A 72,089-nucleotide genomic window follows, 5' to 3' on the forward strand; every position below is an offset into this window, starting at 1 on the left:
AAACAATGCCTTAACGGTCAAATATACTATTTGCGGTACACATTTAAAATTTAAAACAAAAATATTTATATAAAAAAAAAAAACCAAATTTTAAGGGGGGAAAAAGAGGTTTTTTAATTCATTTTTTGCCCAAATAAATTTTTTTTGGACAAACAGTTCCTAAACAATATATTTTTCATTTAATGAATTTTATTTATTAATTTTTTTAAAAAAAATTGCTCAAAATAACCTATTTTTAGGTTTTTTAAAAAAACATTATGCCAAATAGAGCCTTTTAGCACTGTTCAGGACCGTTTGCCAAAAAAAAAAAAAAAAAAAAAAAGAAAAGAAAGCTCAAGCAAAACCCCACTGTTTTGCAAAAGACCAAAAAAAAAAAAAAAAAATATCACGATCGCGGGCCAGCTAGCAATATTCTGCGAGTCGGCCCGCAAGGCAAACTGGGCCTCGCATTTTTAAGCTAAGTTGCTGCACGGCCAAAGGGCCATTCTCTCGCCAAAATTGGGCTTTAGTTAGCCCGCTGCACATGCTCTAAGACCAATATATTAGGGAAACAGTACGGAAACAGTATACATTCATATATAAAAAGAAGGGCTAGCCTTATAAATGGCAAGGTGTGAGGAGAGAGTCAAATGTACGCAGTCTTACCTTGCATGCGAAGAAACTTGTTGGTTTCGAACCCGTGACCTCCAGTTTGCGCCAAAGCTCACCCAATTTGGGAAAAACAATCAAGGAAAACAATGACATATCCAAATGCTACTCATTTGACCAAGTGTGAATTTTACTTACCATGGGAAGTTCACACGACCAGATAAAGTGATTGCCTGTAATACCCCTAATTTAAAAAGGATAGTCTCGGTATTATTTTAATAGTTTTAATTGCATTTAATTATTTAGTTATTTTCTTAGTTAATTGTTTACTTGTTTAATTGATTTAATTATTTGTTTAAATTGAATTGTATGTGATGATGTGTATTTATTTAGGAATTTAATTATTTTATTTTTATATTTTTAAAGAATTGGATATGGATAGTAGTAATTGACCAATCCATTGGGCTCCATGGACTACTTGGATAAGGGATTTAATGGGTACGGATAATTACCCATGTGTATATATATATATATATATATATATATATATATATAAAAGTAAAGTCCTTAAATAATAATCTGATATATATTTATATATTATATATAGAAAGGAGTACACATAGATTATACGTAACATATATTTAAGTTACCTTTTTAGTATTTAAATTTTATTTTATTTTATTTTAGTTTGTCTTGGAATGGAAAAAAGATTAAGATTATTTTAGTTGCCTATAAATATGTAACTATAGAGTTGTGAAAGAGGTTAGAAAATATATCACGTACTATATTTTAGAGAAATAAAGAAGGAAGAGAAAAAGGAAGAAGGAGGTTAGGATTTTTATCAAATCCCTAAAGACAAGTTGTAATTCTTTTCTTCTCCTTTGATTCGTACTCTATGCATGCTAGATTAATTATAGGTTCTTTAAATGAATTAATTGAATCAAATTTTATTAATTAATTTGAAAATTTAAATTCATGTTTTAATAATGAGATTTAATTCTTCTTTTCTGCCGAACTTAACACTGTTGATGGCCTTAGTTTTTATTTTAATTTATCAAAATTTTTTTTTTTTTTTTCACACATGAGTTAGTTATAGCATGAATTAGTTTGGGTGCGCGCCGAACGAGGGTAGTGATGGTTTACATGAATCAGTTTGTATAGTATAACATATAAAGTCAAAATTTGAATTTGTTTCCTTTATGAATGCACGCCGAACGAGGCTAATGTTTGCCCAAATCAGTTTGTATACCATATGTATATGAAATCAAATTTTGTAATTGTTTCCTTTATGAATGCACGCCGAACGAGGAATAGAAACATACTGATTTGAATGAATCAATTTGTAATGCAATTGTAATTAGAATCAATTGTACACACCATACGAGAAGGAAAGGACAATTGTTTTAGGAATGCATCAGTTTGGTACATAATTGGTTTGGCATTAAATAAATTTGTATGTAAATCTGTTTAATGCTGAAATATTAAATTAGTATTATTATTTTGTTATTTTTGGATTGATGGATCTGTATTAAATATTTAATTAAAGTAAATAGATTCATTAAGAATTGGAATGCATGATTTAAGTTTATATGCTAAGTATGAAATTTAATTAATTTAAAAAAGATAAATTAATTAAATATTGTTGGATTAAATTATTTTAATCAATTATTTAGATTTAAAGTAATTTAATTAGAACTTGGAGATGTACAATTTAGTTAAGATGCATGTTAATTTCTTATGATGTAAATTAAATGCATGCTACTTAGAATTGATATTTTTGCTCAAGTAAATGCAAATGATGTGTTTAAGATTTATATCATGTTTATTTGGATTATTAAATGTAAATATTATTTACATTATTCTTAGATTGGAAACTTTTATTTGATTATGATATGGATTAATGCACCATTATGGGATGAGGGCATATTAGGGACGGATTAACTTAAAAGTTAAGTCCTACCTAATTTTAATAAGGGAACGGATTAACCATAGTGTTAAGTCCTACTTATTCGTGTCAGGTCAACGGAATAGTTGGATGACATATTATTAAAATAATAATTGGATAGTTTATTTTGATGATTGGATAGATGGATTTTACATATATAATTATACGCCATGATATGAGCTTGAGTCTCAGGATCAGTGGTTAGGGTGCGTATATTGCCAGGGATGTGTAGCTAAATATAGCGTAGTTGTGTACCCTGGTAGGTCTAGGTACTCATGCCCACTATACGTGCGTTTTGCATGTTGCCTACTATTCAGGTTGAGACAACTCTATAGTCTAGTGAGGTTCCTTTAGTGTGTATATATCTACATATGGACTATTTAGTTATTGTTGAATTAATTGGGATGTGTACGTGTATCGGGTCTCTGTTTGGGATGTAGTAAATTAGAACTTGTTTGTGGGCCTGACCTACCATTACTTTTCAGGTGTTCATCAGTTCTAGTCTTAGAGATTGTTCGTGCCAAAAAGAGACAGTCATTCACTCTTCCGACTCTACGTAGGACTCTTGTTCATGGTTTAATTATTAGTTTTATTTCAGTTCAGTTATTTCAGTTAGGATATTATTAGGGGTCCAAAATATGGATTCCCGAGTTATGGTTTTAATTAATTACTTATATAAGAGGATTAGAGAACTTTAGTATGGGATTTTTAATTATTATTTAGTTTTTTTTTCAGTTTATCTATCTATTTTTAATTCATCTTGTATTCCAATGCTTGTTTAAATATTAATTGTTTGATATCCCTTGTATTCTGTGCTCGGACTTGATCACCCGTGGCTCTAGAATCGAGGGGTATCACACTGCCTGCCATAGTTCTTACAGCTCGCTAAGGTCTATTCAAAATAATCACTGTTTACAGCCTTGTGTGTGTGTGTGTGTGTGTATATAATGGGATTGAGCAGAAGTTCATGCTACAGTATTTCTGATTAAAGCTGCACTAATAAAACTTCAAACCCCCGAGAAGTTTCAAGTCTTGCTCTCTCCTAGAACTGAAAAACAGGTGATACACATTAAGGACTGAAAGAATAGATTGAATTGAAGTTGCAAACAAGAGAATACTAGTAGACATGCCATTGAATTGCCTTAGAATTGATTTATGTGCAGCACCAAGATGGTGAAAAACGGAAGTAACATCAATTGTTTCATGTCACACATCCAAGGTGTCAGAATCATAGCCCTCTTCCTTCACAAATTTTCCCTTATACACGCTTCTGTGCATCAGCTCTGGCTTTCCCGGATGCATACCGAATTTGTTTCTCATACCTGGAAATTGAAAGAAGATAGAGCACTTTTCAAATAAAAATGAGAAAGTGAGCCAAAAAAGAAGTCAGAATGTGCTATAAAAGAACACAACCAATAGATCATAATTCATAAGATGAGAAATCGGAGCCCATTCCTACTTTGAGCAAGGATACACCCCATCCCGTGTGGTTCTGCTGCTATGTATGCAACACAAAAATATGCTTACACAAGTAAGAAGAGCATTTCCTGTTAATGACATCTTTGAGTTAAAAGGATCCCAGTCAAGTGCAGATTTTTATTAGATAATGGAGCCATATTCCTAACTGATGCACTTAAAGATCTTTTGTGCACTGTCCCAATGATCTTAACTGATTTTATCTCCAATTAGTGCTACTTCAACCATCAAAAGTCAAGTTTAAGGCAAATATATGTTCAACCCAAATTAAGGAATACAGACCCAGATAAACGTTCCAGTACAAATCAATGTTCTGAATTATTGCCCAAATGCCTTTCAGATTAAAAAGGAAACACAACACAACATGTATGTATAGAACCACATGGTTTTTAATTCATTTAAAACCTAGATAATTCAAAACTAGTAAAAGTAGATACTTAGTGAGAGAACAAGACAATATACAGTAAAAGTGGATACCTAGTGCGTGATCAAGACAATGATAATATAACACAACAAAACAAGTTTTAATCAAATTAAATTATGTCACATGATATTTGTCCAAAAACCATCATAGGGGAGAAAGTTGACGCTTACAATCGACCTTTTTTTTTCTCCTTGCATCCCAGGTCGGGGAAATTATATGGAAGTTCCTGTCCAGCAATGATGGGTGAGAGAATGCTATCCATGTAACCGGTATCACTGCTTTCAGCACTGAGCCTTGAAAGTGAGAATGATAAGGTTGAACAAGGAAAATCACCACTTCTAGAAAAGCGGTTATCTTGGTCAGAGATAAATGCATCTTTGTCTGCATGAGATGACCGTGTGATGTAAACAGACGAAGTTACTGAGGTATCCTGTAATGAGAGAAAGAAATGGAAAGAAGAAAAGAAAAGATTATATAATGTAAAAAAGCAGAACAAAAATACCACCAAAGGCTGTAGCCTAGTGATACTTCCTCACCTTCCAAAGTAGGAGATTGAGGGTTCAAGTCCATAGGGGCAAGTGGGCGTGTGTGAGTTTCTTGCCAATGGAAAAAAAATAAAAAACAAATAAATAAAATAACAAAAATTCAGATTTCCAGACAATCACCCCTTCATGGTAAACCAAGGGGTCAAGATGATAAGGGAACTTAATGCTTGTAAACGAAGTCATGCAACCCTGTCATTAACGTTTTGCAAATATATCCAAAATATTTTTATCATACAACCTTTTGCTAACCAAGGGTTCTAGCCTAGTGGAATTTGCTATGCCTCCCAAAGTGGGAGGTAAGGGTTCAAGTCCCCATAGGGGCAAATGGGTGGGTGAATTTCTTGCCAAGGAAAAAATACAATGTTTTTCTACATGTACCACTTGGGTGGGAGTTTCTTATTACTCGGCCCTAACCTTGAGCTTGAAAAATGCACAAGTCCAAGCATATAAATTCTAGTTAATTTTACCAGTTACACCAAAGCACATAATGTGGTAATGTTTTTCTACATGTACTCACCTTGGTACCTTGGTGACCAGCACAGCCCAGATGTTACCATTGGTAAACATTTGGAAAGCCAGGTCAATGGATAAAATTGGACTCTCAGTGATCCCTATGTTTAGAAGAAACTTCTAGAAGTTTAGTCACTAACTTTTGAAGATACTACTTGTAACATTGAACATAGGCACAACTTTATAAGGATTCTCAAGTACACAAGATACATTAAGGGTTAATCAGTTAAAGCTACTGATAATATAAATGGTTCTTACATAGAGGTGACTGCTGGGTGCAATTAGCCTATCAGAAAAATTATATTCCTAAAGGTCTCACCCCGATTCATTGCACCAAGAATAATTATAATTTATCCCACTTTGGAGTTTTGATTGAAGCAGGCTTTCATGTAGATAAAGTACAGTCCTCAGGTCTCATTGCCAGAAGAAGTAACGATCTATGACGATCCCAAGTCATGATGAAGCATATTAATGACTAAAATAGCAACCTAATCAGAAGAACTGAAACACCAGAAGGGACAATTTAAGACCACCTAAGGGAAGGAGCAATCATCTTTGACATCATAAGCATGCCCATATCACCCATATCAGAAAACTTAACCAAATAGGACATATCATTACAGGTTTATGTTTACGGGAATAATGGATAAGAATTCACCTAATGGTATTAATTTTTATCTATTGATTTATATCCTACTTGGTTGAGGATGGAAATGACTTTCCTCTGGGTTTGTGCAAGGCTTTAAAATAATACAACAAGTACCTATTCAAACTTAATAAAGAATACTCAGAATACCAAATTTAGTGCCATGACATCTAATTACAACCTCAAGGCTAGATACATAATCACATGATGCAAAATTAATGAAATAAGAAGCAACTTTTTTTTCCTCAATAAATAAGAAGCAACTTAAAAGTACCAACATCCAAAAAACACAAGATGCAAAATTAATCAAGTCTTAAATCAACTTAAAAATACCAATATCCGAAAAACAAGAGCAAATGATAGTTCTTTTTCATTTTCTTTTTGTCTTTTTAGTTTCAAGTTCATCTAGATCTTGCCGTTAAATATTTCCTGCCAGGTCATCTAGATTTTGCTTTTCAAGTGTTTGTTCAACACTTAATATATTTTTGAGTTGTGAGTTAATCTATAAGCATGTTACTCATCATCAGAAAAGTTTAACCAAAGATTTTATGCTATCTAGCAGTTATTTTTCTTGGTTTTGTCTAAAACTGTTTTTATATCATGCATAGCAGTGACATGTAAGACCTTGGGTAATGAGATGCCAAAAATTGCTTGAAACACAATTAAATTATGTAAAATAAACAACAAAGCACAAATTCAAACCTCTGTTTCTACTGCATAGTCATTATATGATCTATCCAGAACTGTATCCTTCTCCGTGGAGGAACATGTATTATCTTTGTCATCTGGCAGTGCACTAGTGGGATCTTGATCACCTCCAAAGAGTTCTTCAAAGTTTCGGAATGTCAAATCAAGATTGGGTATGTTAAAATCATCAAAGAAGCCCATTTCTTCACAAACTCCAAGGTCTTGCATATTTTGAGACCACAACTGGGGAATTCAATTATAGAAAATTTTATATACCTTTAATGATCTATTGCATGATAAGTGAATTAGAACATTATAATTGTTCAAGAAATCTTAAATTACTTCCCCAAAAATTATATATAAGGTAAAAGAAGTGATAACTTTGCCATCCATAAAAGAACTACGGTTTCAAAGCTAACTCATCCTACTTGTTTTGCTTTCTTGGTGGAGCTAAAGAGATCTAGGTCACACAGATTCTTTAGTTGAGGCAGAAGAAACACATCCAAATGCTGGTTTGTTGCCTCGAGATAGACCGCATTTACAAAGGGCCATTACCCACTACGGTCTCCTTTAATTGAAAATGCTGGGAGGGGGATCAGATACAAACCCCTTTGACATTATTTACGCAAAGTGGATGCTTATGAAATCGAACCCCTATTCTCATGCTTACTAATCTGAGCATTCTACCAGTGTACCAAACAATGGCCCCTATAAGTTTTGCATCCTCACGGCGCCGTAAGTATAGATGGATCAATGACATGAACAAATATCAGATTATTTATTGCATCAACAGTGCAATTAAATATCTAGCAGTGCAAATGATCAAACCTGGCCATTCTGAACTGGACTTTTGCATTGCCAAAAGATATCCTCATTCAAAGAGTTTCCTACAGCAGATGGATATATTAAGTGCTCCAATTGAGAAAATGGCAAAGGAAAAGGCTCTACATTTAGTTCCTGATGTGGACTATCCATTTGCAGAAGATCAGCACCATGACCAAGAGAATGCTGCAAATGCTGATCAAGATTTCTTTCAATATTCTGTGATTTATCATATTCAGATGAAGATATGTTAGTTTGTGCTTGGCCACGTATCAAAGTCGGGTTGCTGTCCTCAGTAAGCTGAAGCCTTTTCAAGTCAATAATTTGTTGCAGAATAAGGCGAGTATTTTGCTGCTGTTTATTTGAGTGAAATGTTAATAGAATCCCATAATATCATGCAATGTTGGAACTGAAAATCCCATAATATCATGCAAGTTTGGAACTCAAATACAAAAGCTCTTGTTCAAACTGAAATAAGTTATTAGTATGGCTTAAGTTACCTTACTGCATGTTGCCAGTGTTGACAATGATCTACGTAGAAATATATCTAGAACTCATCAGGCAAAAAGGGGAGACATTCAAAATCCCAACAAACTATCACAGTAAAACAAACTTAACAAACATACATATTTGTGCGCGCGCGCACACGCACACAGAGCTAAACTTAAAAAGGGAACCATGACACATTAAACCAGGATGCGATACTCTACTAATTGGTTCTTTAACTTAACAAGACAATATGTATGTATTAGAATTGATGTACCAATTCATCATTATAAACACAGCAGTGCATTGACTTTGCTTAATCACTTGTGGCTGGTAACAATAATGTTCAATAGAATCTATCTAAAGCAGGAGACTTCCACTAAAAATTTCAAACCATCTGTTATCTAGGCTTGCTACCAGAAGGGCAATATGGCTGGAAAATGTTTTGCAGCTTCACCAGAAGTTAACATATTAAAGAACAAGGATAAACATGGACATGGGACACGCAGAGATGGACAACATGATTTTTTTTTCTTTCGGTAAAATGGTAAATTTTATAGAGAGAAAAAAAAAATACAAAGGAGGAAGAATACCCCAAACATCCAGCCACAAAGCTGGAGATGAACAAAACCTATAGCTGAAACCATAAGGAATAGGCAACAGAGAAACAACAGATTATAAAACATGAACAAAACAAGCAAACAGGAAAACCAGAACAAAAAAACTAGGAAGAGGGCTTACTTGACGAAGGAACTGGGGAGGTTCCAATTAGTTCCAAATAGATCTGGCTGCAATACTTTCCTTGTCTTTGATAGAGAAAAGCCTACTCCTGTTGTCGTTGAAAATGAGTTGGGTGACAGTGAAAGAGGAGAGAGCTTTAGAACCGAAAACTCTACTGTTTCTTTCCCTCCTAAACATAATCTGCAAGAGTGAGCTTGTTGATTGATTTTTGTCTGAATTCAGAGTGGGAAGACCCGTGGGAGGAGCACCAGCTAATCAAAGAATTCCAATCAGGAGGGACAATATGAAAATTACATAGCATTTGAAAGTGGGACCATATAGCTTGAGAAAATGGGCAGTGGAAGATAAATGGTTACGAGTCTCTGCTGCTCTATAACACAGACTCACAGTATACGCATGTTTAGAAAGTGAAGGAAAGAAAGGGCCTTGCTATCTCTGGTTGCTGTCTCAGATTGAATGGCAAGCCGAAGGATGAAGGGATGTCTAGGACTTGAAAGCTTAAACCAGACAATTTTGGACCAATGGGCTGGAGGGGAGGGAGGATTTAAGGCAGAAAGGGAATGGGATAAGCAAAAAGCGCCTGAGGGAGAGGAGATCCAGTATACTTTTTACCATTAGAAGAAGGATCAGGGTGGACAACATGATATTAACACGCAAACACGGAATATTCTATGAAGGTAGGAGATAGAAATGAGGATGAGACGAGAATAACTAAATATATGCCTTTTTATATCTGTGCATATGCTATACAAGATATACCTATGATTATTTTTCTAAAATTTTGACATTTATAATTGCATAACGTGGATTATAATTAGGGGTTCTAAGGTTTGGGATATATCAGATGCAGTGAGGAGTGGATCTGTTCGTGGAGCAGGTTTTTGTGCCTAGAGACTTGAGTGTAGAGTTTGATGGATGAATCTGAGTCAAGAGTTAATAAGGGGATCTAAGGTTTGGGGATTGTTAACGTAGTCTTGATCTCATGCCAGTAGTGGGTTTGATCTAACTGGACTAGGTGCCATGATTTTTCGCCTTGCTACGTAAAAAATTCTATGCCTCTGTTATGTTTTTTGCTTTACAGCTTATACTATCCATGTTTGGTTGATGGCATGTTTAATTTCATGATGGACTGAGTAAGATTATAATTATTATGTTACTTTATTTTTGAATGGTTGGTAATAGGTAAAATTCAAAAATTAGCTAAAGTTAGTTATTTTACCTATGTTCACCCCACTCTAGGTCAAGATCACGGGCCTCATGCAACTATACATCAAAGCCTAGGGTTACGGACCTATACTTCTTACTTCCAAATCAGTTCATGTTTTTTGTATTTGTAATTTTAACAAAATACGACAACCGGAAAAAGTGTTTTAATATTTTCCTAGCTCAGTGTAACATATCAGGGCTGATCTAAACCCCCATTCTCCAAGGACACCACAGCAATCGTAAAGGTCGTAAGGGCAGGTTCACCAGAACATTACCAATAAACATCGTAAGTGCATTCCTAGGCCCGTATGACATCCTTTACCGACCTTTGAACACCTTAAAAGTGCCCACTCTCTCCCTCTCTACTTCCTCTCCATCTTGGAGAAAGAGAAGGAAGAGAAAATGTAAGTGGATAAAGAAAGCGATCCTTTTTTTTTCAAAGTTTTGTGTGGAGAAAAAATGGAGAGAAATTTACCCTCCAGGTCCTCGAAGTAGAACATAAAGAACCAAAGAAAAATGAGAGTGATTGTCCATTTAATCCTTGGTTTAATAAGAATGATCTGTTTTTTTTTTTACCTCCTCCTCTCTTTACTCTCCCTTTAGAACTCTCAAATACAGAAAGAGATTGTCAGTTTTCTTTCTTTTTCTCTCTTTTTTTTTTACCAATAAATACCTTTTTTCTTCTTTTCTTTTTTCTCCCCAAATATAATACCATCTATTCTTTTCTATTTCTTTATTATGTATCCTTCCCTTTCTTTTGTACCAAAAGCTTGCAGACATTGGAGCAAATCGCGGCACATCAGTCTGGTCTCGTCATTACTAGGTGGCAATTTCTATATTATCACGACTTTTTAATACCAAAAACTGTATGACTTTTAGTCCCATGTTAATAGCTTGATCCAAAACTTCATCCGAGTGACTCACTTGGATGTTATATATGCCCAAGGGAGTTTTGGCCCGTGTAAAGCTATATCTCATTATCAAACTATTAACAGCTTGACCACCTCTATATATCATATATTGAGATTGGAGAACATTTGAATATGCAAACACCATCAGCAAACCAGTCAAGATGATGATGGGTGAAGAGGTGTAACACATCAAATGATATATAGAACTAGCAAAAAAAAAATATTGAAAAGACATAACAAGTGGACTAAGATTACAAAGTTCTCCTAATACAGGTCCTTCCCACACACACAACTTCCAACCCCAACGAGGATAGCTTTAATATTACACCTCTTGTATAGCATGAACTTAGATTTTTTACTAAAATCACTAGGGTTTGTCATTCAGTAACTACAGTTAACATGATACAATGAACATATAGAAATTGCTAACATTTGAACAGGCAAAATAAAAGTAATCATGACTAAAAAATTAATAACTATTCAATTAAGGTCAAGCCATGCTTACCTTACTATTTTGATTGCTTGATCCAACTTCAGATTCTGCACAAAATATTGAAGCCGTGGAGTTCACTTTAGATGCTAATGCAAAGCCTCGAACTTGGGGGAGAGACTGTCTTGGAATATCACAATTCACATTAACTTGATCTTCGAAAACAAACAGACTTGGAAGAGCATTACTGTCCAATTCATTCAAGTCGAAACCCCATAAGGATGCAAGATCCTTTGCAGAAGGGCACCCAATGTAACTACTGATAACTCGTTTCTGATGTCGAGAAGGGTCCTCGTGCAGGCTTTGGTCACAGCCGCGACATATAAACATCTTATGGTCCGAACATCGAACACAAGCTGGGCGGTAGCTGCATGACTCACACACAAGGGTACGGGAATGCCGGTTGGAAAGAGCATTAGCTGAATGAACCTTAGCATCACAACAAAGGCAAAGATGTGCTGCATCTGCCTTACAGTAAATAACTGGCCTTAATGCCATACAGAATTCACAGCATTTCTCCATTTTCTTATTCCCCAATCATAAAGATTCCAAATTTTCAGTATTTATCATAAATTAAGTTTAGTATTCTAATACTAACACCAGCTTCGAATCGATTGGACGAGCCCAAACAACAGGACAGTCTTCTTCTATAAGAAGCCAAGATCAGAAACAATAGAGTATCTGCATAACAAGTGAAGATATCAGTTCATCTTTAACACCCTAATTCTCCTATATTCTTTCCGCTCTGGTTCAAAGATCCACCTTTCCAAATAATACATTATTAAATTTGAAGCACAAAATGAAAATCAAACCCAACTTACTAGTTTGAAATCAATACAGAGGCATTAGGGATGGAAATAGAAAATGCATTGTGTGGATGCATATATATATATATATATATATATATATAGAAATGTGAGACATTTATTCATTGCAGAGTGAAAAAGCCCCATCTAAAAACATAGGGAGCCCAGTTGCCTTGGCATGGCAACATTACCATTCCAATAAAAATATAAAATTAAAATTAATTAAAACAAAAAATTGACAATTTTTTTGATACACACATTCAGAATTTGAGGGGTTATGTGTTCGATTCGTCTCACCTAGGGTCAATAAAAAGATATAAATTCATACACAAATTACACACACAAATAAGCAACTAATCTAAGGATTCTCAGTGCTCCTTTATGTATATAAGATGAAAAAAAAAAAAAAAAAAAAAAAAAAAACCTAAATTATCAAACTGCAAGCAAAACGAAATAAAGCACTTATCAAAAAAAAAAAAAAAAAAAAAAAAAAAAAGCTATAGGCGAAAATACCAATAATGTCAACTAAACTTCAATTCAATCACAAGATTTCATGCTTCGAAAACTTCTATCCCCTTATTTTTAATTTTTAATTTTTAATTTTTTTGCAATACACAGATGGATGTGTTTATTTTATTATGATCACCTACCTCATCAGCTCTTTGAGCTTCTGCAGGACTTTCTTTTATCCACTTTCTCTCTCTATATTTCCAACTTTTTTTTGGGTTAGGACTCTCTTTTAACCACTTTCTCTCTCTATAATTCTGCCTTTTGGTCTGACGTGTTCGTTTTATGGGTATGAACTTTATGACGTGGCTGTGATGACGAGGCAAATTTGGGGGCCCGCAGGCTTATCTGTATGCACGTGAAGTGATCTGAAAATTCAGCTGTAACAACGAATGGGAGGGCTCCACGTGGCGAAAAGATTGAAGAATGAGAACTTGTGGTCAAGGACTCAAAGTCATCCAAAGATTAATATATATTCCTTTTTTAATCAAAACCTCCCTTCTGTTTTTTTTTTTCTTTTTCAAAGTTCTCTGATTTCGTTTTGCATTTAGCATGATGTATGTAGTTTGTACTCTAAAAAATCAGAAATATTCATTTGCGTGCCAAAATAGTAATTTAAAATTTAAAAATAAAATAAAACAATTGTAATAACTTTTCTTTCAATGAATTTTTAAGTAACCTCAATCAATTTAGTGAGGAATGATAGCTTCAATAAAAACAATAATGGAGTCAAAAATTTTATTTTAGAGGAGGCATATTGAACATGATAAATAAATTATTTTTTTTCCAAGTAATAGTGAAACAAAACAATAATAAATAAATAAATAAGAACAAACTTAAATTATAAAATACACATATTGAGTTCAATTATAGTAACAAATTTGAATAAGAAGAAAAGAAAAAAAATGCATGAAATTTGGACCCAAAACATAAAATAAAATAAAAGGTTACCGTAGCTATAAAATACATTATTGCAAAAAGAAGAATTTTAAGAAGAGGGGGACAAAATAATAAAAAATAAGGGGGCAAAAAACAGTGAGAAAACTTTGAAGGGGAAAAAAATTAGCGTTTGATTGAAAATGTAATTTTTTTTTTTTTTTTTTAAGGGATTCAAAGAAATTTGAAGAGTAATAAAAAAAAGATATTTTTAGCAATTAAAAATTGTAGGGGCATTATGTAAATATATCTATACATAAAAAGAAAGAGTAGATAGGGATACAATGTGTAATATTTGTCATCTTTGCTTGCCACGTGTAATTATACCAAACTTCAAATGTGGTCAATGTTTTTACCCAAAGATAAATTATGAACAAGAAAACATAATTTGATTAAAAATAAAAAGATATTGAAAAATGAAAGTAATTGAAAGTGAAGAAAATAGATTTTCGAACATTTATTTTGCTGAAGTAGAAACTTTGATACGTAAGAACTAATAACCCAAACACCAGTGTAACATTTATTAATAGAAATTCAAATAAATAATAATGAACAACATAATTTATCCTTATAATACAACAACATAAATATATATATAAAAGAAAAAGAAAGCTCTGGCCTGGAATAGGTGAGGCACGTGTTGGACACGCCGTCTTAAAACTGCTATTTCCTTTCTACGTGCAGACGGTGATGGCTATAGCAGTTCCAAGATACAACCCCAATCGCTCACAGCCACTAACTCCTCTACAACACGTTGACACGAAGTATATAAGTCGTGGATCAGTTGTCAAAAAACAAAGTATTATAATACTTGTAGGTGAGAAAGGAAGAAAATTAAGAGTATAGTTTGATGCGTTGTTATATCTTTCTCTGAGTTGCTGGACTCCTATTTATAGACTTACGAGTCCAACAATAGTAATCAAAGTGTGACAAATACATGCTAGAACGTTGAAAAATAATCATAACAACGTTGAAAGTCTCAATTTAAAAAATCTCAACTAAAAGGATTCCAGAGGGACTGTTTAAAGAGGTTCTAGAAATATTTATATTATATTAACAATCCCCCACAAGATTTGTAAACCTCTTAATAATAATAATAAAAATAAATAAATAAAATTAATTTTTTTTAAAAAACTAGGGCAACTTTATACCATGTAATGGTTGTAGGAACCTTTCAAGTTTGAACCTACACTCAGTGTTAATAGTTTCTATTTGAAGGTCTGAAGTGAACTACGTCTTGAACTCAAACCTTTTTTTAACTAAATTTCAACATATCTTCTTTTTTTTTTTTTTTTTTTTTTTTTTTTTTTTTTTTTTTTTTTTTTCTGAATGGGGTGTTTTGTATATAAAATATAATCAAATAGTACAATTACAACCGGAGGCATTCCTCCAGAATTTTTTTTTTTTTTTTTTTTTTTCTGAATGGGGTGTTTTGTATATAAAATAAAATCAAATAGTACAATTACAACCGGAGGCATTCCTCCAGAATTACATTAAGGAATGGAAAAGATCCACTTCCAGAAAATGCTCAAGAAATCCAAAAATAAATCTAACATTAAGCACCAAAAACAATCATAAAATCTTCTAGGCTAATATGCAGATATGTAAGGACATCCCACATAATAGTCTGAACAATCTGTGAACTCTGATCTCTGATCCCATTATGAAGAGAAGCATTTCTTGTAGACCATAATTTCCAGATTGTGACTGAAAATATACCACTTAATTTATTAACTCTGACAGAGTTTTGAGAAGTATGTTGTATAAACCAGTCCACCACCTGCATCAGATTATTGCATCTAGGTCACTCTATCTTTTGCAAATCAAACATACCAACCCAAACTTCTGTAGCAAATTCACAATTGCAGAACATACGATCATTTTAATCCTCCCCAGCAAAACAATTATGGCATATAGAAGTGAGAATCAGTCCTCTTTTCTGTAAATTCACAAATGCCAAATTCTTCTTGTGTAGAATGATTACAGTCACTATACTCACCCTTGGTCGACATGTCTTCCAACATATACCAGCCCATTGCAGTCTCTGAGCTTATGATCTACAGATGTTCCATGCAGCTTTCAAAGAGAACTTACCATGCTTCTATGTAATCTGATCTGGTCTAGAATGAATTTCCAACTGATTTAAAGTATCTTTCATTGGAACTGTAAAAGAACCAGGAAATTCCCAAGCTCCATTAACAAGAATAGAATCTTAACCAACATGTCTGTCATAATTTCTAAAGCTAACTGCACCAAAAAGTTGTTATAAACTTTGTTCATTACACCAAGGGTCAGTTAATAGTTTAAACTTTCTGCCATCTCCAATCTGAAACCTAACATTCTCTAGGATCAAGTCACGATCCCCTAGTAGGTGTTTCCAAACAACAGAATCAGTTAATTTTGGAACCACTAACCAGAAGTCAGTTCTATTTAAATATACTGCATTTAACCATTTGATCCACAACTTGTCTTTTTTCTGAACAAAGTCCCAACACAGTCATCTTAGCTGCACTGCCAATGTCTTTAATCCTTCTGATATTGAATCCACCTTTTGCTGCAGGTAATGTAACTTGACTCCACTTCAGCTGTGCCATCTTTTTAGTATCTTGTTTTCCACTCCATAATAACTGTTTGAATATTTTTTCAACCAAGTTTTTGACTTCCCATGGAATTTTGAATCCAAAAATCCAATGATACAGACAAGAGAATAAGACTGATTTAAGCATCTCCAACCTACCTGCTAAAGACAGATTAATTGTGTTCCAGTGTCTCAACCTAGCATCCATCTTATCAATCAATGGCCTATAATCTCCAGTCTTTAGTATATTATTAGATAGAGGTAACCCAAGGTATTTGAAAGGAAACTTTTCCACTTGAAATTGCAGAATATTAGCTAACCTTCTTCTACCTCTTACAGCCTTAGAAAATATAATAGAACTCTTACCCTTATTAACTTGCAGCCCAGTGACCTCCTTGAATGAATTAAACACTCCTTCAATAGCTTTCATAGTAGACACTTCAGCTTTAACTACCATGAACAAATCATCTGCATAAAAGGCACGAGAGATGTTCATCCCAATTTTGGTCACACCTTTGCACAGCTTAATCTTTCCGTTCCCAATATCATTTGTTATCATAGTAGAAAAATACTCAGTAACAAAAGAAAACAGTAAGGGTGATAGAGGGCACCCTTGTCTAAGGCCTTTTGAAGCTGGAAAAAAACCTACTGGGACTCCATTACAGAGAACAGAAAATATCATGTAGGACATGATACTTTCCTCTCAGTGTACCTTGTTCCTCTATGAAACCTTAGGTCATTTGTTTGGACAACTTCTGCACTATTGTCACAATATAGCTCGATAGGCAGGCTAGTATGCTCCACAACCTCTAAATCAGTGAGATCAAACTAAAAGGCTTCCTTTGCCGCCTTTAAGGCTGCAATGTACTTCACCTTCAGGTTTGAGTCAGCAGTTGAAATTTGCTTAACAATCTACTAACTGATTTCCCTTCCATTGAGTAAACATACACTAAGTCATGAACCTCATAGTATCTATTTCTGATTGAAAATCAGAACTAGCATACCTGACTAGGACCATATCATCACATCTATAAATGAGTATGAGATCATTGGTTCTCCTTAGGTACTTAATGATATTTTTCACAACAGGCCAGTTATCAAGTCCAGGATTGGATTGATATCTTCTGACTATCCTTACAATGTAGTGGATGTCCTGTTTGGTATAAACCATGGCATATATAAGACTCCAATATGCCAAAGCATATAGTTCCAGTCTCATTTGCTCAATCTCCTCTGCTAGTCTTGGAAAACTACTTACTAGAGAGAGCAATCCATATCAATAAAGTAAGAACTCCTTCTTTGAGTTATGCATACCAAACATGGTCAAAACTTTATCAATATAAGATTATTAAGATAAGCTTATTTTCCTTTTAACCTGATCTTGCAAAAGCTTGATCCTAGGAATATAGCTTACATCTTTAAAATCCTTCATTTCAAAATAATTGAACAACTACCTCTTTACTAATGACAAAACTTTCCATATCATTCTAAATGAGTAGGATGTCATCAATATATATAGAATTAGGAAAAATAATGACATTCTCTTATACACTCGTGATTTAATTACTAAGAAATCTTCTGGTATCTTTTTGCAGATTAACTCACCTTTCATAGGTATCACCCTACTAGAAAGTTCTACAAGATCCCAGATTTAATTAGAATACATAGATTCCAACTCTGATTTCATAGCAACTCACCAAAACGATCTGTATCCATATTGGTTCACGCTTCCGTGTAGCTTACTGGGTCCAACTTATGTTTAACAGGGATGTCCATAAAGGTCTCACCTAAAAACATCATTCTGTCAAATTGGATGATAATCCTCCCACTACAATAATGTACCGATGCAGGAATCTGTGTGTTAGATGATGCTGACGCATCAATCGGGAATTCATATATTATTCTCAATCTCTATAATAAGTGTGTTCACTTGTGGTACATCTAGTACTCATACTATATTCTCTAACATTATGCTACTAGGTATGCGATTCTTAATATGATTCTCCTATAGATAAACAGTGATTGTAAACAATCAACTTTTATCATTGATATCATAAAATAATCCATCCTAGTCACTTTAGAGTAGCTATCAAATCTATCATGCGTATGATCTGTTTCCAAGTTACTTGTCCATATCAAGCGCACATGTGCAAGACTACCCCATATGTGCATGTGATTCAAACTAAGATTTAGTAAAAAACACAGCTCAAAATATATCCTTGAGACAGACTAAGATGGAATGCAGCTCATAATGCGTATTGATATCATTAATACTAAACTCTTAAATGAAAGAGATAATGAAACATATCAAATTATAGATCTAACCATGTTAAGCAGAATGCTGTTATTCCTATTTGACACCTCAATTCATTGAGCGTCAATTGCGGAAAAATTAGTACATAACACCCTCATAGACCATATAGTCTTTGCACTATCCCAAGAAATACTTATATCCACGATCAGATCGAAGTGTTTTGATAAGTTTACCTAATCTGTGCTCCACGTCAGTCTTGACACTTTGAAATATATCAAAAATTTAAGACTTGTGTCGCATCAGATAAATTTATCGAAAACGTGAGTAATCTTGCTTAGATGTTCATAAGACCACACGTGTCTGTGTGTACCGATTCCAATTGTCCTTTATGTTTATTTCATCTGGCTGATTAAGCCTTTAGAGTTATCTATCCTTCAAAACAAGATTCACAAGTTTGGTTTAGGCTCCTCTGCCTCACTAGGTAATAAACCCATTTTTTTTTTTTCAATCTTTGAATCTCATTTTGACTGATTACAACCAAAAAATAGACACAAAAAATACAATGAGTCAGGAATAACAATTTTTCTCTTAACATTCAATCTAGAAGATGCAACATTAGTTTCTACATCCTGCAAATCTTAAGAGTTTGTGATTATAGTATATTAACCATCTTTCGATGCACCAGAAGTAATCGCATATCTATTTAATTTTATAAAACCAGTTTTACAAAATAACAATCCAGTTTTTATAAACCACAAGTGAAACAAGAATTAGATAGCGTCTAACTTCTGTGCATAAAGATAGTTCTCTAATATTAATATCATCATACTCTTTAATTTCAGATGTAATACTCCCACTGACTTAGCTGTAACCTTGACATCGGGTCAAGTACAAATATATTCCATATCATCGAGGCTTCTGGATTCCTAAAATCCTTGCAACGAATTGCAAACATGTTTAGTGGCTCCAGAATCTATCCATCAGGAATTAATGGATACAACCACATAACATAACTCAATGATTAAATATATATTTTCCTATGCCACGTTATTGCCTAGACAGTTCGTCCTTGAGTGTCTTAGTTAGCGGCAAAAGAAACAATTTCCTTCGCCCTCAACATACACTGCCTTATTTTCTTTAACCTTTTGGATACCCATGTTTTGTGCTAGCCTAATCCTATTATCATCCTTCTTCTTTACTTTACCCTTGCACTTGGGCCTAGAAGAAGATGGCATAGACTAGGTTAGATTGATAGGAATGCCTATACTTTTGATTATCCTTTCATTTGTTACCAATTCTATAAGAATATCAGCGAGTGTGAACTCAAACTGATTCCTTATTTAGTTTACTCTGAAAGAGCCGAACCAGTTTGGCAACAAGACAATAATCATGTCAATTTGAAACTTACCACCTAAGTCAGCCCTATTGATGTCCAGCTAATTTTTAAATAATAAACAATCATTTTCCAAAATTAGATCTCATACTGGAGTTCCTTAGGCTATCTTGATAGTATTCAAGTTTGACACAGTACTTTGGCATACTCTTTATCTAATCTCACCAAAACATCTTATTGACATTTAACATGATGCTTGAAGAAAATAAAATAATGTAAATGTTAGCTTTAAAGCGTATTCGAGATAAACTCTAGAATATTGCACCAAGTCATATTATTTGCCTTATTTCACTTATTAAAAGCATTAATGTTCTCTTGAGTATCTTAAAGTAAAATGATTAGGTTTAGGAATAGTAAATACATTTTGTACCACCACGTTGTGAATAAAATATCTAAGTTCCTTTTCCAGTCAATGTAAATGAGATCTAGTTACATTGAATATGTAAGTAAGCAGATAAAATGTATTAGACATAATTAATCTGAATATAAATGCATTCATACAATCTACAAGGTAAATTATTAATACTATCATGCATATTTAAAATTAAAATGAGTTTGTTAACCACATAATATAATAAATCTCAAATAGAATAAGAGATCATTATTATTATTGGTAAACATTCCCTTTTAATTAATGTAGGTCCCTCAACTCCGTAGCAAAATAAATCACATAATCAATAAATCAATAACTTATCCTGATGGACGAGTTCATTATTACTATTGCTGAGATTCGTTTGCTATTAGGCGAACACTTTCATTAAAATAGTATGTGGGTCCCTTAACCACTGCATGAAAAATCAGATAACCAATACGCCAATAACTTATTCGGTTGGCGAAGTTCATTATTGCTATTAGCTGGCAAATCCTATCATTTCCATATCCCTTAAGACAAATCTTTTGTCTATCTATATGAAATGATTCTCGATTATGTTTAGCAATCTAAAATCACCTAGCGTAGACCACTCCGTTGGGGAGCTAACATTATTGATTTTAGATTGAGTGTATAACGTTATTAAAACTCTAATGAAAAATAAAATATTAAATATTTTATCATTATAATTTAGACTCTTTAAATCATGCGTAGGGCCTTATATTTAAAGATCTAATTACAATGAACATTTAATATTTTTATTTTCATGAGACAACCATTCTTGTAATATTAAAACTCTTTAAATCATGCGTGGGGCCTTATTTTTGAATATCTAATTGCAATGGTTTTAATAACGAAGGCCATGGGGTAATGTATAAAAATCCCCGCTCCCACTCAATTTTTAATCATTCATAATTAGGGTTTTTAATTTATTCATTTACATGATATGATGCATGCAAAACGTCTTGATTTTAATCTAATTAAATTTAGAAAATATTTGGACTTTAAATGATTCACTAAAATTTAATTTGAGGCGCACTTTAAAAATAATTTACAAAAATTTTTTTTCGTTTCCCAATAAATGCCCTCTAATTAATTAGTAATCAAAACCAATTAATTTTCATAATTTAATTAATATAAATCAAGTCATTTAATTAAATATCATGGATCCAATGCATGAACAATAATTAATCAACAATTATCTATTCTATGCATTTCATACATCACCTAAATAAATAAATAACAGATAAAGCAAATAAAAATTGCCAATGGATTTAGCTTTTAACATTTAATTGCTCTAACTATTGTACGGGCGTTCTCCAACGGCTTGCAAACACCTGTAGGAAGCTGGTACGCGTCTGGAGAAGCAAAACACCACTTGGAACGCTCTTGGAGGGCCCCACACACGCTTGGGGCATGCAACAGTGCATGACACATGCCCCCATGCGCTGGCACGAGCCCAGGCGCGTAGGACGCGTCTCCACGCGCCTTCACACTCGTGGAGGGGATAATTGCCTTGGCTGGCACGTGAGATGCACGCGCCAGCAAGTCTCCTAAAGCTGCACCTCCTGGCGCGTGTTCCACACACGTCAGGCTCACTTTTTGGTGCGAAACACCTGATCCGTACCCACAATCTGATTTGATCCTTCAGTCTTGGATCCGGTTGCATTATCTGATGGTGCACCGCGATGCATGGGATCGGCTGTCCTCTTTTCCGGCATTGCCCTCGCCGCCGGTGGGACTCCGGTTGCCGAAAAATCGCCGAATATTCTTGAAAATCATTTAAAAATTTCAGAAAATATAAATTAAGCCCAAAAAATTCCAGAAAAATTTTGAAAAATTCCAAAAAAATTTCAGAAAATTCTTGAAGCCTAATTTAACCCTTTTAAACCTTCTTGAAGCTTCATAGCATCCTTTGATAAAGATTACATGGCTCTAAAAATATTTACAATTTGAAATACAATGGGAAAAAATAAATTACATCATTGAACTTTTAAACGGCTAAATCAAAGCCTTAATTACATTCATCCAAAGATAAAATTACATTCAATTGAACTATAAGCTTCATCCATGGCTCAAACATACATCATTATTCATTCACAATTATACATACATCATCATGTATCAATATATTAAATCATACATTAACATACATTAATATATATATATATATAATTTAGATCCATGATGATGATTTTGATAAAAACATGATCTCTAGTAATAAATCAAACCATGCTCTGATACCACTATTGGGAAACGTGCCAGTTTTAAAAACTTTTTTTGAGAGATTTTCATTCACAAATCTTGATTCATCACATAGAAACAAGTTTTATGCAAAAATAAAATATGATGTGTCATTCAATTAACAGATTGAATACTTACATCAAAGGTCTAAGTAAACCTTTAAATCTTTCCTCTAAAGTGAATGTTCTCACTTATTGTAGATCCCTTAGTAAGATGTCTTCTCCGACCTTGAAAAAGTAGGCTTGTGGGAGCCTCCATTAGATGAGAACATTAACCCTAATTTTCTAGAGACGGAAAATATATTCCTTTTTCCTTCTTCCAAAAATCACCACTAAAATATACATAGACCATGTATATTTATAGGCAACATAAAGATAAAGAAAAGGAAACAACAAATCATTCTCAATCTCTAATTCACATGTCTCAAATCTAATAGGATTCCAATATCAAGTTGGGCTATGAGTGAGAATCCTTTGAGCTTATTATTTTATTGGCTATAATGAATTAATAATTGGCCCGGTCCATGGACCCAATTCAATTAATTCATAAATTAATTTCTACTCCACTAAAAGAAATTAATTGAACTCCAATTAAATAATGAATAACCTCTAAGTCAATGTTATGCTTTAACCCCTCTATGCATAATTAGTTATCAGATAAATAAAGCCATCAATCCGACTACTTAATTAATATATTTATTTTAGTACCATTAATTATTTCTGCCTCGATCACAATAAAACATTTGTTTGAGAAAAATAATAATTTAAATAAATAAATATATAATAAATCATTTTGTCTAAAAACATACAAAGGCCTTCGAATTTACCTTCGAATTTACTTTGTGATAAACCATAATCAATACAAAATAAATACAAGTAGCAATGATGCAAATATTGAAAATATAACACTCTAACTATTAATTACATAATTACTCAAAGTGCTAGTCTAAGGATTCCGAAGATTCCGCCGAACAAATCAAAGTAATTACTAATTAATAAAAGAGTCTATACTTCTCTCATGCTTAAAAGTCAAATGCCATGACTGTGATAGGGAACAATTGCATACGACGGCTCTCGCAATATATCTTAACCTAACGCGGATCCAGTCAAGTCTTAATTAATTATGAGTCCATCCATTGCCATCACATACATATATAAATATCTCTTGTAATCAAATGGACACTATCAATTCCATAATAAATTGAAACATAATACATTGAATTCACCAATTATATAAATCATAAATATTTCAGATATTTCAAGAAACATATGTTACTATAATTCAAATAGAAATTTACTATGCCAAGGCATATAAATCCTAACAGATTAATCTTAGGTATAAGTGTAAGAAAAGTAGAATTAACTCTCTTTGCAAGTTTGCCAGAGTTGAAGAAATGTAAAACCCCATTTACTATATCTTGGCCAACAATCCTCCAATATTTTTGAAAAAATCTAGTAGGAAAGCCATCAGGTCCCGAGGCTTTATCAGGATGAAATTGCATCACCACATCTTTAATCCCCTCTGCAGAAATATTTTGATCTAAGCTGGTATATTCTTCATGTGACAAAGGTCTTCTAGGAACAAAATTTCCACCAGTCCTAACCTCAAGTCCTGATATAAATCAGTGTAATACTTCACTAACCAATCCTTGATAACCTTAGGGTTTGCTAATCTCTCACCTGTACTATTCTCCAGAGCTGTTATAACATTGCTGCACCTTCTTTGTTTGGCTACATTGTTGAAAAATGCTGTACATTTGTCCCCCTCTTAAAGCCATTTAAGTTTAGATTTTTGAGCCTATATGATTTCTTCAAGATCCAAGATATGATGCAAATTACCACTAGTGTCCCTTTCTTGAGAAATCAAATTTTCATTAACTGGATCCTACAGTAAATCCATTTGAATTTTGACCAAATCATCCCTAGCAGTTTGGACCTGTTTAGACAACATACCCTTCTTATTATTCCATTCCTTAACTGCAGCCTTAACCTCTCTAAGCTTTTTCTGTAAAACATGAATAGGGTTGCCTGTAATCACCTTCTACCAAGCTGAAGTCACCACCTTTTCTACTTCCTCTTCCACACAGAATTGATTAAAACTCTGTCCAACTTAGCATTAATCCTAGTTTGGACCTTCTATTTATTACACCAAGACCAATCTCCATTACTAATGCGAAACTCTTCCATTGTAATGTCATATATTACCCCATTAAACTCATCCAACAACTTTTGAGAGACCCGCAGCCCTCCCTTCTTATCATGATTAGCCCTAACCATGTTCCAATCTCCAAGAGCAATCCAAGGCCCTGACACTTTTTAAGCATGTTCTTTAAGAGAATTCCAAAGAAACTTTCTGTCCATTGTCCTGTTAGCTGCATATACTACTGTAATAAACACCTAAGTGCCAGAAATAATGTGTTTAATCTGTAGTAACATTGACTGAGCATCTTCCTGTAACAAAACTACATAAAAAAGAAGAGGATTTTAGACAAACTGCACTTTCCCCAATATATTGGACTTGTAATTAGCCAACCATGACCATCTAGGGCTTAATTTATTTTGAATCCTAGTAGCCTTACCCTTATTGACTCTAGTTTCCACAAGTACAACTAAAGTAAATTTATTTTCCTTAATCTATTGCTTCATTTCTTTTTGCATGGAGGACTTATTCAGCCCTAACATTTCATGCTCCCAACATTAAGAAGAAGAATGCAGTATACCACTGCTAGGCTGCATACCTCTAGTTATTCTGTTTGAAAGAGGAATCAAAGGCTTATTTCTCTATCGAGATAGTTTCCCATCTTCTTTACCTTCCACATCCTTACCCTTTTTCATGCTGTCAGCAGTAATTTCATCAAGTTGTTCCTCCACTATAAAAATTTAACCATCCTTTGAGACATATACACCTTCACTAAGTTGTACCCGATTCAGATTTAGCCCTTTAGTATACATATTTATTAGATTAGACCCTTCTAGCACACCTTTCGTCTTTGCCTTGTTGGTATTTGATACCTGATCAACCTTAGCTTTCAGCCTTTCCTTTTTTGTTTTCATACCCTCACTATCCAGTGTTGTTATCACTTTAGCCCTTGAAACCTTAAGTTCACCATTTCCACCCGTAGTAGGAGTATTTTCATTGCTTGCTAACACCTTCTTTACATTAACATTAACCAGATCATTATCTGAGATAGCTTGCAATTCATTGTCAATACAATCCTCAACCACTTCAGATACATCTTCTATGCCTCTAACATAACAAAAGTATTCGAAATAGCCATATCCTTGACTCGTTTACTCTTCTGTTCTCTGTCAGTAATACCATCAACCACTTGGTCTGCATCCGTGCACTCAATCAACTTTCCCTTCTGTTTAACCACCCACTTTACACTTATCTTCTTAGGTTTATGCTGTAACTTTTCACGGACACTGAGCTTCTAGATGATCCACCCTCTTGCGTAATCCAAACGTGGGTTTCTATTCAAATTCGAGTCCAATACTATAGTCACATCCATGTATATCGATAACCATCGATTCAGGTAGATCTTCCTTGACATCCACGCCAACCATCACCCTCACAAACTGCCCTTTGTCACGATGATTCTTCGGATCATCCATATAGATTGGTTGACCAAACGAAGAACAAACTTTAGAGATAGAAAGTTCATTTCGATAGTAGACTGGTAAATCATAGATACATAACCAAACTGGCACCGTATTGATGATTGACTTGGTTTTGCGGGTTAGGCACTATTAATGACCATGTGCTTGTATCTTGATTCTCACAAGAGTTACTAAATAATAGCCCAATTCTCACTGTTGTGGCCTCACAACAACTCTCACTTAGGTGAGTCCTCCAAGGGTACATATGAACTATACATCGCAGAAATGGTTGCCTCAGACTCATTCAGGGTCCATACTCTTCCTAGTGTCACAGTACTTGGCACTAATGCCATAGGGATGAGCAGAAGAGTGTTTCCTCAAGATAGTGCTAAGATGAGTCATGCAATGTGGATTGTTTCCACCCATTGAACTTTCTTCACGGGATCTCCAGTCACAAAGGATGGGTTACCTCCATAGGTGACTCCCTTACGGGGCTTAAGCCTATCCCCCTCGACAAGTCTAGGATTACACTCCAAGATAGACCCTTGGTCAATTGATCAATGATATTTTTTTCAAATTTAACATAATCTAATGAAATAATTTTTTTATTTAATAAGCTCCTTACAAATTTATATCTGACTTGTGTATGTCTATTCATGTTTTTTTTTTTTTTTTTTTTGGTGTCAGATTGTTTTACAATGTCTATAATAGCTTTACAATCATAATGTAAAGATATAGCTGGTAAAGACTTGTTTACTATTGGTATATCCAACAATAAGCTCTTAATCCAATTAGCTTCACTACAAGTTGTGTCCAATGTTATAAGCTCGGACTCCATGGTACTTCTAGATATTAAAGTTTGTTTCTTTGAACTCCAAGATATTGTAGCTACACCTAGAAGAAATACATAACCACTAGTATACTTTATATCTATATTATCAGTTATCCAATTTGCATCATTATATCCTTCAACTACATTAGAAAATCCTTGATAACATAATGATTTCTCTATAGTTCCCTTAAGATATTTAAAAACTCTCTCTAATGCATCCCAATGATCTTTACTAGGGTTATGTGTATATCTACTAAGTCTCCCAACAGGATATACAATATCTGGCCTAGTTTTATTTGCAATATACAATAACGATCCAATCAATTGTGAGTACTTCAGTTGAGAAACGGGTTCTCCATTATTTTTCTTTAGGTGCACACTAGGATTATAAGGAGTCGATAATGGATTGGTATCAAAGTAGTTAAACTTTCTCAACATTTTTTCAATTGTACTCGATTGATTCAAAGTGATACACTTTGATGATCTTTCGAATTTCATTCCCAATATCACATTTGCTTCTCCTAAGTCTTTCATATCGAAATTTCTAGACAAATATGATTTAATATTCTTCACTATACTCAAATTTGTCCCAAATATCAAGATATCATCCACATACAAATATAGTATGATATAACCTTCATTATTTCCTTTATAGTGAACACATTTGTCAAACTCGTTTATCTTAAATCCTTAATTTAGTATCACTTTATCAAATTTCTCATGCCATTGTTTAGGAGCTTGTTTAAGACCGTACAAGGATTTGGCTAACTTACAGACTTTATGTTCTTGTCCTTTCACTATAAACCCATCAGGTTGCTCTATGTAAATTTCTTCATCTAAGTCTCCATTCAAAAAGGCAATTTTTACATCCATTTGATGAATCACAAGGTTATGAATAGATGCTAAGGCTACTAGTATTCTAATAGTTGTGATACTAGACACAGGTGAATAAGTGTCAAAGTAATTTAAACCTTTCTTTTATGTAAATCCTTTAGCTACTAGCCTTGCCTAGTATTTATCTATGCTCCCATATGGTTTCAACTTCCTTTTAAAAACCCACTTGCACCTTATAGCTTTATTTTCGGGAGGTAAATCCATTAAAACCCAAGTATTGTTTTGAATTATTGATTCAAACTCACTATTGATAGCCTCTTTCCAAAATGGAGCATCTATATAAGTTACAGCTTCTATATAAGTAGTAGGATCACGCTTTATTAATAATGTTAGGAAGTCATCTCCAAAATTCTTTTCTAATCTAGGTCTTTTACTTATTCTTAGTTCTTGAGTTTCAGATGAAGGACAATATAAAGAAGTTGATGGTCTATCAACCACTTAATTTTGAATTCTTGATTTAAAAGGAAAAATATCTTCAAAAAATGTGGCGTCTCTAGATTCTATTACTGTATTGTTGGATATTTCATTATTTCAGAGTATACTACTAAAAACTTGTTAGCACTACTATTTTGGGCATAACCCAAAAAAATAGTATCTATAGTCTTAGGTCCAATTTTCTTTCTCTTAGGTTCAGGAATTGCTACTTTTGCAAGACACCCCCACACTTTTAAGATTTTGAGGCTGGGTGATCTTCTTTTCCATTTTTCATATGGAGTCTTTTCATCATTACTTACAGTTACTCTATTTAGTATAAAGCATGCAGTTAGCATTACTTCCCCCATAAATTTTCGGGTACGCCAGAACTAATCAACATTGAGTTCACCATATCCAACAAGGTTCTATTTTTTCATTCAGCTACTCCATTTGATTGAGGTGAATAAGGTGGAGTAACTTTGTGTATGATTCCACTTTCCTCACAAAAGTTATTAAATTCTCCTAAACTATATTCACCACCTCTATCAGATCTAAGTCTCTTAATATTCATTTCTAATTGATTCTCCACTTCGGTTTTGTATAATTTAAATTTATCAAGTACCTCATCTTTAGTTTTAATCAAATACATATAACAAAATCTAGAATAGTCATCTATAAATGTGACCAAATACTTATTGCCTCCTCTAGTGGGTGGTCGATATGAGTCACACACATCACTGTGTATGAGTTCTAAGAGGTGGGTATTTTATTTTATTATTATTATTATTTTTCCCATTTATAGACTTACAAGGTTTCCTAGGTTGCTTGGCTTGTACAAAATATTTCACACTTTTGTTTGAAATCAACATAGGACTGGGGTACTAAATTGAGATCCATCATTCTTTTAATTTTTTTTTTTAATTTAAATTCACATGTCCTAATCTCTTATGCCATACGTCACAAGATTCAATAATTAAAATATGAGAAGTATTTTTATTGACTTTCAAAATTACATTTAATTTAAACAATCCTTCACTAATATATCATTTCCTAATAAATACATTATTTTTTGTAATAACAACCTTATTAGACTCAAAAACAACTTTATACCCTTGTTGTACTAAGGACGACCTACTAACTAGATTTCTCCTCACTTCAGGAACATGACGCACTCTCTTTAAAGTTAAAATCTTTCCATATGTCATCTTCAATTCCATATCTCCAATACCGTGTACTTGTGCGACCGTATTATTTCCTAGAGTTACACTTCCTTCACTTGTGTTTTGATAAGATTTAAAATAAGTACGATTAAAACAAACATGCATGCTAGCACTGGAGTCTAACCACCAATCATCATTAGGATACCTTAAGGAGGATTCACATGAGATTTCTTGGTCCAACAACATATTAACTTGATCTTTTGAACCTCTTTCATTCAAAATGGTCTTGGGCTTGCATGGCTCAGTCTTTTTGTAGTAGTAATCTTTTGCCACATGGTTGGTCCTCCCACAAACAAAGCATAATTTGTGATCACCTTTGCCTTTAGGATTTTTGGGTTTACTATTATTACTATTATTGTGGCGGAAGGTTTGATTGGTACGATGGTTGGTTTTGTTATTATTTTTGGAAATCCTCCCTCTAGGTTGGTAATGACCTCTATTATTAGAATGATTGGAATTTTTATTGTTTTCAACTAGGTTCACCTTAGTTGACTTATCACTTTGGTTGAATCTTGAGCTATTACTTTCTTCAACTATGATGGAATTAAAAACTTTGATTAATGTTAACTCTCTTTGCTTATGTTTAAGGGATCTAGAAAAATCAAACCAATTAGAAGGAAGTTTCTCAATTAGATATGACACTTTGAAATCTTCACTAAGTTTGGTGTCATTTTTCTCCACTTTTCTCAAATGATCTTGGAATATATGGATTTGTTCACGTACAGTCATATTATCTACCATTTTGTAATTATTGAAATTAAAGACCACAAATCGTTCTATACCAACATCGTTAATCTCATATTTAGCTTCTAGGACATTCCAAAATTCTTTAGTACTAGAGGTATGATGGTATATATCATAGAGATTGTCAGATAATGCACTAAGTATTCTATTGTGACAATGGTAATCAATTTGCTCATTTGTCATACATGAAGTAGTGGACTCTTCAGTGGTTGAAGTTTCAGTTGATGTTGTTGTTGAGGTGGAGACAATTTGGGTTTGCGATGGAGTGGCAGTGAGAGATTTTTCAAAGGCTGATAAAAGTCCTAAAACGGTTAGTCAATACTTCATCTGTTTCTGCCAACGCTTAAAATTTTAACCATAAAACTTATTAGGTTTAACACTATTAGCTTCATCAAATTTGGTCAACAATTTTTTTAAAATCCTAAAGGCAAAGTTGAATTCAACTTTCTGTAGAATTGTAATAAAAGATGTCACTATAGGATTCAACCTAATTTAGATTCAAGTAAATTTCTACAACAATAATAAATAACTTACATTTAATGAATAAACAGAAAACAATACGTTATAAAGTTAATGAAGACATATCAAACAATATGTTACAGTAAATTCCTTTGATAGCAGTCGGAATAGTATTATTATTTTTATTATTAAAATAAAACATATATATACACATAGAATTTCAAACACTTTGAAAAAGTTATATATATATATTTATATATTTGATGTATTGTATATTACAATTACTATTATGCAGGCAAGTGATAGAGTTTTTATAAAATTGCTACAAGTATAATATATATCTAACATACTACTTTTCTTTTATATATATATATATATAAATAGCAGTTTTAGATTGATGCCTTAGGACTAATAATATATAAATACTCAAATAACCCAAACACCAGTGTAACATATATTAATAGAAATTCAAACAAATAATAGTGAACAACATAATTTATCCTTATAATAATACCGCAAAAAAAAAAAAAAAAAAAAAAAAAAAAAAAAAAAAAAAATATATATATATATATATATATATATATATATATATATATATATATATAAAAATAAAAGAAAGCTCTCACCTGGGATATGGTGAGGCACGTATGGCACACGCTGTCCTAAAACTGCTATTTTCTCCCTATATGTAGGCGGTGATGGCTATAGCAGTTCCAAGATACAACCCCAATCGCTCGCAACCACTGACTCATCTATCAGCGCGTTGACAGGAAGTATATATATTACCAAGTCATGGATCAATTGCCCAAAAATAAAGTATTATAATAATGGTAGGTGAGGAAGGAAGAAAACTAAGAGAATAGTTTGATGCGTTGTTATATTTTTCTTTGAATTTCTGGACTCCTATTTATAGACTTAGGAGTCCAACGACAGTAAACAGAGTGTGAGAAATATATGCTAGAACGTTGAGAAATAATCGTAGCAACATTGAAAGTCCCAGTCTCAAAAATTTTAACTAAAAGGATTCCAGAGGAACCGTTCAAAGAGGTTCTGGAAATCTTTATAATATATTAACGAAAACTTCACAAGAAAGTTGTAGAAAATTTCATTTGAGGATTTGGATGATAGTTTTTAAAAAATTTAATATGTTATTTTCTATCTAAATTATCCTTATTTTTATTAAAAGAAAAATTGGACGTTTAAAAAAATTGCCACAAATAAATATTTCAATTTTTTTGAAAAAATAAAGTAACATAAAATAATAATAAAAAAACAGGATAAATGACATATTTTTCTTTGAGAGTAACGAAAAATAAAAATATTTTCAGCATTTTTCTAAAAAATTAATAAAAAATAATTTTCTCAAATCTCCTTATTTTTCATTTAATCACACCAAGCCAAAATATAATCAATTAAACTTCAAGTGTAAGGTCATTAAGTAGAAAAGTTTTGATCCAAACCTGCAAAGAGCACAAATGTGCATATTGTTTTAACTTCAAAAGGGGAAAAATTAAAATAAAAATAAATAAGTTTTGATCTATTTTTACATACTCAGAAACACTATGCAAGCCCTATGCAATACACATAACATTCCCAGTGAAATTCTGTGTTTCTAAATCATAAGAGTTGGAACCCCTTAAATTAAGAATTTTTTTAATAAATTACAAATATGACCGTATTCAAATAATATATGAGTGAAATAACTACTAAACTAAAATAATAGAATTCTACTATTTTGGTTCAAAATGCCATTTAACCACTTTGGAGTCATTTACACGTATACCCTCCATACTATTTCTCCCTCTCTACTCACTTTCTCTCTCTAAACACATATATAGCACCACCACCCTCTACTTTCGGCGTCTCCACCATGGCCATCACCACCATCACCGCCACCGACCTCCACCTACCGGAGACTACTTGCAACCAATCTTCTCCGGCGACTAGTGGCTTATATTCCGACAAACCAAACCCATAACCAGTAAAAACCAACCACCATCACTGCCACATACTACGAATCTCACTCCACGAAACCCTAATTTGCTCACCGTCACATTTAATTTGAGTCAACATAAAGCCTTAATTTTGAACCTTTCCTACTGTAGTAATTCATCTGAAGTAATTTGGTCCAAATGTCCTCTTCATATAAATATACTATTTCTCTCTCTATTCATTGCCTTCTCCATATCACCACCACTTTCTCTCTCTATATTACTCCAACCACCCAGCACCACTGTGATGGTTTGTGGTCGATGATTATATATATATATGTATGCGTGTGTGTGTGTGTGTGTGTGTGTGTGTGTGTATGTATACACAGAGAGAGTAGTGAGAGAGGTTCATTAGAAAAGATAGGTTCGCCGGATTTAAAATTTTGCTCTTAATGTATGAAAGAAGAATATATATATATATAAAACTTTTATCGCACTGTTTTCAACATTTATCTCCAAATTTGTACTATTATTGCAACTTTAATTCACTAGCAAACTACAAAATCAAGTTGCACTGGTGCAAAAAATACTGTTGCACCAATGCACTATTTCTGTTGCCAAATAATTCTGTGTATATATGTATATGCGTGTATGTGTATATATATGTATACACAGAGGAAAGAGAGTGCCGAGAGAGGGTCATTTGAGAAGATGGGTTCATGTGCAACTTTTAATTCACCAACTAAAGTAGCGGAACGATTAAAACAGGGTTAAACCCTTGAATTCACAAAGAACCACCCACGAGAGAGAAATTGAAATTATATTGATAATGATGATGCTTGTAGAATTACATCTCTTGCCTTTATATAGGCTAGTCAAAAAGAAAAAGAAAAAAGAAAGCATGCGTGAAATAAAATTAAAGGAAAAATTTGAGATTTGATAGAGTAGAATCCTTCTTAAATCTTATAATCGAGAATAATGTCTTCTATTATTGGCAACTATACCAAATCTTCTTATTTATTTTCAGAATCCTCCTTAACTCTTGTAATAGAGAATAATATCTTCTATTGCTGGCAACTGCACCAAATCTCCTTTTGACTTTTCCTTATTTATTTATTTATTTTCTTCTATTCTCCTTACTTTTTTAGCTTCTCTGATTTGCGATGATCCTGTATGCTTAAATAATCGTGAGCGAGCTGTTCTACATTAGTCTCCCCTATGTAAAAAGAACTCATCCCCGAGTTACCCGAATCTGGCGGATAATATCCATGTATGTTAGCCACATTGAAGGTAAAAGAAATGACTATGTCAGCAAGTAATCAATCACATAAGTGTTGTCGTTGATTTTCTTTAGAATCTGTTACGGACCATATTTCTTGGCCTCCAGCTTGTTGTATGTTCCCACTGAAAACCTCACTTTTCTTAGGTCCCATTTTTCAAATACTTTTTTCCTTCGTCTCTTGTCAGTTGCGGCCTTGTATTTGGCGTAAGTTTCCTCTAGATGTTTCTTGACACTCTCTTGAATGGTTTTAATGTGCTCGGCCATTTTCTTTGCAGCAACACTCTTCCCCGGCGACTTCAGTAAGGATACCAAATCCAAAGCAACTTTTGGAGGATATCACTACACAACCGCAAATGGGGATTTGCTAATGGACTTGTTAACCATGCAATTGTAAGCAAATTCTGCTTGGGCAAGAGCAAGATCCCACTGTTTTGGTTTCCATCCTGAAATACAGCAAATTAGACTTCCAAGGGTCCTATTCACTACTCCTATTAGGCCATCAGTCTAGGGGTGACTGGTGCTACTAAAATTAAGAGAAGTATTAAATTTCTTCTATAAAGTTCGCTAAAAGTGAGACAAGAACTTGGTGTCACGATCTGAGGTAATGGACTGTGGCACCCCGTGTAAACGAACCACCTCCTTAAAGAACAGATTGGCCATTTGGATTGTATCGTTCATCTTATTGCATGCAATAAAATAGGACATCTTGGAAATCAACCGACCACCACAAAAACTAAGTCTGTTCCTCACTGCGTCCTCGGCAACCCTAGAATAAAATCCATGGATAAATCCTCCCGTGGAGCATCTGGAATAGGCAGCAGTGTGTAAAGACCAGTATTCTGAGATTGGCCTTTATTAGTTTGGCAGATTGAGCACCGCCGCACATGGTTCTCCACGTCATGCTTGAGTTGCAGCTAATAATACCGTTCTTCTACCAACTCTCGCGTCTTATCATGCCCCAAATGTCCTCCTAATCCTCTTCCATGCAATTCACGAACCACTTGCTCCCACAAAGAGCTCCGTGGAATGCACAACTGATTGCCATTAAAGAGAAATCATTCATACATATACAACCCTTTAAAGGATTGGCTCGTTTTACACGCTGCCCAAGCTTGGCCAAAATCTTTGTCGGCTTTGTATAACTCCTTCAGGAACTCGAACCCTATGATTTCAGCCCTCATTACCACTAAGAAAGCTGCTCTCCGACTTAGTGCATCTGTAACTTTGTTCTGTTGGCCTGACTTGTGTTTTAGAGAGAAGGTGAATCGTTGGATATAAGTCGCCCATCGTGCGTGCATCCGATTAACACTATTTTGATTGTTAATGGATTTCAGTGTCTGGTAATCTACAAACAACATGAACTCTTGCTGGATAAGATAATGCTCCCATGTATGCAAAGCTTGCACCACCGCATAGAATTCCAACTCATAGATAGTCCACTTCTTACGTGCTTCACTCAGTTTCTCATTGTAAAATGTTACTGGCCTTCCTTCTTATGATAGAACTGCTTTGATTTCCACTATTGACATCTCACAATCTACTTGAAATAGCTTCTCAAAATCTGGAAGGACTAAGATTGGGGCTATTGATAGTTTTTCCTTGATTAAGATAAAACTTATATCAGCTTCCTTTCCCCATTGGAATTTTCCTTTTTTCATAAATTCTGTGATGTGAACCACAATACTACTGAAGTTCTTGATGAACCTTCAGTAGAACGTGGCTAAGCCATGGAAACTGCGTACTTCTCCCACATTCTTCGTCGTAGGCTACTCCTGAATGGCCCTCACCTTCTCTTCATCTACCCGAATGCTATCACTACAAACCACATAGCTGAGGAATACTAGGTCTAGGGTCACAAAGCTACACTTTTTTAGATTAATGAACAGTTTGTTCTTCTGCAAAGCTGTTAATACCTCTCTCAAGTGCAAAAGGTGTTCTGCCTCTGTATGACTATAAACCAGAATATCGTTGAAATAAACAATTACAAATCGACCAATAAATGGTTTGAGTACCTGATTCATCAACCGCATGAAAGTACTTGGCGCGTTGGATAATCCAAATGGCATGACTAACCACTCATACAGCCCTTTTTTTTTTTTTTTTTTTGTCTTGAATGCCTTTTTCCACTCATCCCTAAGGTGGATTTTGATATGATGGTATCCATTCTTGAGGTACACTTTGGTGAAGACTTTCGATCCTACCAACATATCCAGCAAATCATCTTACCGTGGAGTGGGAAATCTGTACTTGACAGTGATTATGTTAATTGCGCGATTATCAACGCACATTCTCCAACTGCCATCTTTCTTCAGTACTAGCAAGGCCGGAATAACCCATGGGCTCATGCTCTCCTGAATCAACCCTTTCTATAGTAATTCTTCCACTTGCTCTTATAAGATCTGACTCTCGTTTGGACTCATTTGGTAATGTGGTAGATTTGACAAGCTCGCCTCGGGCACTATGTCAATGTGGTGCAAAATGTCCCTCATCATGGGAGGGAGACTATCAGGCAAGTCTTTTGGCACCAACTCGCAAATCTCCCGCAGTAATGGCTGCACTATTGTTGGTACTGTAAAAGGAGGTTGTTCAACTACTTCACCCTTACACATAACAACAAAGATTTCAGGGGAAGTTGTTACTTCGCCCATAAATTCCTCATTGTTGATCAACATAACTAAATTTCCTTTGGGAAATTCGGCCTCTTTCAGCGGACCCAAAACAATCTTCTGACCATTCTTGTATAGAATATACACATTGTCTCTACCAAGTGAGTGGCATCGACATCAAATTGCCATGGTTTGCCTAATATCATATGGCATGCATCCATGTTGACTACATCACAATGCACCTCCTCTGCATACGTTTTCCCAATTGAGAATGGAATGGTGCAGGTTTCAGTTACTCGCGTTTCTAAGCCTTTCTTGATCCATCCAATTTTGTATGGACGGAGATCTTTCTCTATTTTAAGCCCCAATTTTCGAACCATTGTTAAGGAAACAATGTTCTCATTACTGCGGCTATCAATAATAACGTCATATACCTTATGGTTTACAGTGCAACGTGTACGGAACACATTATGACGCTACGGGTGCTCCTCTTTCTTTGGCGTGAACATCAACCTCCTTACGACTAAAGAGTTGGACAATAACTCGCCATTGTCTCCTTCAGTCACCTCTTCTTCTTCAAAGGTAAGGAACTCACCTTCCTCACCCTTGCCTTCCTCATGCTCGACCAGATTTATTGTCAGTCGCTTGGGGCAATTGTTAGATTTATGGCTAGGTTCTCCATATCAAAAAAACTTGCCCATACTTGGGTGTGCATAGGGATTTTGTCTCACAGTTGGGGCTCCCCTTCCAGCAGAGCCTAGTGGTGTTATGGGTTTAGCCTTTGTTGGACCATTTCCAATGCCTCGCCATGTCATTGGAATATTAGCCACCGCGGTCTGTTTACCCATGTCATGTGTAGGATGTGGGGTACTATATGAACTACGAGACCGATTCTTCGACTTCTCCAGTAACGATTCTGCTCTCTCTGTCGCTATGACAATTTGAGACAGTTTGAATAACGGTTGCAACGCCACTTTCTCTTCAATATCCCATCGTAATCCTCCTTTGAAACGGGCCACCATGCTAATTTCACTAGGTTATTATGGGATAATAACTAATAAAATTCTTCAACATATTCAACAATTGTTTTACTTCCCTACGTGCAGGACTTATATTTCTGATAAAGAACCTGTTCATAATCGGGGGGTAAAAATTGAGCTTTCATCAACTTCTTCATCTTAACCCATGTACGTAACGGATCCTTACCCTCACATGCGCTAGTAGTTTGCACTTGATCCCACCATGCTGATGCGCTGCCTTTTAACTTATAGACCACGAGTTTGACTTGCTTCTCCTCCTAGATTTTCATATAGTGAAAGAAACGTTCAACTTCACTAATCCAGTCCAAGAATTCTTTAATACGAAGATGACATTAAAAGATGGGTAAGTCAATCTTTATACGAAAATCCCTGGAATCATCAATTTCCCATCGACCTTGATTATCTCCGAACACCTGTATGGCTCGGTTGTTACCAAAACCGCATTTTCCTTATAGGTTGGTTGCCTATTTTGTGGGTTTGGGTTGCGATTACTAGCAGGACGTCCATGATCACCGTAGTTGGGCAGCCTGTTGTTCTCGCGGTTAAGCTCTATCGTTGTAAATCTCGCCAATACTTAACACATAGTTTCATGCATATCAAGCAAGGTTCGATTAACAGTAAACTCAGCCCCAAAAGAGCTACTAGTTCTACATGGTATGGTATTACTCTAGAATTGAAGCTAATAGAAAATGATGGGAGGGGTGGGTAGTTTTATCGTTTATGCATTTATGAAATCTGTTAACACGTCCATATGGAAGGGTAATATCACTGGAGGGGGGAAAAATGAAGCTTGGATTAGTTGATTATAGTTCTGACTCAAAAATTCTCAGTTTTCGCATCCTTGTCTCTACATAGCTCTATTGGTTAGGTATCTTCATTCTCCCCAAAGCAGTTATCAACCAGCTCAATAGTATCTTTAGTGCTTTCCTTTGGTCTGGACCTAAATTGAAGTCCTCTTGTGCCAAAGTTGCCTGGGGTAAACTTTGCAAACCAAAGAATGCAAGGGGGTTTTTTGCTCATTGAGGTATGTTCAAAGGGGTTTGTTGCACTTTACCCTACTATCAAAATATACATATTATATTTATTAAAATATATTTGAAAGTTTAAATTGAGTTCTGAAAAGACAAATTGGCTTAATTGAAAATATGTGCAATTTCTTGGTGGATTTGCAAGATTTTTACCAGGGCTGCTCAAGATAATGGCAAGGTAGGACCCCTTAGGGCCTGTTTCCAAAAAAAAAAAAAAAAAAATGTTATTTACGTTAAATTGACTTTATAGTTGTTTAGCTACAGTAGCAAATAGGCCCTAATACCTCATAAAATATTGGGTTTATATTTAAATTTTTAGATAAATAATTTTTTTTAAGAGTATTCACATAAATTATGGTTAATTATAGTTACACTCCTTGAGATTTGTCCTATTGACAATCAAATAAAAGTTGAATTATTTTTTAACAATGACCACCTCCTCAAGTTTCATAAAGTTAACAAAGACATCCTCTAGTCATCTGCATATGATGAATTGACATTATTATCCCCTATTTGGACCGTGAAATTACATTCTTAACCTAAAGCAAGCTCTGGGGGGTTGTTATAGATGTGGTAAAGGCCTAAAAAGTTTCATGAACTTGCATAAAGATGTTTATCTTCTTAAAAGATCTGGATCGTGGAAAATAAATTTAAAACCTATATATTTTTATGTTGCAAGAAAATGTGCAGTGCCTTGGATGTGTTAAGGCCAAAATTCCTGTTGCTAAAAGTTACCATTGCTCTCCTAAATGTTTTTCAGATGCATGGCAGCATCATCGTGTTGTCGTTGGAGGGGTTGCTTCCATCTCGTGAACCAGCCATCGAAAACAAAGACGAATCTTGGATTCAAAACCTTACTCTGATACCAACTAACGTAGCGAAAATGATAAAAAAACAGGATTAAACTCTTGAATTCACAAAGAACACACTCACAAGAGAGAAACTGCAATTACATTGATAATGATAATGCCTGTAGACTTACATCTCTTGCCTTTATATAGGCAAGACAAAAGAAGAAGAAGAAGGAAGGATGAGTGAAATAATATTAAAAGGGAAATATGAGATTTGATGGAGTTAAATCCTCCTTAAATCATCTTGCAATGGAGAATAATATCTTCTACTATTGGCAACTACACTAAATCTTCTTATTTATTTTTTGAATCCTCCTTAACTCTTGCAATAGAGAATAATATCTTCAATTGTTGGCAACTACATCAAATCTCCTTTTGACTTTTATTTATTTATTTTCTTCTATTCTTCTCACCTTTTCAGCCTTCCTGATTTGCAATGATCCTGTATGATCAGATAATCGTGAGCGAGTTGTTCTACATCACCAACAAACTACAAAATCAATTTTCGCTGGTGCAAAAAATATTGTAGCGAGAGAGGGTCACTGGAGAAGATGGGTCCCCGGAAAAGATGGGATCGCCGGATACAAAATTCTACTATCAATGTATGAAAGAAGAAAAAATATATATGTACAACTTTTAATGTACTGTTTTCAGCATTTATTTCCAAATTTTGTACTATTATTTAAGTGTGGACAAACTCATCTTCTCCGGCGAACCACAAAATAAAGTTGCATTGGACTATTTCTGCTGTCAAATAATTCTGAATCACGATGATTAGAAGAGAGCAAAGAATTAGAAGACGCAATGAAACAAGGTCTTGATGCGGTGGCGTATTGGCAACAGAGGCGGTGGCGTATGGCGGCATGGTTGGCAAAGGCGTCTGGCCGAAGAAGGCAGCCCTCGTTTGGCGTCGGTTGAAGATGATGACAAGTTTCGGCAAAAAATTGCGGGCAACCCTGGTTGATGAAGGATGAGGGTTTTAGGTACTAGGACCAATTGGTGGTAGGGTTTGCAATGGGGCTTCTGGTTGATTCATGATTTGTTTAGGTTTAAACGGGTGAACGAGATTTACAGTTGACAATGAGCGGTTGGATTTGGTGTGTTGATGGTGTGGTTTGGGTGAAAAGCTTTGGATGTGTTACCAGTAAGGTGGTTCGCGGCGGAAGATGAGGGCGCCGCCGCCGTGAAGATGGAAGCGGGTGGTGGCGATGGTGCTGGAGAAAATGAGTTGCAACAAATATAGAGAGAAAAAGTGAGCGGACAGAGAGGGCTGAAGTGGATAGAGAGAGGATGAGATTGAAGGGCATATGGGTAAAACAAAAAAAAGTTAAAAAGTGTTGCTTTTCATCCATTTGATAAAAGAAAATTGTTCAGCAGCATCATTCCTGATTGGCAAGAGTTCAAAATATTTATCTAAGAGCTTTGCCATTTGATTTTTGGCTAGGTATTCAATCTTTCCAGATATACAATAAATAAATATATAAATGCATCAATACTACTAGCTCGTCCAAACAGCTCTTCAGTTAACCGCCCAAAAATTTCAGAAAGAGATGATTTACAATTTACTGGAGAATACCAAAGTGCTGTGAGTACTGTGCTTCCTCAAAAAGTTAGTTTCGCGATATTAACACTACACAAAAATTGAGCACTGAAAATCAAAGAACACATTTGGCTAAAACGCTGAAAAGTATTTAACAACTGAACTATGTATCTCCAACAAAAGCAATTGGTGACTGATTTCGAGTGCCATAGGTGAAGCAACAACCTGAAATAAATAAGAGAATTAGAAATGCCAATACAATACTGAGAAAATTAACAAATAATCAGTTGTTTGCAGCATCAAAAACAGACGAGGAGTTTCAGCTTAAGAACCCATATTATTTTAATATTTCTGGCAACATTTCCATTCAGACCGAGTCATACATTGAAGCAAGGGTGTGGCAATTCGAGCTCGGTTCTTGTCCCGCTATATCCCTAATAGAAATGGTACTTAAGACAATTTAAATGGATATTGAAAAATAGTTTGAGCCCAACATAGGTTCGGGGCAGGATCGTGTACGTGAGTATTCTGCCCCTCCCGATTATGCAGTTTAATAACCTCTACACTGTTTACATTTAAAAATTGGATAAATAACAAGAAACCTCAAACTTTTATGTTATCACAAATTACTTCCCTTGAGCTACTTTTCCAGCAAACAAACCCCTCCGCATTTTAAAATAATGCGAGTTTGGCCTAACTCAAAACGGCTGTTGAGCTGTAACCATTAAAATGGTGACATGCATTGCACGTGACACATGATTTGAGTTTAATAACCTTTTCCCCCCTTTATATGATCATTTTATCCTTAAGTTTTCCATTTGATCTATCCAAAGTCCATTAGGCCTGCACAGCTAGAACAGCTTTTATACAAATATGCAACATAATGTTAACAATCAAAAATCAAATTAAAGATTGTGTGAACACTTCAAAGTTTTCTGAAGCATTCCATATAAAAGACCCAGTATAAGGGGACAACCAAACATATATGTATAAATGTGTCTGTATATATGTATATGCGTGTGTGTGTATATATATACACAAATATATGGTGACAATCCAATCATGTAGTAAAGTAGAAGAAACATAATATGGGGCCATATCGGTATTTCACATTTTCAATTTATTTTAGTCTTTTGAACATTAATAACAAAAGGCCCTTTAGTAATTACACTTTGTAAATTAAAGAAACTAGAAGGCTGTTTAAGTGAGGGGGCCAACTTGGAAGATCTGAAAACATGGAGAAGTTTGTTGGCTGGAAAAATAGTTCGGAGTGTAATTAGCACAACGTGAAAGTTTACAGGGTTTATTGCAATTTAGCCTCAATATTTCCTAAAAACCCTAATACAGTAAAACCTCTATAGATCAAGCACCACCAAACACACAAGGACACCACTTTCCAAAATAATTTGTATGTTTACATATGTCTTAAAAAAGAATCCCATATCCATGTTATAACTTGCATAGATCTAGATATCATATACCTATTTTCACCCTTCAATTTGTTCATAAACATTTTTTTATTTTTATTTTTCATAAGTAAAGATGTATTAGAAAGCGTTCAAAGGAGGAACACATCCCAAGAAAACGCATAGGAATTTGTTCATAAACTTTCTTCAAATAATTCTTTATATATGCTTTACTAGTACCCAAAAATTTCCCTATGTTGGATTGCAAAGTGGCTCTATATAAAGGAGCCAACTGGGCTTATGATTAAGAGCGTAAATTAAATAACTCTCCATTTAAAAAGGTTGTCTTCATCAGAGAAAACCTCATTTCCTCTTTGATCTTGTGGATGGGAATCATCAAGATGATCTTCCTGCAGTGACCCTCTGCTTCTTTGGTGAACTTCTGTTGAACTCCCAATTAACTGCCAGTGCCAATTAACCGAGATAAAGGAACAACATTAAAACCTCATTCTTGTCTTCATCTTGAGATCTAAGAAGTAAGAACCCTAATCCATTTAGAAGTGACCATTTAGGACCCCCAACTTCATTTAGGCCTCACTGAGTAATAATTTCTAGAGTGTAAAAAGTTCATAACTTAATCAGCTGGGTCTTGTAGTTTCAATTGGACAGTCGTGCACACAAAAATTGAATGCCATTTAAATTAAGTTACACTTAATTTTTAACCCTGAACATTTTAAATAGTTTAGAGTGTCAGCTGTAAAAAAGTCAATTTCTTCTAATATTCACGGATTTCTCTATATCAACATATCATCTAATCTAATATTCACAACATACACACCAACCTCACTCTCTTTCTTATTGAAAAGTCAGATGCTAATGGCAGTAGCTCCTACATGATACATCCATTGACTTGGACAACCACAACTATATAAGATGACTCATTCAATTAGCATATTGATGTTTGTGTTGGTATTATATTGTAATTTGGAACCTTGAAACCATCCATTGCAAGGAATCCTTTTAAATACCAGTTATAGACTAAAGACGCAATTCAGTTACTTCCACCACTACCAAGCATAGTTCAAAATATCAGTATAAATTTTCCTATTGGTGGTTGCAACACGACTTGATATTCAAGAAAACCCAGAGGAACCAAAAAATAAAAAAAATAAATAAAAAGAAAAAGAAAAGTCAGGACTAATTGAATGGAACAAGAGTAAACTAGAGGAACGACATCAACTAAAGATACTCTTACCTAGATCAGCTTGACTTAACATGCACTTCAATAATGTCATCGTCCTCCATCCCAAGGCCACTAGGGGTTGCTGTTGGATTAATTTTCTCTCCATCGAAACAAAAAACCAACCTTTGTACATCAAGCTTAGCTTTATCCGCATACGATTTAAAGAGCCGCTCAAACTTATCATCCTACAAAAGAAAAAAGAAAGATAAAAAAAAAACCAACTCTCGATAACAAAGCTACAAGTTTTTAAACAGTAGAGTAAAAGGAATTAAATTTTTAGAAAGATAACAAGAAGAGAACTTTAAGTGCAGTAACCAAACCAATAGGGCACATAACCCGATGGAAAACAAAAGAATGAGGAGCATTTAGTTTCCATTATTAGTGGCAAGAAAAAATTAAATTTTAAACTGTCAAGTCTCCAACAGCAAACATGTCGAGTCCTATGAAGCATGGACATTGATGTAGGATACAGACACAATACGGATACAGCAATTTGTCAATTTCTTAAAAAATAGGAGACATGTCAATATATATATATATATATATATATATATATATATATGTATGTATGTATGTATATTGTATTAAAATTAATATGTACATATATGTAAATCTATGTACACATTTAAAATAATAATTGTTTGTCATGTTATAATATAGTGTAACTAACATCTCCTTTTAAAAAACTTATGACAAACAAGCTGAAAGCCATATAACATGGTTAAATTTTAGACTAAATTAGTTATGATATTACATGGTTAAATTTTAGACTAAATTAGTTATAATATATATCTCAATATTTTTAAAAGATAATATAAGCTTTTCTTTACAAGTATACTATGATATTATACTGGGAAAGTTATTTGGCAATGTTCAAGACTCATTAGATATGCAACTCAGTGTATCTGATGAGTATGGAATATGTGGTCGAAGTCCTCTTAAACTTGTTAAAAAATTATTTTCAAATTATGGTTTATTTAGGAAGTATCGGATGAGTATCCGAGGAGTGTCAGTATCTGACATGAACACAATACTGCTGCACTTCCCTCATAGAAGTATCCATGCTTCATAAGGAGTCTGAAAATAAAAACATAAGCTTTACCTTAATTGAAGGGCTACGACTGAGAAATTCATGAAGTATGACCCCATTTAAAGAAGAAGAAGAAGAAGAAGAAGAAGAAAAGATATCTAATCTTTTCTTGATTACGATTAATCAAAGCTGAGAATAGCATAAGGCAGTAAGGCACAAAAATCAGAGGTATTAATAATGCAAATTTTCCTACTTATCACAATATACACATATTAGGGAATTCATAACCCTCATTTCCATATATCTCAATAATTCTGATAATATATCTACATAAAAAGAAATTCACGAAACAATAAAATCATTGAAATACTCCCTTAATGAAGCGGTTGAAACAAATTAATTCATAAACTGTCACCCTATATAATTTTGTTCAAAATGGCTAAAAGAAAGGAAAGCACACTTCTTCTAACATCTGCTAATCCATGACATAATCTATAACACATTATAATGCCAAAAAAGATAATAATAATAGAACTGAATTTATGCACGAAAATATATACCATGTACACACGAAATTGCTTAAGCTCTTCCTTGTCCTGGATGGAAATAATTATTTTAGCTCTTTCACAAGAAGATTTTGATGGATGATCTGCGACATTTTCCATGGAAGACTGCACTGAAGTACTAAACTCTTTTTTTACGGACTCTTCAACAGCTCGAAATACATCTGCAGCAGATTGGGCAAATGACACCAGCTCCTGCTTCTTTAACCTATAGATAAGAAACACATTTACATGAAAAATTAGGAGAAAAACAAAGATATTTGCAACATATACTAAACTAAAATACTTTGAAACCCATAAAGATTAATAACACATTGCATGACTAATAGTTACAACTCATAACCAACAGCTCAAACACAATCCTCACTGGAAGTTGAGTTGTAAGTGGTAATCACTTTGCATGACTAATAGTTACAACTCATAACCAACAGCTCAAACACAATCCTCACCGGAAGTTGAGTTGTAAGTGGTAATCTCTAAGGAACCAGAGGTCTCAAATTTGGGAATGTCAACTAATATCTTCTCGGAAAGCTGACGAAATTAGAGAAGGTCTTACTAATCAAAAAAAAAATTAGAGAAGGGTCTTAACAATGCATATCAAGCACCAACACTCTCCCTCATGTGCAATCGAGTATTGCATGTGGTGAGGCAAACAAAACAAAGTAAGATTGTAACAGGTGCAAACTTGCACACCAAACCGGGGAATAAATGCAGAGAAGGAGACTTGCATCCAAGACATCCCTGGATCAAAACTCAGAAACCATGTTAGATTACCATTGATGTAGGACAAATAAGGCTATGATACATGTTGATGCAGGACAGATAGGCTTGTCGTAACTTTGAGTTAGAAAAAGAATGAAAGAAGGGGGTGAGAATGAGAAGATGGGATGAGACTAGAGGAAAGGGGTGAGGAGATAGAGTGAATTGGTAGGTTGGATAGACAGAGGGATTGACAAAAGCAAAAACACCGAGGGAGATGAAGATACACGAGAGTTCTCAAACTCACAATATTCTTCAATAATCAACAACTAAATTGTTTGTTTACATAGGAGCCTTTATATAGGCAAATTATTAAGCAAACTCTAAAATCCCTAAAACATAAAAATACCAAAATAATCTTAAAATTCAAACACTACAAAAAATAACAATAAGCATAAATAAAAACACTTATTTACTAAAATCCCTAATTTTATTTCACTTTCCCTCTTCTCCAAAAGTTATGCTAAAGCATTTGCAACTCGTGTGAGAATCATATCTCGTTCCCCATCAATTCTCCCCGACTAAGAAGAACATCTAAAAAGTTCAAGTCAGGACAAAACTCATATGTCCTTCACGCGATATTTGAAGCTAGATAAGCCTTCCTTCCACAATCACTTTGATTGTCAAGAACATCTTCCACCAAATCCAAATACCATGGCATAGACAAGATGACAGAACAAACATTGCTATGAAGAAAATGAAATTCCACCTGTAGAGAAACACAAGCTAACAACATAGGAGGCTCAAAGGTACCTCGGTTGGGAATTGAATACTCCACATGAATATTTGGACTAATACTATTAGTTGATGGCAAGTCAAATAAATATGCATTAGGTCCGGAATTTTGAGTGATGCAGATATGTCAAATGACTTGGGCTTGCGATGCCTTGAATGAGTCATAAGGATAAGGTAGTGGTGGCACACGAAATTTAACATAATCTCCTTCAATAAATTTCTGATTCCTTATATGAGCATGAACAATAAATTCATAATTTTTATTAATCAAAACAATTTGTCATCTCATATCGGCATGAAAATCATGGACAACCTAAACAAAGGAATCAAGAAATTCAAATGAACAAAAAATATGGAGGCATAGGTACAAGGTCAATGGACTGGCGAGGAAGAAAATTATGATTCATGTATAATCTCAATAGGATAGCTATCAGTTGACCAAACTATGATATACGTACCCCATAAGAGGCAACAATGAGTTGTCAAAATCGGCATGTGCTCCCACAAGACAATGAATCAACTTCCTCAGATTCTCAACAATCTCATGTTTTTTGTCATTTTGAAGACAAAATGCAAAGTAAGATTTCAAATTGGTGTCCAAAGTGTTTTCCAAAATGACTTTTGTACTTGACATCCCTATTGGACATGATGGAAGTGGATAACTAATGAAGAGTATCTGTTGGGGGCAGCGGAAGCGCGTGAACATAGAGATCTAATGAAAGCCAAAAAAGCAATCACACACAAACACAAAATATAATACGGTTCGACCAACCCAGTTTACATCCACGGATGAAAAGACATTCCACTATGATTCATAGAGATATTACAATAGTAGAGTTCCTAGGAAGCACAAATATGGATAATGGATACAGATACGACAATATACGAGTATGGTGAGATGACCACTCTTAAATAAAAAAAAAAGGATATGGATACGGTAGGATACGATGATAATTAATATATATATATATATATATATATATATATATATATATATAATCATATATACGAAACATTAATTTTTGGTCAATTTTTTAAACTATTACGAATCTAAATGCAATCGTTAATATAATATAGGAGTTTGTTTCATAAGTTACAGCACATAAAACAAGCAACCCCAGTCATCACTTAATAAATTTCAAACTTTCCTTAACAATTATACTCCAATATTATTGTTGGAAAAGTTACATTTTAATGTCAAAACTAGTTAAAATTGTGCTATAAAGTATCTAAGACGCTTAGATCCGCAGTTAAAGTGTCTGACAAGTATCGGATAAGTGTTAGAAATTAAAACATATATTATAAAATTATGAATACGTTTAGGAAGTATCGAACAAGTATCCACAAGTATCCGAGTATTGGTATCCAACACATATCTGATAAGCGTACGTCACTCTTGTAGAAGTATTTGTGCTTCGTAGTAGAGTACCAATCTGAGTACATGCCTTTTCACCATATACAACTCCACGAGTCTGACTCCTCGCTACTAGTGCCACCGGTATTTTTCCTACTCTACTGACCCCTGTGTTACATGGACATGCCGGCTCCGGTCAGGGTGTTCGACACGACAAGGACACGGACACAAGATATGCGTCGAAGCCTTAACTTTGCCTATTGCACACGACTTTTGAAGGAAGCTTGCTCATGGTGGTTTGGCCATCTAGTTAGGAACTTGGGGTTTGGAAGAAGACGACGACTAAAAGGGCCTATTATTATTATTTTTTTAATAAATAAAAATCGATTAGAAAAACGTTCAAAAGGGGAACGCATCCCTAATACAAAAACGAAAGTGGAACCTAAGGACCAATAGAGTCCAAAAGATCAACTAAGTCATTAGTCGAGTAGCAATCGCTTCATTTCACATAACAGAAAATAGAACGAAGTATATGCGTTTTCAATGTCGCCACAGATGTTTCCTTTCCTTCAAAATTTCTGCTATTCCTTTCTCTCCAGATGCACTACCAAACACAATGTGGAACTATCCTCCAATAGTCACGAGCGTGGCTTTTCACTGGGCATCTTCTCCATGCGTTAATCAGTCCTAAAAGGGCCTATTACTCACGCTGGTACAATATAATATAGTTTATATTCTTTTTACCTGACCATATTTAACTACTGTCAACAAGTTTCCAAAAGGTGTGGGTTACAGCGCATGTAACCCACCACTCCACCGTCACCACATATTACCCAGCTTATGGGTTATAGCTGTAACCCGTAAGTTGTAAAACATATTAATATATGGGTTAGTGGGTTACAACTATAGCCCACAATATTTCTTTATATATATATGTGTGTGTGTGTGTGTGTGTGTGTATAAGAGACATTTAAGTTGTACACCGGTATTGCATTGCGCAGTGAACTGTAACTTATATATATATATATATATATATATATATTACAGCTCATTGTACAAGGGTACAATTTAAACTTCCTTATTTACTTTAACCCTTGTACAATACAGCTATAACTTACTTTTTTTTCTTATATATATATGTGATCGATATTATTTTCATTTTTTAAAATTTCATATGTCGTGTCCAAGTACCCGTGTCTTATTTTTGGACACTTTTAATTCGTGTCCAAGTATCCCATAATTTTATAGATAGATGGATCTGACCTCTAGACGCGCACCCATGTCCGACACCCGTACCCGAGTCTAAGTAACATAGACCGAACCATAAACAACCTCTTAACTCCTTGATGAGACTACATCTCTTTCAATTTCATAAGTCACAACCATTTACCTAAGTACCTATTTATAGAGTTACAAACACAATTCCTTATTGCACAAGGATTACAATTCCTTGGAGCCCAATACTTGCCTAACAAGAAATTAAATACAACTCTAAAATAGAAACCTGTTTGAACTAGAATTTCAGAGACAATTTCCAAAACTCTCCATCTTGGCTCAAATTCCATCGAGACAATTCTTTTGCAGCTTCAATCTTGCACACAAATCGAATCGCTTTAGGGACTTCCACCCACGTACCCGTTTTGCAACTAGCCTGATTTAGGGACTTTTCACCCAAGGAGCCAGTTCCTCAGTTTGATTTAAGGACTTTCACCCAAGGAGCCAATTCATTCTTACTCTTCGGATTGCATGCCAAGGTATAGCAATCCTCCCGCAAAATTGTGATTCTCCACGGCTCCACCTTAACTACTTGAGCTCCATGCCAAATACCCATCACGATTTTTTGACCTTTACGACCAAGCAAGCCGAATGACTCTACTTGCAACCTATGTTACACAGACTCGGTTACCTGTGTCGAACACGGGTATGCATCCATGCGTCGGACATGTCAAATCTCCAAACAGATGGACACACGAACATGGCTAAATATTCATTTTATTAATTATTTTATTTTATTTTATTTTCTAGAGTAAAGTAATATTTTTATCTAATATAATGTTCAATATAGACATTTAACTCATTTTAACGTAATAATATAATATAATTGAATGACTGGATATGCTTTTTAAATACATGTCCAACTAAAAGTATTGGACACATATCTCATACCCATGTCCGAGCAAAACGTGTCTGACACGGGTACTTCACTACTTTTGAAGAGTCCATATAACATAGCCTGCAACTGAAACCTATTGCACCACTCGTTGAGACTCCTTGTGTTTTCTAGATCTTCTTCACCTTCGGCTCTAATACCAATTTGTTGGGGGGGAGCAGAAGCACATTAACATTGAGATCCAATGAAAGCCAACAAAGCAATAACACACAAACACAAGATATAACATGGTTTGACCAAAACCAGTTTACATCCACAGATGTGAAGGGATTCCACTACGATTCGTAGAGATATTACAACAGTAGAGTACCAACACCGAGTGCATACCTTTTCACCACGTACACTCCACGAGTTTGTCTCCTCACTACCCGTGGGACCGTGCCGCCGGTATTTTTCCTACTCTACTGACCATCAACTCCCTCATGTAACTACATATCTCACTCTCACAAGTCTCAACCCATTACCTAGGTACCTATTTGTAGAGTTACAAACACATTTCCTTGTTGAACATTTTCATGTTGATTACCTTTTCCCACTAGGAGGTGAGTATTTTTGAAATTTCATCCCACCAATTTCTTATACCTATCCACAAGCTAACGTCATGAAGAGCATTTCCAAGTGCATAAGAATAAAAGGCAGTGTCAATAGTCAAATATGATCTTTTGTAATTATCCTTGTGTTAGTTCAAAATTGCTACTCGGGCTCCAATTTCTATTTTTGATGCCGTTTGCAGGACATGTGCCCTTTTAACCACTCTTCGCATGTTAATCATGTACTTACTCAGTGATAGCGATGTCTATTTGAATGTCTTGCTTCCCATTTTAGTGTCCCAAAATATGTTTCACTATGAAATAGTCAAAACATCAATTTTTCACTTCCCATCCTAACCATCTTTCACAACATAAAGTATTTATACTTTTCTTAAACCTTGATACTTTTCCCTACTTTTACAAGAATAACTTCAGAAAGACTTTGGTCAAAAGCAAAGTCTCAATGTAGTTTTAAAGTTTGAATTTATTCAAGAAGATGTTAATTTGAGACAGAGAGAGTATTAGAGAAACAATGGTCTCCTTCCTTCCTTATACAAGCTGCCTGAACAGTGTATGAGCAGCCTTTTGTTATTCTACTCTTGAAATGGATAAAGATAGAAGTTCCTGGGTTTTATCAAATCCTAGAATCTTCTTCTTGCCACTCCCCCTTTACATCTACTATGTTCTTGTATTACTGCCATCCCATATAATTTCTCCAGCTCTTCCAATGTTATGAAAACATTAATTTCCTTGCAGTCTGTCTATTCCTTGTCATTTCTACAGTGACTCTTCTCTCCTCTCCATCCACTTCCTTCTCTTTATCTAATGTTCTTTGCGTTCCTTCTATGCTATGGAAAAAAAAAAAAATTGGAATTTCAATCTCCAAATAGTGTGAGACATTTTTTCTTTCTTTTGTGAAGTCATTTCTACAGTGACTCTGAACTGGAAGATAAGGAGTACAATATTGAGTTACACGCATGTGACGTATCTTAGAAAAATCATTATTTTCAAGAAATTAACTGCACATCGAAACATTCACATTGTGGCAGTATAATGTAGAAATACCAGTTGTTTGACAGAAAGATTGAAATGGTATACATTAACAACTAAACCCTTAAAACCAAGGTGAAACAAAAAGAAGAATACACTTGTAATTCCTATAGAGAGTCCCACTGCCCAAGTGGTATCTCCTCCTTCCAAATGGATGGTTGAGGGCTTCAGTCCCAAAGCGGACAAATGTGTGTGACCAGGCACGTATGCAAGAAGAATTTTTTTCTTAGTTCTATCATACCCCATATATTTTGTAAGATTTCAAATTCGTCCCCATTATAATTATCAAAAAAAAAATTTAATATGCCCCCACTCAAATTATGAAAATATCAACTATAAAATATGCCCCCACTAAATATTTTGGCTCTTACCTAATCACTCTTTCTATTATCATGTTGAATTGTGTTATTCCACTGCAGATATGAAACTTTAAGGGCTATATAGTCGTTTTATTGAAGCAAATATTTAGTTGTTGCTTTGTATGACATACTTGTTTCTGGATGATTCATTCCCTACTTTTGAAAAACAAAAGCCAATTTGTGTTGCTCATTTTATTTTTTTTCCTATTTTTTTTCACCCAAGGAGCCAGTTCCTCAGTTTGATTTAAGGACTTTCACCCAAGGAGCCAATTCCTTCTTACTCTTCGGATTGCATGCCAAGGTATAGCAATCCTCCCGCAAAACTGTGATTCTCCACGGCTCCACCTTAACTACTTGAGCTCCATGCCATATACCCATCACGATTTTTTGACCTTTACGACTGTTGTTTATCATGAGAGATAGAGAGAACAGAGAGAACAAATGTATATATATTTCACCGACACACTACTAAATAAGCCTATATAGGCTTATATAAGGGATACAAGCCTCCTTAATAACACAAGGGCCTACTAAAATAATGTAATTACATAATGGCCCAACATATATATATATATAACATTCTAACACTCCCCCTCAAGCTGGAGAATATATATCAAATAATCCTAGCTTGGAACAGATAGTTCTTAACCGGTTATGACCCAATGCTTTGGTAAACATATCAGCTAATTGATCTTCAGACTTCACGAATGGAGTAGAAATGCTCCCAAGCAATATCTTTTCTCGAATGAAGTGACAATCAACTTCAATATATTTGGTCCTCTTATGAAACACAGGATTTGAGGCAATGTGAACTGCTGCTTGATTATCATAGAACAATGGAGTAGGAACTTCGACTGTCAACCCAAGTTCTTTTAGAAAATGTTGTATCCAGGTCAACTCACTAGTAGTATGAGCCATTGCCCTATACTCAGCTTCAGCACTAGATCGAGCTACCACCGTTTGCTTTTTACTTCGCCATGTAACAAGATTGCCTCCTACAAATGTGCAGTAACCTGTAGTAGATCTCCTATCTGAAGGAGAACCAGCCCAATCGGCATCTGTAAAACCTTCCACCCTGAGATGACCATTTGATTTATATAGTAACCCAACACCTGGAGCTTGCTTGAGATATCGGATAATCCGAAGAACAGCAATCCAATGTGGCATTCTAGGAGCTCCCATAAACTGACTTACAACACTAACTTCATATGAAATATCAGGTCGAGTGATAGTGAGATAAATTAATTTCCCAACTAGACGACGAAATCTGCCCGGATCATTAAATAGATCACCCTCATCAGACACAAGTTTTGTATTCGAATCCATAGAAGCATCAACCGGGCGATCACCCAACATACCTGTTTCTTCTAATAAATCCAACACATATTTTCGTTGTGATAAACTTATACCCTTCTTGGATCTAGCAACTTCAATACCCAAGAAATACCTAAGTTTACCCAAGTCTTTAGTGTGGAATCGATATTGCAGAAACAACTTCAACTTAGCAATACCTTCAGAATCATCACCTGTGATCACAATATCATCTACATATACAACAAGAAAGATGAAGCCAGCTTTAGTGCGCTGGTGAAATACCGAATGGTCAGTCTGACATCTGTTAAGACCAAATTTTAATGTTGCCTCAGAGAATTGTCCAAACCAAGCCCGTGGAGATTGTTTCAATCCATATAGGGCCTTTTTAAGGCGACAAACAGTGTGAAAAGACTCCCCCTGAGCAACAAACCCAGGTGGTTGCTCCATATAAACCTCTTCGACTAAGTCACCATGCAAAAAAGCATTTTTAACGTCTAACTGAAACAGAGGCCAATGTCTATTAGCAGCAAGAGAAATCAAAACACGAATAGAAGAAATCTTAGCAACAGGGGCAAACGTCTCATCATAGTCAATACCATAAGTCTGGGTATAACCTTTGGCAACAAGACGAGCTTTTAACCGCTCAACGGACCCATCTGGAAGATACTTCACAATGTAGACCCAGCGACAACCAACTGGTTTGACACCTGGAGATAAAGGAACAAGATTCCACGTATCATTCTGATGCAAAGCATCAATTTCATCTTGCATGGCTTTCCTCCAGCCCGAATCAGACAAAGCATCCTGCACAGTCTTAGGAACAAATGTAGTAGACAATTGAGAGGAAAAACATGAGAAAGATGGCGATAAGGAATTATAAGAGACATACTGAGCAATGTGATGTTTAGTAACACAGGAGCGAGGAGCTTTACGTAGTGCAATAGGCAAGGATTCAGACACAGTGGAAGGTGTTGGATGCAAAGACTCTGAAGACGACGGAGGAGGCACGACAGCAGATGGCTTTGGTCTTCGAGTGTACACTTGTAACGGGGCAGGCAAAGGAGATCTAGGCTGAAGAGAAAGTGAGGGATGTGGAACCGCAGGAAGAAGCGACTCAGAAGTAATATCAAGAATTGAATCACTATCTGAAAAATATGGGACGGACTCACAAAAGGTCACATCCACGCTAATAAAGTACCGTTGAGAAACAGGACTATAACAACGATAACCTTTATAAGAACGAGAGTATCCAAGAAATACACACTTTGTGGCACGTGGGTCAAGTTTATCAAAACCAGGACCAAGATTGTGGACATAACAGACACAGCCAAAAACTCGAGGAGTAAGAGAAAACAAAGGAGAATCAGGAAATAAAATAGAATGTGGAGATTTGCCATCTAATACAGATGACGGCATACGGTTAATAAGATGACAGGCAGTAAGAACAGCATCACCCCAAAACCGTTTAGGCATGTGCATATGAAACAAAAGAGCACGGGTTACTTCTAAGAGGTGTCGATTCTTACGTTCTGCAACTCCATTTTGTTGAGGAGTATAAACACATGAATTTTGATGAATAATTCCTTTATCACTAAGATAGGTATCAAAAGGGGTTGCAGAATATTCCTTAACATTATCAGAACGTAAAATACGAATTGGACAGCCAAACTGAGTTTTGATTTCTTTTCGAAATTTTTGAAAAATTAAAAATAACTCAGAACGATCTTTCATTAAAAACAACCAAGTCAGGCGAGAATAATCATCCACAAATGTCACAAAATAATGAAATTTATTGATTGAAAAATGCTTTATTGGACCCCATACATCTGAATGAACCAAATGAAAAGGACTAGAGACGCGACTATTAACCCTAGACTTGAAAGACACACGATGGTGCTTACTAAGTTGACAAACCTCACATGACAAGAATTTCAAATTACTAAGACTAGGAACTTGACGCTGCAAAACTTGAAGTGACGGGTGTCCAAGACGACAGTGCCACTGGAATGGAGACAGAGAAGACTAAAGAGCCACAGGATAAGGTGCCACATCAAAGTAATATAAGCCACCAACTTCATTCCCCGTACCAATCGTCTTCTTCGTCTTGAGATCCTGAAACACACAAAAAGTAGGATAAAATGTAACAGAGCACTGAAGAGATTTAGTAAGCTTACTGACAGACATCAAATTAAAGGGAAACTGAGGAACATATAAAACAGATGAGAGAGACAAGGAATCACTAAGTTGAGTTGTCCCCAAACCTGAAACCTTAGCGGAGGAACCGTTAGCAAGGGTAACTCTTTGAGAAGGAGGTATAGAATTAAAATCAGATAGAAGAGAAGAACATCCAGTCATATGATCGGATGCTCCAGTGTCTATGATCCAAGGACTGCGAGTGGAAGATAATAGACATGTGGGTGCAGTACCTGACTGGGCAAAGGTAGCCGTGGAAGATGAATTAGATGCTTGCTTATAAGACAAAAACTGAGTATACTCATCACGTGAGACAGGGACCGTATCTGATTCAGCTACATTATGAGATCCAGAAGCAACATCATTCGGAGAGGAGGAAACTTGATTTGCATAACTAGATGGTTTGCTATGAAGGTCCCAACAAAAATTCACAGTATGATTAGAAAGACCACAATGAGTACATTTTCGTGATTCCCCGCCACGGCCACGTCCTCCCCGTGAATCACGACCGCCACGCGTGGAGCGTCCCCCACGACCTCCACGGAAAACAGTATTTTCACCCTTTGAAACAATCAATGCTGAACGCTCACCACTCTGCCCAGTATTCAAAGTGGAGGTATCACTGACAAGTGTAGCGCGCTGAAGTCTAGAAAACACATCAGCAAGAGATGGAAGTGTGGGACTGCCCATAATCTGTGAACGAAAAGACTCATAAACTGAGGACAAACCAGTAAGAAAACGAACAACATTAAAGTCCTCACGTTGTTGTTGCATACTGCGAACATCAGCAGTAATGGGCTGATACATATTCAGCTCCTCACAAATGCCTATAACTTTGGAATAATACTCTTCTATACTGTGACTACCTTGTTTAAGATGAAGATACTGCTTACAAAGCTCATAAACACGAGTGATATTACCTGTCCCAGAATACAGTTGCTGCAATCTGTCCCATATCTCCTTTGCAGTATCCAAATAAAGTAAAGTTGTACTAATTTGGGGTTCAATACTGTTTATCATCACAGAAATGATCCGAGCATCTTCCTTTTCCCATGCATCAAAAGAAGCATCAGTTTCTTGAGTTTCTCTTTAGTCAGATGATTACCAAGGCCTCTACCTTTGAGAAAAATTTTAACTGATTTAGCCCACAGTATATAGTTCTTCCCATTGAGTTTAACAGAAGTCATGGAAGAATGAAGACCAGAAGTGGGAGAAAACAAATCTGAAGTGGAGGCCATGTCTTACCCAGCAAAACAGAGAAGAAAATATGAAGCAGAATTGGTATTCGGGCCGAACTTGGGCAAACGGGTCGGATCCGAGAACAGGTCGGATCTGGACGAGCGGGTTGGATCCGGATAACGGGTCGGATCTGGACAAACGGATCGGGCCTCGGATCGGATCTGGTCAAACGGGCCGAATCTGGGCTATCCCGGGTTTACGAAACCAGGGTTGGAATAACTATCCCAGGTTTAGTAAACCAGGGTTGGAATAGCCTCACTCCTGCAGCCAAACACCACCCTTCTCCTTCACAATCAACGCCGGCGAGAACCAGAACTCTGCCACTGACAAGAAATTCCAGCACCCGAGATTCGCAATGGAAAAACAAGGCTAGTACACACCCTAGCCCCTGCAGCGGTGACGACAACCCAACAACAACAAAAAAAACAGCGATCTAACAACGGAACGGAGAGGGATCACGATGATGGAGCTTCTGCAACTTGCGACAGCCAAGGAAGCCTCGACCAGCAAAACGAAAGGCGTTAGATTTGAGAACGACGAACAAATCTTCAGCGAGTCAGATCTGAGAACGACGACCAAATCTTCAGCGAAGAACAGAGTTGGCTTCGATCTTGATTTTCATTTGTAGAAGAACAACCCAACCCAGATGCAATCACAACTACAACCCACTCTGATACCATGTTGTTTATCATGAGAGATAGAGAGAACAGAGAGAACAAATGTATATATATTTCACTGACACACTACTAAATAAGCCTATATAGGCTTATATAAGGGATACAAGCCTCCTTAATAACACAAGGGCCTACTAATATAATGTAATTACATAATGGCCCAACATATATATATATATATAACATTCTAACAACGACCAAACAAGCCGAATGACTCTACTTGCAACCTATGTTACACAGACTCGGTTACGTGTGTCGAACACGGGTATGCATCCATGCGTCGGACATGTCAAATCTCTAAACAGATGGACACACGAACATGGCTAAATATTCATTTTATTAATTATTTTATTTTATTTTATTTTCTAGAGTAAAGTAATATTTTTATCTAATATAATGTTCAATATAGACATTTAACTCATTTTAACGTAATAATATAATATAATTGAATGACTGGATATGCTTTTTAAGTACATGTCCAACTAAAAGTATTGGACACATATCTCATACCCATGTCCAAGCAAAACATGTCTGACACGAGTACTTCACTACTTTTGAAGAGTCCATATAACATAGCCTGCAACTGAAACCTATTGCACCACTCGTTGAGACTCCTTGTGTTTTCTAAATCTTCTTCACCTTCGGCTCTAATACCAATTTGTTGGGGGGGAGCAGAAGCACATAAACATTGAGATCCAATGAAAGCCAACAAAGCAATAACACACAAACACAAGATATAACATGGTTTGACCAAAACCAGTTTACATCCACAGATGTGAAGGGATTCCACTACGATTCGTAGAGATATTACAACAGTAGAGTACCAACACCGAGTGCATACTTTTTCACCATGTACACTCCACGAGTTTGTCTCCTCACTACCCGTGGGACCGTGCCGCCGGTATTTTTCCTACTCTACTGACCATCAACTCCCTCATGTAACTACATATCTCACTCTCACAAGTCTCAACCCATTACCTAGGTACCTATTTGTAGAGTTACAAACACATTTCCTTGTTGAACATTTTCATGTTGATTACCTTTTCCCACTAGGAGGTGAGTATTTTTGAAATTTCATCCCACCAATTTCTTATACCTATCCACAAGCTAACGACATGAAGAGCATTTCCAAGTGCATAAGAATATAAGGCAATGTCAATAGTCAAATATGATCTTTTGTAATTATCCTTGTGTTAGTTCAAAATTGCTACTCGGGCTCCAATTTCTATTTTTGATGCCGTTTGTAGGACATGTGCCCTTTTAACCACTCTTCGCATGTTAATCATGTACTTACTCAGTGATAGCGATGTCTATTTGAATGTCTTGCTTCCCATTTTAGTGTCCCAAAATATGTTTCACTATGAAATAGTCAAAACATCAATTTTTCACTTCCCATCCTAACCATCTTTCACAACATAAAGTATTTATAGTTTTCTTAAACCTTGATACTTTTCCCTACTTTTACAAGAATAACTTCAGAAAGACTTTGGTCAAAAGCAAAGTCTCAATGTAGTTTTAAAGTTTGAATTTATTCAAGAAGACGTTAATTTGAGACAGAGAGAGTATTAGAGAAACAATGGTCTCCTTCCTTCCTTATACAAGCTGCCTGAACAGTGTATGAGCAGCCTTTTGTTATTCTACTCTTGAAATGGATAAAGATAGAAGTTCCTGGGATTTATCAAATCCTAGAATCTTCTTCTTGCCACTCCCCCTTTACATCTACTATGTTCTTGTATTACTGCCATCCCATATAATTTCTCCAGCTCTTCCAATGTTATGAAAACATTAATTTCCTTGCAGTCTGTCTATTCCTTGTCATTTCTACAGTGACTCTTCTCTCCTCTCCATCCACTTCCTTCTCTTTATCTAATGTTCTTTGCGTTCCTTCTATGCTATGGAAAAAAAAAAAAAAAAAAAATTGGAATTTCAATCTCCAAATAGTGTGAGACATTTTTTCTTTCTTTTGTGAAGTCATTTCTACAGTGACTCTGAACTGGAAGATAAGGAGTACAATATTGAGTTCCACGCATGTGACGTATCTTAGAAAAATCATTATTTTCAAGAAATTAACTGCACATCGAAACATTCACATTGTAGCAGTATAATGTAGAAATACCAGTTGTTTGACAGAAAGATTGAAATGGTATACATTAACAACTAAACCCTTAAAACCAAGGTGAAACAAAAAGAAGAATACACTTGTAATTCCTATAGAGAGTCCCACTGCCCAAGTGGTATCTCCTCCTTCCAAATGGATGGTTGAGGGCTTCAGTCCCAAAGTGGACAAATGTGTGTGACCAGGCACGTATGCAAGAAGAATTTTTTTCTTAGTTCTATCATACCCCATATATTTTGTAAGATTTCAAATTCGTCCCCATTATAATTATAAAAAAAAAAATTTAATATGCCCCCACTCAAATTATGAAAATATCAACTATAAAATATGCCCCCACTAAATATTTTGGCTCTAACCTAATCACTCTTTCTATTATCATGTTGAATTGTGTTATTCCACTGCAGATATGAAACTGTAAGGGCTATATAGTCGTTTTATTGAAGCAAATATTTAGTTGTTGCTTTGTATGACATACTTGTTTCTGGATGATTCATTCCCTACTTTTGAAAAACAAAAGCTAATTTGTGTTGCTCATTTTATTTTTTTTCCTAGTTGATACTCAAAACCCACCCCCACCCCCCACCCCCAAATGAATTGTTTGCACCCAAGAGGAATCGAACCTTAGACCTGATGCTTCATGAGGCACCGGCCAAGTTCTTACCCACTTGAGCTAAACCCCTTGGCCTTGGGGTTATTGCTCATTTTATTCAAAAGAATTTTCTTCAGTTACTATCATGATCACTTGATGATCAATTTAAGACTAAAACCAAGTTTGAAAGATTAAAAGGAATTGTGATCTTACAGGGGGGAGGAAACAAAAAAAAAAAAGAAAAGAAAAAGATAATAGAAACAAAAAATTTACTAGGTGCATTCGGTACTTTATTTGCTTGCAACATTGACATTGAATATAATACTCAATAAAATTATCAATGAATGTTAAAATTCTTTTACTCATTATGATAAGCTTGGAAAAAAATTTTCTTTTTATTTAAGGCCACCCCCGCCTCAAATAATTTTCTGGGTCCGTACGATAGTGCAGAGATAGAGAGAGAGGGGTATACCTCAACTCCTTTATGGTGCTATCCTCAACAAGCTTTTGTCTGTCACTAGAAACCTTGGGAGGAGGAGGCAACCAATCCTCCTCCTCATCCTCCTTTTTTTCACTGTCAATGATCTCTATGACATCCCCATTATTCCCTTTTCCCTTCTCAACCTAATTAGTAACAACCACAAAATCAAACACAGAAAGAAACCACATTCCAATAAACAACCACAACTTAATTTAGTAGAATGAAAATAAGCCGATCATACTGCAGAATCGGAAATCTTCCTCCTTTTGGGGAAGAAAGCTGGGGACGAGTCTGAACAATCGTCTGAAAAAATTTAAAAAGGAAAATCAAAGCTAAATCATTCATAAACAGAACATGTACATATGGATAGAGAGAGAGAAAGAGAGAGAAAGAGATGGGAGCTGAATAAACTAACCGTCTAGACATACGACGTCGAGAGGCTGAACTCGACTGTAATCAAAAAGCGGTTCGAATTCTTCTTTCGATTCCTCCTGCAAAATCAGAAGTCGAGAATTGATTTCCAAAAGCCCTAGGAAAAATTTAGTTCAAAATTACGGATACAATGGGTAATATACCATAATTGAACTTTCGAAGTCTCACTCGCTGTGCGCTTTTTGATATTACGAATTTATGATAGAAAACAAAAAGCCTTGCATCAAATATGGTACTGGAGGGACGCACAAGACTCCTCTGTGACGTATCTTATTGCTTTTTAATAGCTCAAAAAAAACCTTTTATGTTCTGTTTGGCAGGCGAGAAAGATGACGTGGGAGAGGAAAGGGAAACCTTGGAGGAGAGGGAATAATGTTTAGAGAATTATAGGGCTCCGTTTGGATGTAAAATATTTTCGACAAGTTACAGGTGTATATCCGAGACTTCATCAATTGGGGCAATTTGTAAAAGAGGAAACTAAAAAAAATTACATGGTGGGCTCAAGCCTTCAAGGTACAATTTGGGCTTATCACCAATTTAGCCCACATTATAACATGGGCCAGTAAGTTGGACAACCTAAACCCACTACAAATTACAGGTCATGGACAACCAAAATTGTTACTGGGCCAATTTGTTTAACTAGCTAGCCAGGCCCATTTGAAAATGTGATTAGTTAAATAAAATAATAATTATTCTTAATATACATATATATATATATATATATTTGGAAATAATTATCAAAAGTGACTAAAGTTACCGTTTTGTCCCTTGATGGAGTTTATATATAGAGCAGTGAAGGGGGAGAATTAAGGAAAACTTGAGAATGAACATTGAAATTATGCTGGATTTTACACTCATCCAACACTTCAAGCTTTGAGAACATCCCATCTTTGAAGCTTTGAAACAAAGAATCGCAAGCATGTTTTACAAGTGTCGATCCTCTTCAAGCCTTCAACCAATTGGTTGAGATCAAGCTTTCACAACCCTCAATCGAAAATCAATCCAAATTTTCTTCATTTCTCAAAGATTTGGAGAATACTTGTAGCAACTGATTCAAGATCAGTCATTGAAGTCCTTGCACCGAAGATTCAATCACTTTGACTTTCTTTTTTTGTAAAGAATTTTTTAGAAAGGTGTACCCATTTATCAAATACTAACAAATGACACATACTGCACGTGATCAAAACTTAAAAGTGGTATTATGGGATGCCCATGTTGTAACACAACCATCCATTTGCATGTAAAAGCCCTAAAGCATATAACTTAGAAGAAGAAGGGAGAACAATTTTAACAGGAGTGGAAGGTTAAAAACTCCAAGTTTTAATCTTGAACTTTTAGAAGAGTTAAAAACTCCAAGTTTTAATCTTGAACTTTTAAAAGTTCTCCAATTCTCCAAATGGATCAAAAGTTCATTGTTCTAATCAATCTAAGATTTCTTGAAAACACATATTTTTAATGTCCTTGTATTCTTTTCTGTTTTTTGTGAATAAAGTCAAATGTTGAGTCTTTCAAAAGCATGGATTTCTAATATGATACACATTAAATAAATTCGTGAGCATGATCACAAATTTAATACATGGTAGAGACCGACACACATCCTTCGGTAGGAAGGAAGAAAGAGGGGTGGAAAGATAACAGGAAGGAAGGAACAAAATTCCTTCGTTCGGTAGGAAGGAGATACGGAGGGAAAGGATAATACGAGGGATGTCTTATCCTTCCCTTTTTACAAATTTTCATCAGCCTAAATTTGGGCGGAAGACAGGAGAGAAAACAAGTGGAGCTATTATAAAACTATTAAATTACAATATTATCCTTTCCAAATATTAAATTACTATATGGATTGTTTGTTATATAATTTCCTTATTAGTAAAAAAAAAGATAATTTCCTTATTAGTGAAAAAAAAAAGATTCAGAAGAAAAAATACACAGTTTACATAAAAAACCATACAATGTCATAAAACATTTTTTTAGAACATATTTAGAACCAAAAAAAAAAACTCCATGTTCACACCTAGTTCTAAAAACAGTACTCACTTCACTAGTATTGTCATATAGTGTAAGACTACAACTAGTGGTGCAAATAATTTTGAGTGTTCAATGCAAATGGCTAAAATTAAGAATTTTAGTTTGACATGACTCTACTAGGATAATATTTTTCAACGAAGTATGTAGATGGTGGGATACATTTTTTTATATTATTTTTATTCATGATGAAATATGATTATATATATATATATATATATATATATATAATTAATGCAAACAATAAATTAGAGTGAAATTAATGGTACTGTTTAAATGAGTAGTAAAGATGATGGCTATCTACCGAAAAAAATAAAATAATGAAGGGTATAATGATAAAAATAATTTTAAATTCTCCCTTCCCTTCTTTCACAACGAACAAAGGAATTTGGTAGAATTTGGTAGGTTCTTCTTTTCTCTTCCATTCAACCGAACAAAACAAGGAAAGTTCATAATCTCTTCCCTAAGGATGTCTTATCCTTCCATTCTTCTCTCACTTCCATCCAATTTACTTCATTCCTAACGAATGGAGCATAAATATAAAGTCAATGCTTAATTGATTTTATATTCACGTCTTATGTACTATTAAAAAGAATCAACTATCAAAGCTTCTATTGTACTCCATTTTCTTTTGGAGGCATGAATTTTTGGTTGGATTTAAGATTGTAAATTTGCCCTCCATTCATTTTTTTCTCTTGGTTCCTAGGAATGCAATATACGATCATGGGTATCTTGGATTCTTTGGTCTGAATCACTCTTAATATTTTGGACTAAAAAGTATTCTCAGGTTAGTGTTTTAATTTATCTCTCTTTTAGGGATGTCAATTTCTTTCTATTCGGCGGGTTTTCGTCCCACTCCATTCTATTAGGGTGAATTTGGTAACTCTCTAAATGAGTTTGGGAGGAGTATGATAAAATAATTGAAAACCCCAAACGAATTTGGTGTGGGGACGGATTTATTGATAAACCCGTTTTGCTCCTGCCCCGAATGTATATGTATCTTTAAAATTTTAATATGGTATAAAAAATATATATTTAATATTTCTAAGAACATTGTTACTTTGTTGGAAGTCTCTATTAATATATTAATATTCACTACTCAATAATTTAGAAACTGGGTCATCTTATTTATCAACTCAATTTGAGCACATTGGACTAATTTTTTTTTTATTTTTTTTTATTTTTTTTTTATTTTTTTACTTAATAATAAAAGTGGCATAACACATCCCACCCCGTAATTAAATGGAGTATGCGGAGCAGATCGAGTCGATATTTTGTCTGCCGGAGTAGAGGCGAGGTTAGTATACTAATTATAAACCCATCCCGAAATAGGAGCGGAGTTGGTACAATGGATTTTCAAACGGGACAGAGTAAGGTTTAGCCAAACCTGCCCCGTTGCCATCCTTAGTCTCCCTCTCTCTCTAATTTATTTTTGACATATAAAACTAACGTAGACCCAAATATAGGTAAAAAGAGGGGAGATTTTTGTATAAAAGGTAAGAGGCAAAATACCAAAAATGAATTTATATAATCTAATTAAGCTATGATTCTAATAATAAGAAAAAATAATTATTATTCTAACAGCTCTATTATTATTGAAGCAAATTTATAATTATTTGTTACTTTACTTCAGAAAATTCTTATCATTTAATTCTTTCAAATTTCAAATTCCAAAATTCTTCAAATTAATTATTACATTTCTTTGACACAACATAGATGAATAAATAAATAGATATGTACGTATTTAATGATATATATATGTGTGTGTGTGTGTGTGTGTGTGTGTGTGTTTAGTTTCAACAAAGGTTCACCGACATAATTATATGTAGTACGGATACGGACAAAGATACATACACGGGCACAGACCTTTATTTCATTACTTTATCATGATAATATTCATATTATTTTCAAGATTACTGGTTCGAAAAGTGTCGGCAAAGTGTCTAAAATAATAAAATTAATTTTTATTTATGAACACGTATATAAAGTGTCCGACACGTATTTGAGGAGTATGCTACATGAATATGACAACTCCTTAGTAGAAGTGTTCGTGCTTCCAAACGGCAACATTAGATAGTGTACGACTCCCTTACAAAAGTATCATATATGTAGTAATTGTTAAACTCATTTTGATATCTCTGCATTGGAAACTTTTTTTTTTTTTTTTTTTTTTTTTGGGTCATTTGTGATTCATGGTTTGGAATAATTTCATGAATGATATATATATATATATTTTTGGTTGTTGTTGCTACTTTTATACATACCATCCAAGTGATATCCATTGGCATGCAAGGCCCGTTTTGCATATCATTTTTAAGAGAGAAGATGCTTTATTGTTGAACTCTCTCTCTCTACAACATTAAGACTCATTTTGCTCTCCCTTTGTGCCTTTTAATGCATGCATGTCTTTCACTTTCAACGTCTGTCATGGTTTGATGACAAACTCGTTTTGACATCATATTTAATCTTTGACATAATTTATGCTTCGGTGTTGGAGAAGTAGTCGGCCAAGCAAAAAACATTATTGTCGGAGTTGCATTGACACCCACTAGTAGTTTCAACACAGGTTCACCCATATATATAATTGTTTGATGTCGCGGTCGTTTGCTTGCCCCTTATTTATTTATTATATTTTTGAAATTGATCTTTAATACCATGGTTTAGATGAAACCCATTTTGAGACCTTTGCATAGTATGTATATATACACATATATGGCTTTTCGATCTCCTAGCTTAGAACCCATGCGCGTGCACCACTCTTGGATTGTGCCTTTACACTAGATATCTTTTCTCCTTCCTTGAATGCAAGGCGGATCCAGGATTGTTGATTGGGGTGGGCTAATTTAGGATTGGGCTAATTTTGGGTGGGCTAAATTTATTTATTTTTGAGCTGGGCTGAAAGTAGTATAGTAAATTTTTTTTTTTTTTTTTTTTTTTGGGTGGGCTGAAGCCCACCTTTGCCCACCCCCCCTCCGCCCTTGCTTGAATTAACATATTTAAATTCCTTTACCAGCTGTTTCACAGATCTTGATTCTCTTGCTTCTGAAACTTATAAAATGTGTCAATGATAGCGCCACCAGTCTTGTAATTGAAATTGAATCTCATTCCAACTTTACTGCTACACTTTTAATATATATATAATCACATTCTGTGGGTTCAAGGCGGCATACAAGGCTTCTGTATTTTGAGTGATTAGTCTTTGAAACGACATGTATCAATGAATATCTTATGTATTTAGTTGACTCTTCTTGTTTTCCTCCACCAATTGTTGGTTTTTTTTTGTTTTTAAAATGTATGACACCATATGAGTGCTTGTTATTAGATCCTAGGTACTTTTTTTTTTTTTTTTTTTTTAACTTTTTCGATTGGGCCCGAGCTTCATCATGTGGGTCCTACATGGCCTATGTATAAAATGCAATGGACGGGTCTGGAAACGAATCGGATGGTTCAAAAGGTCATTTATACCCTTTTTAGCCCTAAATCGGGCGGCCTTGAACCAAGTTGATTTCTTTCATTCCTAAATGATCCCAAGTGACCACATATGACCTAGAAGACAGCTATAAGACCCCCAATGCAACAAACGGTCCAAAAAGACTGATTTACCCTCATAACCCTAAGTGGCCCGAATAGTGATCGAGGTTGATTTTCTCATTCGAAAGCGATTTAGAATGGTTAGAATTGACTTTTAAGACTTCATTTAGAGTTCTAATGCCTTGTACGGGTCATATAGACCATTTTACCCTTGGGTGTTTAGTGATCTGGACCCCCAGGTTTGGGTCGTTACAGATTTGGTATCATAGCGAAGGTTCGAATACCTTTTGGATGACAGGTAGTGACTTACCTAGATGGGGTAGAGAATTGACTTGCATTGGCTACATGTTTCATGCTTAAATGTTTACGATTTTGAGAAGCATGCTTACTTGCTACGTGCTTATGTGCTTAAATGTTGATATATGTTAAATGCATGGCCATTTAAATGAAACATGTATGTGATTTAGAAGCATGTGTACATGATACTTATTTGTAAACGTTCGTGTGATTAATAAAGATAAGCAATCCTTCAAATTATGTATGATAATTGGACTACGTGTTTACTTGTTAAGTTGCTTAATTATAAGTAATGAAAGCATGTCATTCGTGGTATGATAGCAAGTAATGAACACGGTTTGTGTAATCATATTTTAAATGATAAAGTGAAGGGTAGTGATAAGCGCCGAATATTGCATATTCAAGCGCCCTTAATTGCATCAGTTAAGTCCATTAGTGGATTATAATGTACAGTTTAGCTTTATTTGTTTATTTCCGTCTTCTTTCAAGTCGGTTTCCCCAAATATGGTTAAAGAAGCGGTTTTGTCGATCCTTTGAAGAATCAAAGCAAGCCGTGCTGGGAACTGTTATTTGAGCCAAGTTCTTTAGCCATCATGTGTATAAATTTTGCGGCATAGCACTCAGAATGAAGACCGCGTCAATGGACCAATCCTGTGTGATTCAAAAAGGGGGTGAGAAGACTGAAGGCATGCTTCCGCGGGCGCCCGCCGATTACCCCAGTAGGCTCTTGTCGCCGCGGGGCACCGCCACAGACTCGCGGGCGCCGAAAACCCGCGGGCGCCCGCCAAACCATCCAGTGGCCATCACGGTTTTCAGTCAACCGCGGACGCCCGCTGATTTGCAGACAAGTGGGTATCCTGCATTGTTTCTTCCAAGGCTATCCTTTTGACCCTTTTTTGTGTGGTCCTGAATGCTCCTAAGGTTGTAGGGGCACGAAAATGGAGGGAAATGTGATCCTTTTGGCTAGAAAAAGCCCTTGAGGCTATTGTTTTGAGGTATCTCACATTTTGGCTAAGTTCTAGAGAGAGAAATAGTGAGTTTGGAGGGTTTTGGGTGTTTTTGACCTTAAGGTGCAAAAATGGAGAGGGATTTGTGATGTTTCCGATTTTCTGCATTTTTCATTTTTCTGAATTTTCGTTGGTGTAAGGGTATTTTTGTCTTTTCGCGTTTTGTGGTTGGGTCCAATTGCATTTTGTGCATTTTAATTTATGTGGATTAAGTGGTAATTGTATGTGGTGCATGTATGTGTGTGTGATGTGGAAATTAGAGCAAAAGAAAAAGGGAAAATAAAATAATTATGGGTGGGGCCCACAAAGCTTTTAGAAAATAGACCAAGACCATAATTTTGGTCTCACTTTCTCCTCTTCTTTCTCTCTCTACGTGAGTCTATCTCTCTCACCTCTCAAGCTCCTTTTTTCTTTTTCTTTTTGGTTTCAAATTTTAAGTCTAAATCTCTCTCTTTATATTTGATCATTTTGGGTGCCGTTTGCGGCAAATTGAAGAGCACGTCGAGGGCTTCGAGTTGATCGGAGCCAATCTCCATTTGGCCACCAATTGAAGGATCTCTAAAATCCTAGGGTTTGAAGCAAATTGGGGTTTTTAGTTTGAATTAAGGTAGGGGTTCTTAATTCACACTTTTTTTGTTTCTTTGTGAGTCATCTCTCTTTAATAGTTGCAAATCATGCTTAATTTTAAGTTAGTTGTCTTGAGAATGTTATATTAGTTGTAATTGCAATCTATACTTGTATGTGTTGAAGAAATTGTGTGAAAAGCATGCTTAGATGTAAATTTACATGCCTATGGTGTTTGTTAATTTTCTAGAAAATGCTATGAAAGAACATGTTAAATTGTGTGATGAAAATTTCTTTTATGCTCATATTGTTGGTGAAGTAGATGATAAGCATGTCATAGCATGGGGCATGAAAGAAAAGGGGATGTGTTTTGAAATAAAAGTGAAAAGGGGTTTTGGGAAGAAATTTTGATAAATTGTTTTTGGAAAAATCCGGTCGCCGTGGAGTCACCAAAGGGCCGGCGTGTTAATACAACCTAGAGGGAATTAGGGAGATTGCCCTAGTGTGGTTGAGCTATCTGGGCCCAAAATGACGCTGCGGGGGTGCCAAAGGTCAGGGATAGTAGCCAATCCTTCTCTCGTGTCGCTGCGGGGTCACCAAAGGGCTGGTTATATTAACAGTTTGTGAAGTGATTGATTTTCTGAAAATAGGGAGTGACATGCATAATATTGCATTCACGGCATGACATTTAATTATTTTTGAACTTGGATTTGATATGGTAGTTTTACCTAGCTTTGTATGACCCCGATTCCTATTGTTCTATTCTTTGGTTGGATTCACGGGGCTACAAGAGGTGCGTCTTAAGTACCACTTACTGAGCAATTTGCTCACCCCATTATTTAACATTTTCAGGGCTTGGGAAGGAGGTGGCGGATGATATTCCACCACAAGTTTGATGAAGACTTGAAATTGCAGTTGGTCATCTTTTATATATTTCCCATTCCTTTGTAAAGTCCCATGTACTAGAAAAGAATATCTATTTTGTAAATCATGGCCATGTAATATAATTGAGACACTTGACTATATTTTGATGTAAATAGAAATTATGTAATTGTTTATATTGAATAGTAGGTTGGTAATGTCTGGTTGGAACATTTTATGGTATTTAATTCTGTATAATGATGAGCAATTGCCGTGAATTCGGAGTTTGAGTCCATAACAACTTCATTGTGGCCGGGTTTAGTATGCATTAAGCACAGCTTGAATGCCATTCCAGTAAGCATCAAGGTTCATATGCCATGTTTCAGCTGGCTGATCCTCCTCATCAGCCGACCGAAACCCCAGGTTCGGCCGACCGAACCCCATTGTCAGCCGACCGAAACGCCTGCACAGTGAAAGTCCCGAGAGACATTTTCCTCCCCATCGTTTCGGCCGACCGATCTTGCTTTGTCGGTCGACCGATCCTGCCTTGTCAGCCGGCCAACCATGGGCCATCAACCGGCTGATAGTCTCCCTTTAACCTGTATTGTTTGGACCTCCTTGTGAGCTTGACTTGGGATATCTTTGGACCTTAGATTACCTCGTTTAATGATTAAGGATTAAAAAAAAATTAACGGTGTGACTTAGTTGACCTCGGGTTCGGGTAAGGATCCGGGTAACGAACCGGATCCACGGGTTCGGGTCGTTACAGGATTCTTCATTTTCTTCTTCATTCTTTGTCTTCATGGGTAACTAACTCCCTATCTAGAGAGGTGATGAAGCTCCATTTTATAAGCATTGCTTAGTTTTGATTTATATTTGGGGGTTTAATGTATATATGTGATCTTTCCGTGAACTAGAGCACTTTATTTGATGTAAAGAACTTCAATGTCTATTAATGATCATTTTGAGTTAAATATCTTATCTTAGATTGTTTTTCTCTTATAATTATAATGCTACATTTTCATAGTGACAATGGAGATGAATTTATGGAAGTGTTTTTATTGGCATGATATTTAGGAAATTTGATAATCTATTGCTTAGGGTCTTCCTTTGATAGATTATTCTTGATTGCTATTTCATGTGCTTTTATTATGTGATCAAGGGCTTGATAACTTTTTACTTAGTTAGCATGTCCAAGGTTACATCTTAGTTTAGGTAGCCAAAACATGTGATACTTTGATAGGTTATTCTTGTTTATTGATTTCATATATTTCTTGAAGGTAATGTAGCAATCTTGTGTTATTGCATTCCATGGTCATATATATATATATATATATATATGTTATTTCCCCAAGTAAATCATGTCCTAGCATGCTTATTGAAGGGTTGGAGTGGATTCACTTCCCTAGTCTTCTATTTCTGAATTCCTTTTATCTAAAGTTCTTGCAAGTTATTGTTTTATGCAATTCAAACCCTTAATTTTAGTGACAAACCAACAAAACTCTACAACCCCCTTTCATCATTCTAAAAGTGATTTTATACACATTGGTTTCCATAAATGAGCAATCCCAGTGGTTTGACTTACCCGACCAATAGCCCTATTTTACAATGATTTGTGTTATTGCAAAGGTTGATGTATAATTGACAACCGATCAGGTAGTTGGGTATGGTTTATACGAGTATGTATTATATGAAAGAACGATGATGACTATAAAGAATGCTTGATGTTAATTTTAAACGAAGGGATACGATTGTATCAAGGTGTGACAGTCATTATATATATGTGTATGTGTGTGTGTGCGCGCGCACGCTCGATTGAGCATAGGATTGTCACTGGTATGGCAGGGTACTTGATACGATATTGTAGTTGCTGTGTGGGCTATGATTTGAGTAAGCGGGAGTTCGGTTGCTAAAGCGTTTGTTTGGGTATATATAAGTTATCATCGAACAAATGGCGTGGGTTTGCAGCTTGTGGATTGAGCTATTTGACGTGTGGTCATCTTTCATCTTCTCATTGTTTTCATAGTGGGGTGTTTGCGGCACGACTTTAGAATGATTGCATATTGCATAGTGCAGTGTCCACGGTGATGTGTATGAACTTCATGTGTTAGCGTATGAGGTCTTGCGACCGTGGAGGTCGGGTTTAGGATGTGAAATATTCAGAAGTGACGTGTGATTTTAATATTTTGATGCTTGTGTTTTAGATCACAGCTTGGCATGCGGTTCTCTTCGAATTGGTTTTGGTAGGTGTGATTGAGGCTGGTGGAGTCATGAGTATAGTCCAGGGATTGTGGATGTATGTTTCGCGTGCTTTAGTATAGTTCGATGAGACGTGTTGACTATGAGTGTTAAGGAGACTTGTTTAGTCCTAGTAAGTACATATTGACAAAAGTACTGAGTGGAGTCATACTGGTGCCGGGTGACCGACTAGTTGAGGTGACTCATTTAGTGGTCTTATAAGAAATTGTTTTATAGACCTATGAGTTAAGAGATGATTTTTAATTTTTGAAACCTACGAATGTATACTATGGGTGTTTTGACTCTCAGTGAGTTGATTGTATGGCA

General features: G+C 35.2%; 2 protein-coding genes across 4 annotated transcripts; both read right to left on the minus strand.

The window, feature by feature from the left end:
• Positions 1–3,194: 3,194 nt before the first annotated feature.
• On the minus strand, positions 3,195–13,055 carry LOC132295412 (putative zinc finger protein At1g68190). Of its 3 annotated transcripts, none has more exons than XM_059793684.1 (6): positions 12,934–13,051; positions 11,493–12,158; positions 7,650–7,997; positions 6,837–7,064; positions 4,604–4,863; positions 3,199–3,855 (listed from the first exon to the last, which is right to left on the minus strand). In XM_059793684.1, exons 2-6 carry the CDS (start codon positions 11,997–11,999, stop codon positions 3,792–3,794), a joined length of 1,407 nt encoding a protein of 468 aa, XP_059649667.1. In that variant the 5' UTR covers positions 12,000–12,158; positions 12,934–13,051; the 3' UTR covers positions 3,199–3,791. The 3 variants fall into 3 exon arrangements, with proteins under 3 accessions (XP_059649668.1, XP_059649667.1, XP_059649666.1); XM_059793683.1 differs by having other exon boundaries at positions 4,611–4,863; positions 12,934–13,050; XM_059793685.1 differs by lacking the exon at positions 6,837–7,064 and having other exon boundaries at positions 3,195–3,855; positions 4,611–4,863; positions 12,934–13,055.
• A 27,872-nt stretch (positions 13,056–40,927) lies between these two features.
• LOC132295413 (uncharacterized) lies at positions 40,928–61,620 on the minus strand. The gene is made up of 7 exons (XM_059793686.1): positions 61,386–61,620; positions 61,226–61,301; positions 61,052–61,113; positions 60,802–60,953; positions 45,245–45,455; positions 43,667–43,839; positions 40,928–41,230 (listed from the first exon to the last, which is right to left on the minus strand). The coding sequence occupies exons 1-6, from the start codon at positions 61,386–61,388 to the stop codon at positions 43,672–43,674; spliced, it is 672 nt and encodes a 223-aa protein (XP_059649669.1). The 5' UTR covers positions 61,389–61,620; the 3' UTR covers positions 40,928–41,230; positions 43,667–43,671.
• Positions 61,621–72,089: the final 10,469 nt, after the last annotated feature.

The sequence above is a fragment of the Cornus florida genome, unplaced genomic scaffold (assembly GCF_030987335.1).
Source record: "Cornus florida cultivar Cherokee Brave unplaced genomic scaffold, ASM3098733v1 CherokeeBrave_3.0.0_Hap2_Chr02, whole genome shotgun sequence".
Lineage (NCBI taxonomy): Eukaryota > Viridiplantae > Streptophyta > Magnoliopsida > Cornales > Cornaceae > Cornus > Cornus florida.

Coding starts and splice junctions, on each gene's coding strand:
- LOC132295412 (XM_059793683.1), bottom strand. CDS start 11,999: ATGGAGAAATGCTGTGAATTCTGTATGGCATTAAGGCCAGTTATTTAC. Junction 7,065..7,649: donor GTCCAGTTCAGAATGGCCAG/GTTTGATCATTT, acceptor TGAATTCCCCAG/TTGTGGTCTCAAAATATGCA. Junction 3,856..4,610: donor ATGCAAGGAGAAAAAAAAAG/GTCGATTGTAAG, acceptor TTCAATTTCCAG/GTATGAGAAACAAATTCGGT.
- LOC132295413 (XM_059793686.1), bottom strand. Junction 60,954..61,051: donor GGAAGATTTCCGATTCTGCA/GTATGATCGGCT, acceptor GTTACTAATTAG/GTTGAGAAGGGAAAAGGGAA. Junction 45,456..60,801: donor AGCACCATAAAGGAGTTGAG/GTATACCCCTCT, acceptor TCTTATCTATAG/GTTAAAGAAGCAGGAGCTGG.